This window comes from Electrona antarctica (assembly GCF_951216825.1).
Source record: "Electrona antarctica genome assembly, chromosome: 9".
Classification (NCBI taxonomy): domain Eukaryota; kingdom Metazoa; phylum Chordata; class Actinopteri; order Myctophiformes; family Myctophidae; genus Electrona; species Electrona antarctica.
The window spans coordinates 6,525,784-6,589,497 of NC_136790.1; the positions used below are offsets into that span (position 1 = coordinate 6,525,784).

The 63,714-nt window shown below is 42.9% G+C and overlaps 2 protein-coding genes across 2 annotated transcripts in view; both read left to right on the plus strand.

Annotated features, from left to right (window-relative positions):
* The window catches only part of rab22a (RAB22A, member RAS oncogene family), a 14,303-nt gene extending 8,285 nt beyond the window's left edge, over nucleotides 1–6,018 (plus strand). Inside the window, exons 4-7 of the mRNA XM_079509234.1 lie at nucleotides 2,326–2,397; nucleotides 3,022–3,128; nucleotides 5,528–5,637; nucleotides 5,879–6,018. Coding sequence (XP_079365360.1) covers nucleotides 2,326–2,397; nucleotides 3,022–3,128; nucleotides 5,528–5,637; nucleotides 5,879–5,976 — 387 coding nt within the window. The 3' untranslated portion in view covers nucleotides 5,977–6,018. The remainder of the gene's footprint in view (nucleotides 1–2,325; nucleotides 2,398–3,021; nucleotides 3,129–5,527; nucleotides 5,638–5,878) is intronic.
* Nucleotides 6,019–11,257: 5,239 nt separating this feature from the next.
* On the plus strand, nucleotides 11,258–51,229 carry vapb (VAMP (vesicle-associated membrane protein)-associated protein B and C). The gene is made up of 6 exons (XM_079509577.1): nucleotides 11,258–11,567; nucleotides 20,413–20,565; nucleotides 32,229–32,332; nucleotides 38,652–38,732; nucleotides 42,048–42,236; nucleotides 48,286–51,229. Exons 1-6 carry the CDS (start codon nucleotides 11,510–11,512, stop codon nucleotides 48,442–48,444), a joined length of 744 nt encoding a protein of 247 aa, XP_079365703.1. The 5' UTR covers nucleotides 11,258–11,509; the 3' UTR covers nucleotides 48,445–51,229.
* The last annotated feature ends 12,485 nt before the right edge of the window (nucleotides 51,230–63,714 follow it).

Consider the following 63,714-nt stretch of genomic DNA (forward strand, 5'->3'; position numbering starts at 1 on the left):
GCTGGGTCATTCCATGTGAACTAAACTTTTTGGAGAGTGCAGAGTGGACATGCTTGTTTTAAGTTTAATTAGTTAATAATTAACACATCAAATTATTAGCAAATTAATTTAATGTAGGCCTACTTTACAGTTCAATCATATCCAATGATCATATCAAACTTCATTGATTTCAATTAAGTTTTGGGGGAAAGGTAGCTCCAAAGTTGGCCTTTCACCCTATTTTTGGGGGGCGCTAGCCCCTCCTATGCCCAGCTTTGGCTGACGATTGGCTGATCACCCCATATCAATGATTTGATTGGCTGAGCACGGAATGTGATTTATGATGATAAGAGCTGATACTTCAAACAAGCTTATTTTTTATTTTTTTAACTTTGTTCTTATTTTCAACAACAAATGAAACATAGGTACATTCAAGAAAAAACTAAAGAAACAAAGACAAACCAGCACAAAAAACAAAACGACAACAAAGCCACAAAGCAAAAAAAGAAGGGGGGGGGGGGGGGGATACCCACTATTCACTCTTGTATAAATGCCATTTTTCCCAACGTTTTTCAAATAGCTCTGCCTTGGTCCTCAGATTATGAGATCATTTTACACAAGCGTGTTTTTATTTTAATTTTATAGAGGATTAGGTATACAGTAGGCTGACAGGAGAGAGATGGGGGGGTGACATGCAGTAAAGGCCGTCGGAATCGCGAGTCGAACCCGCGGCACACTGCCAGACTGGATTACCAGCAAAGGTGCCCAGACGGCTACACCAGCCGCCCGGGCCACGAGTGTGATTTTTGTTTAAAGATGAGTGCCGTGATTTCTGTTCTTTTTCTGTTTTGTATGTGTCTGAGTTAACATAACTCTACAGGTGTGGTTGGTTAGAATATTGAAATATGTCTTCCCTGTGTATTTTTGGTTTCTTCCTGAAGGCTGAAAGCCTTTGAGTCAAAAGGCCCAAACAATCACAATCACATCATCCTCTTCTCACCTAACCCTCCCCCTTTATCATACAACAACAGCTGTGGGTGCGGCTTTACTCTTTTACACTTTTTCATCATGGCATTCCATCTTTAAAGTTTCTAGCTAAGATCTACACAGTGTTACACTTCCAGAGTAATATTAACACTCAGGACACTCAGGATCTCTGTAGAGCTGTCTTCTGTTAGTTTGGGGGTGTCATTAAGGCCTGTCTATTGACACATTTGGCCAAGTCAAATGCTGTTACATCTGTGAGCTGTTTCAACTAGTTGGATGTTGACCCAGCCTCATCTTTCAACCATTAGTGGTCCAAAATGGAGTTTGCCATGCGCTACACGAGAATAACCTAAATTCCGTTTGAAATATTATGATAATAGGCTAATTGTTGAATGTGAGGTCTTGCTAAGCGTTGGAAAATATTTGACATGGAAATGCCAAGACGTGGCAAACATCAGAATCCCCTCCGTTGCCCCATCCCCATTCCCAACTATGGATTTGGAAATTATGCGCAGATTGTTTTGATTATACGGGGCTTTGTGATGTATTGGGCTAAGACCAAATGTACAGTCGTCCATAAATATCAAAATGCTAAGTGTCTTTGACACATTCTGCTCATCTTTCTCCTGATGGCTAACACATGTGTGAGTTCTTGGTGGAAAAGGCTTGCCATACTCCGTTTAAATAAAGCCCGCTTGGCTTATGGGCTCGGAACATGAGGCCTTTTGGTTTCTTTAACGTCACGGTTGTTTGGTTTCTTTGTTGCTCACTTTTATGCTCTGTTTCACGTCAGTGTTTTATATCATTCCGTTTGATGGAGCACCCACTGATGTCACCATACTGACCATACGTGATGTTTTACTACGTGACAGACTATTTAGTATTTTATTTATAGCATATCAAATGTCTAGAATTTGTCCAGTGTGGGAGTTGTGGAGTTTTGCTTTTTATGGCAGTATATTTGTCCCATAACGCTTCTATTTAGATAACCTTCCTTTTCTCCATGCATGTCAAAAGTACAAATATTTGGGAGGACATCCAGATAAATAGTCTTCAAAGTGAAGCCAAGCATTGGCATTAACTTTGTCTTTAGAGGATATTAAGTTCTAAAGTCTCGGTCTCTGCTGTTATTGTAAATGTAATGTACAGTTTGACTTGGACAAAAGCTAATAAGCAGACCTAATGTCGCCTAGCCTCAGTATAGAGGACCTGGTCTAGTCGGAGATAAAACTGTAGGAGGCTTTAGAAGGCCAACTCTTCTCTTGCTCCAGTGGACGGCCCCCTTTCTTTGAAGAATGACTACAGGACATCACTCACCATTATTTATCTCAGCCTCAATCTTCCTTTGTCTTCCCATAGTTTCGTGCCCTGGCGCCAATGTACTACAGAGGCTCTGCGGCAGCCATCATTGTTTATGACATCACTAAAGAGGTAAAGTTGCCCACCACAGTCTCCTCTCAGTCCATTAGTATAGTAGGGCTGTGACTAACAATTCTTTTCAATCAATTAATCTGTTAATTATTCATTTAAAACGTAAAGTATAGTGAACTAAAGTGCTAAACTACGCAATTATGACACAGTAAATGCTGTTATCTGACCACTGCAGCAGTGGTCAGATAACAAAAAATATAACTTTTTGTAGATAATGTCAATTCAACAAAGTCAATTCACAGTTCTAAATGACACATATTAGAATTATTTGGCATAATAATTCCATTATTAAAACGTAATTCAATAATTTTGTTGATCTATTAATTGTTAGACCCCTTTACTACCGGTATGTCTTTTTTTCCTTATTGAATTGTAAGCACTTTATTACCTTGTTTAAAGTGCTTTATGTATTATACTAAATCATCATCATCATCATCATTGAGTGAGATGGAAGATACAACTACACTCATTCACAGCATAAATTAATTACCTTTCCCTAATTAATCAAACTGTCACAGATGACTAGAGATATCATAGCACTTCACACTCACTTTTTCCCTCAATCATTTTGTATGCTGACTTCCCATTCACAATTGCCGGTGACTTCCCATTATGTGTTACCAGGACTCCTTCCAGACACTGAAGAATTGGGTAAAGGAGCTGCGTCAACATGGTCCACCCAACATAGTGGTGGCTATTGCTGGCAACAAGTGTGACCTAGCTGATGCCAGGTAAACCTTCCTTGTCTATACCAGTGTGACCTAGCTGATGCCAGGTAAACCTTCCTTGTCTATACCAGTGTGACCTAGCTGATGCCAGGTAAACCTTCCTTGTCTATACCAGTGTGACCTAGCTGATGCCAGGTAAACCTTCCTTGTCTATACCAGTGTGACCTAGCTGATGCCAGGTAAACCTTCCTTGTCTATACCAGTGTGACCTAGCTGATGCCAGGTAAACCTTCCTTGTGTGACCTAGCTGATGCCAGGTAAACCTTCCTTGTGTGACCTAGCTGATGCCAGGTAAACCTTCCTTGTTTATACCAGTGTGACCTAGCTGATGCCAGGTAAACCTTCCTTGTCTATACCAGTGTGACCTAGCTGATGCCAGGTAAACCTTCCTTGTCTATACCAGTGTGACCTAGCTGATGCCAGGTAAACCTTCCTTGTCTATACCAGTGGTTTTCAGAGGTTTAGTGCTCAAGGCACACGCCAAAGAGCAAGTCAAAATCTCAAGACACGCCTGTATTCATATACGTGAAAAAACAAGTGTCTATATAACACATGCTATATCAGTCTTATCACTCTGTAAACATTTATATTATTTTACTAATGCCAAATAAAAAGTTTAAAATATATTTAAGCTTGTGAGCTTATTTAATTGCCTGTAGTATAATATTAAACATTTCACTCCACTTTATTTGTCTTGGCTTGTCTTGGCACGGTGCCAGAGATTTTAGGCTACGGTGCAGCACTGGGGCAAAAAGGATCTGCAGGATACCCTTTTAGTTAGTATGTAAATACAAAAGTAATACATTTTTGTATAGTTGTCACAAAAGTCCAAGTTGTGCCCTTCATGCCACACTGCTTGGGAACTACTGGTCTGTACAATAAACAACGCTGCAGTAGAACATGCAGTACAAAACACAACTGCACCAAATCCTCCCAAACCCACATGAGGAGTTTATACAGTATATTCAGGAGGAGTTCACTCCAATAGATTAGAATATATCTAAGTTTGAGTTTCTCCACGTAGAGAGTACAACATGGAGTGAGACGGTGTCGGTATATTGATTGATTGATTGAATATTTTATTAGGCAACATATAAATGCAAACAGAACAATGTACAGTCAGGCATTTTTTTTGTCCAAAAAAGGATTTCACCGAAGAAAGACCTTGCGGCCTTGTTTCCATTCGGGTCCCATCCACTCACACATGACATGAATAATAATTTAACACAGTAACAACAGTTGATATAACAGCATATCAATTTCCTCTAAACATGAAATATACAGTATGCACAGGTTGGGGCCGAAGTTAATCGGAAGGGGATTATTAGTATAAAGAGGCTGGGGCGATCACCTCCTCCTATGATTGTTACCGTGGGGCCGGAAGGTTTGAGTCATTGTGCTCGAAGGTCATTCATTACCTCCCATCATCGGGGAGATATTTGATTTCCATCCAAGGAATATCACAGAAATTAAAGCAGGCAGCCCTGGAGTAAATTCCACTTCCACATGCAGGAATCTCATCTGGGTTTCAATACTGATTGATATTCAATGCTATTTGAATAAGCTGTTGTGTATGTAATATCAGCTGACAGTCTCTTCACCCCACTCAGCATTTGCGGTTGAACTTGATGATTGTTATGGGGATTGTATGGCAGTAGTGCCGTACCGCGAATGCCGTGGTCATTCATAGGGGACGATAAACAATACGTGCAACACCAACGGAAAGTCTCTCACAGTCTCCTTTGTTGTTCTCTCTTTTCCATTTTTGTTGGTGAAAGTTGATCTTGTGGTTAACCTATATCAACCACAAAATTGATAAATCTCCCATATAACAGTTAATGTGGTGGTTATATATTCATGAAATTGGGAAATCTTCCGGTCTGTAAAAACTATATAAACCACATTGCGGTTGTGTGCCTCCGTCAATCGGTTGCGTTTACGTCCATGTCTGTCGACACTCTGAAACAATATATTGTGAAGAATTTACTGAAGATGTTTGTGAGGTCACAGTGACCTTGACCTTTGACCACCTTGTAATCAGAACATTCATGAGTCCCAACATGACATTTGCCATGTTTTTTTTAATGATATAAATTGTATTTGGCCGTTTTGCCTATTGAATCAACAGCAATATTGTATTGGCCATTTTGCCTATCAAATCAAAATAATGCTAAGAAACATATGCCCCAAAAAACAAAAGCAAAAGGCAAAAATCTCAAACATTTATATGCACATGAAGAGCATCAGCATGTTCTGACAACCATGCATAAAAACTAACCTCAAGCTTATCACAGTAGAGCCACTTTGACATGCTGTACCTCGCGTGTTCCCAGGGAAGTGTCAGAGAAAGATGCTTATCACAGTAGAGCCACTTTGACATGCTGTACCTCGCGTGTTCCCAGGGAAGTGTCAGAGAAAGATGCCAAGGATTATGCTGATTCTATCCATGCCATCTTTGTGGAATCCAGTGCCAAGAATGCAATTAACATCAACGAGGTCTTCATAGAGATAAGTGAGTGTACTTGTTTGGTGCCGGTGACTTAGCATCTGCTGATGCCTACTGATTCTCACAGTGCTACCGAACAAGTTCAGCATTTACTGCTTTCATTTGCATGGATGACTAGCTTTGCTGAGTTACGGTAGCTTGAATGTGTGGTGCACAACTGCTAAATATATCTTATCTGTCTGCGTTTGTGCCTGTGTCTGTCCGTATGTGTGTGTGTGTATGTATGTGTACTTAATGTCTGTCCCAGGCCAGCGGATCCCTGTTCTAGATGCAGCGGGTGGAGCAGCAGGAAAGAGTTTTAAACTGGGACGCCAGGCATCAGAATCCCGCAGAACGTGTTGCTGATGATGCCGAGCAGTCAGTCACTGTCCCAACATGACTCCTGCCTTGCCGTGATGACCCCTGTATCCCTGGCCTGCTTCACTTTATAGCAGTCAGTCACTGTCCCAACGTGACTCCTGCCTTGCCGTGATGACCCCTGTATCCCTGGCCTGGCCAGTCACTGTCCCAACGTGACTCCTGCCTTGCCGTGATGACCCCTGTATCCCTGGCAGTCAGTCACTGGCCCAACGTGACTCCTGCCTTGCCGTGATGACCCCTGTATCCCTGGCCTGCTTCACTTTATAGCTGCCGCCAGCCTGCCACTGACACTCTCAACACTATACCATTACACACACTTCATCAGTCAGATCTGGGTGCAACGGTACCGACAACAATAACATTTACAACCATATGTATAATCATCACGGAAAGTAAGCACTTCAACAAAAAGTTAAAACAGAAATCTGTAAATGCAATTAATGATGAATTAATTAATTCATTTTGATTTAATCAGGTGTTTGGTTTTATGAGACGAGAGATGAGATGTACTTTATTATCGCAGGGAAATTGATACGTTAACAACAGCATAATGTAAAAATAAACAACACAGTAATCAAACAGACAGAAAACACATCAGACACAAAAGGACGTAATCACAAGTAACGGCACCGTGTTTCCTAGGATTTAGACCCAAATGCTGGCACTAACATGCTATTTATTTGTGTATGTAATAATTGCCCTCCCATCATCAGTGAATCCTGTCCTACAATATACTACTCTGTGTAAGAAGGCATTAAGGCACCATTCCTGCCCATTCCCCTGGAGACTCGGAAAGCAAGCGGGCACCAATCTCTGCCCTGTCTACTGAATCCTGGTTCGGAAGAACGATTTATACTTTTGTCTTACGATAGTGTTGCTGACCGAAAATAGCTGGTATCCAAGCTCACAACGTTTTGTGGATGCAACACATTGTGAGCTTGTAGATCTGTGTCCTCCTCCAATTCATTTCTAACTTAAGTTATTGCCTGATTCCATTCTGTCCAGTTCTTTCCTGAATTCCTGATTTGAGGAACACTTGGATGTTATGCCTTTGTTGTCACCTTTCCATTCCACTTTTTTGTCACTAATTGAGGTTGAGGATGGTTGGATTATGAAGGAGGAAGATTCCCATATGATATAATGCCTCTGCATCATTTATCTATGAAAACACAACTCCTCAAGTAAAAGACAGAAGCAAATGAAAGATGAAGCGGTATTATGTGCACGTGGGAACCTTTTTTCTTTCTGTTCATCAACAAATGGCTTGTATAGTACCCAATGCCACAAAATACAGGATGTGCTATACCCCTCTGTTAGACTTGTAAATAACATTTTAGCTGTCATGGTCACCAACCCAGAAAAAATAGTCTTACAAAGTTACATCTGTTACATCAGCATTTGCCAGTAATAATACTGTAGATTTGTCTATATAATGATAACGAGAACCGCAGTCCTCACATGTGCTAACATGATACCGTTCCGAAGCACTCAAATGTTTTCCAGGCCTCCAATTTTTAACATTTGAAATAATATGAGACAAGCCCTAGAATTCTTTCTATGATTTGCCCCACCATGCTCGGAGAATATTATGCCAGCTGTTTTACAGTATTAATTGTCCTTCAATTTTGCTGTAATCTCATTTTAACTTTGTGTAATTTGGCGGGCTTGTCTATCCTTGACCGTTGCTGTTATTTTACAGCAGTTTTACAGGAGAAGCTGGCTTTGTGAGGTCTTGCCAAATTCTTTAATTGTCTCATAAACATTTATCATCTTTTTTTTTCTCATTTTATTCGCAGAAAAAGCACACTGGCTAGCACATCCAACATAGTTTTACTACCTGGCCTATGATGAAAAGAAAGATATCTGGAAAGTGGAAACTAGATTTGTTCCAGGGAGAACTTTGACGTTACATTGAGAGGAAAACATTATGTGCTGAAACGGACATGGTTGATATGGTGATATGCATGACCCTCCGATGACCTGGGGTCTTGTTGCGGCTCTGTATTTCTTTTACTCGTACATCTGTCTGTCTTGTAGGACTGGGCAATATTTCCATATATCGTTATCATGATATGCGATTAACAAAGTGTTATCTTATCCTGGCTTTAAAATCTTGCATTTCACTGTTCTAGCTCATTTTCTTTTCCTTTATCAGCGTAGTTTTATACAAATTATTGATGATTATTTTAATAATCAAAAATCTTGTGTAAATATTTAGTGAAAGCACCAATATGCATGCATACCCAATATTGTCAAAATATTTCATATGGTCCAACATATTGCCCAGCCCTACTGTCTTGCTCCTCGCAACTGACCATATTGACACAGTAGCTGTTTTGCTCTAAAGGCTCATACATAGTCTGGATTTTCGGTGGTTAGGTGACCACCGAACTACAACATGACGTCACGAGCCGCGGTGAAGAGCAAACCACCGCCACCGCTCCAGCCCTTCTCTCTGTTTTTACTCACCACCGCTCAACGTTATTTCAGCTCCGGTGGTCAGCTCACCGCCAGAGCGGTGGTCACCTCACCACCGAAAATCCAGACTATGAATAGGCCTTAACACAATACTATTTGGGGTGCTGCGGACCGATCTTGTTCTCTATGCACATGAATGGGAAAACAAATTTCATCGAGATAAACAGCTGGGCTAAAAGGTGCCTTTGATCAGACACTGTTGGGCTAAAAGGTCCTTTCATCAACAGTCTGATGAAGAGCATGTAGCTCAAAACGTCATGCATGCACTTTGTGGATGCTATAAAAGGCCCAACAGTGTGGACGCTGTTTTTCTTTCGTTTGTAGGTTAATTGTGTTTTCTGCTCAGCAGCTACCTTAATTGGGTGTGAGTGTGCATTTTGTTCCTCGTCAGTTGTCATGTTCGATTCATACACCACACTGTTAAGCCTTCTGGACATCTTATTTTCATAATAATTATGTCTATTACTACCTGTCTGTCTTTCAAAACTGACACAAGACATGAACATCATAGTCTCTGTAGACAACCCAAGAATCAAGAGGGGTTATAATTTGTCACTAACGCATGCAGGTACTGTACAAGCAGTGATGAGAAATGGTGGCATTCTATGTGGTCTTAAATACAAACTGTTTTTTTTTTTGTTTTATTTGCTTTCATGTGATTTTAATTGAAGGTTATTGATGAGTTATGGAAAAAAGGATTCAGAAACATTCAGGATTTTTGTTAGGAGTGCAATAGTTGTCATTACAACAAGCAATATGTCAAAAAACAAATGTGACCTAAACTACGTTGACTAAAATCTCAAACGAATTACAATGTAAAAAAAAAGGATTATGTTAATGCAATGTTACTTTAAGATTATACAGACATAGGTCAATGTTGACCTTCTTTGAGTAGCTACTTAGTTTTAGGACGTTTTCTGATATTGAAAGATGATAAAGTGATCAATGTGAACTGACAAAGGAGTACACATATAGGAATAATGCACAAACAAATGACTCCCTTGCCCTTAGTGCTTATGTACACATTTGGATTCACACTTTCCAATAGGTCAACCCATACTACAGTACTTTGCTGAATCTGTGGATTTAGCTGTGCATTATATTTAGAACTTAAAAGGGAATAACTGGTACATTGAAGACTGCACTTTGTTATTGATGGGGCCCCTAACATAACTTTAATTGTTATACCATTGTCCTGATAAGTGGAGATACAGCATTTATTCCAAGTGATTTCTTGACTGGTTTAGAAGTCTGTCATTATCTGTGAATTCTACTTTATTGGTGTCAAGAGTTCTTGCTGTCCCTGCCTGTTATTTTAAGTTACAAGCAGATTATTGGTGCCAATTTATTTTTGTCATCATTTACCTTTGATTTTATCATTGCTGTCATATAATGATTTAACATAAGATATTGCTAAATACTTTTCAAATGCCTGAATGTTGCTAATAATGACTGATTTGTGACTATATTATTGCCCTCATTTAGAAATTGTTTGCCAGTTTTACATGGGCAATCTGGAAAAATACCACATTTTAGGCTGGTCCTAGGATTGTGACAAATGTATTAATTATGTATTTTTTCACTGTATATACCATCAAATTGCACACAAATCAATGACTTATTAGCCACCAGATAACACACATGTATATTTTATTGGTCTACCACGATTTGTGGTCTACACTATTTGTAGTAATTCCATCCGACACCGTAATTGTTGTATTTACCTTTTTTTATTGCCTTTCATATTGATTGTAAACAATGCCTGGGGGAAAAAGGTTGTTGGCTGTTTTTTCTGAATGTCTGAAAAGGGATCTCTCAAACTGTTTACTAATAAAAATTGACAAAAAAAAATATGTTTCTGTCTGTATCATTCATATCACATGCAGCCTGTTGGCTGTTGGTATGTGTCTCTATAAAGTTGCATTCTCTCCAAGTGGGGAATGTGTGCTAACTCACTTTGGAGAATGAGATCCTGTGGCAATGTTGTTGGTACAGTAATTGGTCGTGTTGCCTCACTAGTGGCAGCAAGTCCCCTGGCTATAAATACTGTATGACACTTGAGATATGTGTTTGAGAAAGAGGCAGGTTCTCAATGCACTTTCAATAGTGCTGAGATGGCACAATGTTAACTTGGTAATTTCTGAACGCCAGGCTCATTCACAATCCCTTTGTTAGCTTGTATGTGAATTACATGTAATTGTGATCCATTATGATATTTGGCTTGTATGTTTGATTCTGAGTAGGATGCTAAATGCATACATTGTAAATGGTTCTAAATTGTAGGATTGGATTTTATTTTTTTACTGTATAGAAAAACACTGCAGGTTTATTTATCATTTTAGCAGGAGTAAGGCTATGCTTTTTCTGTTTAGTAGTCATTTGTTACAGTTTGATTAATTAGGGTCCAGACTCTAAATTAATGGGAATTCCTTAATACTTTGCATGAGTGCTGTTGTGAAAGCCTGAGCAACAGCTGACATGTGCCTGGTACAAGACATTTTAAATCAATACATACAATTATATTTTGTAGTTATATCTTTCATCTCACTCAATATTCCATGAATGCAGTTATACTACTACTACTAATAGTATTACTATTATTATGATTATATTTATAAAGCACTTTAAACGAGCTTAAAAACCCGTTAACATCTATAAAATATAAAGTGCACTGGAAAGGCAAACATTAAAGACATTATCAAACGATACAATCTGAACCGTTTGTTTGTGAACTGAAATAGCTTAGGTGTAGGTGCAGCCTCGCATCACCTCCCTCGTCCCTCTCCCTGTTGAGTGGCTATGCAGGGGCAGTGACGTCGCACAGCGAGCCAGTCTCACTCCCTTCCTGCTGCATCACAACAGCCGCTAGAAAGTATAGCTCGAGCAGCACCAGTGGACCGGGGGGCAAGGATCCAGAGCCAATTAAACATCAATTAACAACCGCAGACATTGCAGCACCCGGCGACATCATAACAAGTCCAACCGCCAGAAAGTGGTTGCATTGAGAAAAGCCCCTGCCTTCCGTTCCAACCGCTGGGATATGGCCAGGCCAGAACAGGTTCTGCTCTTGGAGCCTCAGCACGAGCTGAAATTCCGAGGTAAGAGGGGAGGGCCCATGCAGCTTTGACGTACCGTCCGGGGGGGAAGGATGGGGGGGTGCAGGCCGGTGGGACGGGGACGACGAACCCCCGGGGCATAACCTGCACTACCTGTCCGGACAGCACAGCCCGTGTCGGCCAGGAATAAGGAGAGTTCTAGAAGGACGAGCACCAGGTCAAACGCCACAGCTCCCACCACAGCCATGGTGGACATGACAGCTAGCTTAGTAGTTAGCCCCGGGATTAGCTTGCGCTAGCTACGCTATAGCCAGGCCCAGTCAGACGTTTGCACTGCAGTAGCTGTCACTAAGCAGTGTGGAAATGGACGAAAGGAAAGCGCATTCGGCAGGACAACAGTCTGACGAATAAATGAATGAATGACACCGCCTTCCTATTCTAATAGCTGGACTTGCAGTACGCATTAGCTGCAACATCCTTAGCATTAGGGTTGTCTAGCTAGCATTCATTAGCTCGCTCTCTGATTGGCTGTGTCGCTCTGCCTTGCTGGCCAGCTGTCATTCAATAACTTGACAGCTCCAAGGATGGGGTCACGTTTTATATGCTGTCATCACGAGCACAGATCACTTGTGTTTCAGAGCACCTAATATTTATTAATCTTTCAGAGGAACTAATAGGCATTGAGCAGAAGCAGTTGTGGCAACATCCTTCCCCTTACACCTTGTAATAAATAACATTTTATGTATTGCATTAAAATTCCCAATACTCCAGATAGCACACAAATTAGGGTGTGTGTTGCAATTTGAGACAGATTAAAACTATCTGCGTTTTACAGTACTTTTAAAACGTTCTCTAAAGTAACTGCAGTGTAAATGACAGCTGTAATGCAGGAGGCATTAGAGTTCTACATTTTGTTTAATCCTTTAGACATATTTTAGAAGGAAAATCGAATGACTGAGTCTATACCTTATGATGTGCTAGAGATTCACCTTTTTAATCACATTTAGCCACCCAGGCTTCAGTTAACAAACAGGCATGTGTTGTTACAGGTCTATTAGTTCCATTTGTGTGAGTTAAATTAACACTGACAATAGGCCATAGAGAAGCTCAGTGCAAACCTAGCCTTGAACCTAAGGCCGTCAGATGTGGAGGGAAGGATTTGTTCACGCACGCATTCATTATTTTCTTTGCATCGCTTATCCTACTTTGTCAAGGCTAATTTTAACTAATATTTTCAACACAGACGTCCAACTCACCACACTTGCTCTATTTATAAGTCCATACCCCTTCACAGATAACAGAAATGGAATCAAATGTCTGCCCAACAGAGTTCTTTTTAAACAGAATCGTGTGGTTTCTGTGAGTTGGACAGTATCCCGAGGTACTTTCAGGAAGTTGTAGATCAGGTGTACAGTAGTCACTGGTGCAAGTCCTTTCATTGAAGAGTGAAGCCCCCCTCAGATGTTGAGCCAAGTTTCTGAGGGTCTGAATTTCCTCTCTCCGCTGGCTCGATGGGGAAGGGAAGTGTCAGTTGCTCTGGACATTTACCGGTGTGAAACCTTATCTACAATCTGGTGTATGTGCTAATTCCGAACCGGCTCACTTCCACATTAGCTTTTTACAGAGTAATACTGTCCCTTAAAGGCAGACTCTTTCTCCCTGTCTACACTAGTGGCTACTGTTGCCACTAGTAATAATATGTTATTTTATTGGTAGACTAAACTAAATCTCCTAGACCCACACAAATACCCAACCTTTAGATCTTATCATTGTTTTCCTAAGTGTGTAACCGATCTCAGCTATAATTGAATCTCGAGTATACCTACTATGGAATGTTTAAGCCCCAATATTAAAGCCATTTGTACAGCAATTTACTGTATAGGCCCAATATTGGCATGTTGCAGGGCAGGCTGGGTGCCCTGGTCTAAAAGCCTTTTTAGATTTTGTCTAATGGTTTTCACAAAATAACATTGCCTTACTGAGCTATGGGAGTTATTAAACTAGTGTGAGGTCACTGGCAGTCTGGCACTGGCACCATTCAAAGGTGGGAAACAAAATGTGGTTTGAATTTGAGGTTGGGCAGTCTCACCACAAATGCTATGAAAGGTAATGCAGTGGTTCAGCTTCATAACCCTTGAAATTAAGACGCAAGTGACTATTTCGCTGCAATATAGGCTATTAGTCTCCTCCTATGCATGCATAGTCAGGTCTCAGTCTGCACAGACAGTCAGACACACCCCACCTCCCATCACATTACATGCATGCACTCAGGCATGCACACGCATTGATACACATACACACGCACACACATGCACATTGTTAAAGTAGACATATAATACCCAACATGTTTTAATCATGTTGTCATAATTGTCTTTGTGAACAATGATGTATTTAAAGGGAACCCAACACATTTCTTAACATCTCTATTATTATATATTATAACTACATTTCTGTCTTTCTGAAACACAGCAGTAGTAGTGCTGATACGTTTACCCCAGTGTAGTCACTAGGGTAAGGTCTGTGAATAGGAAAACAACCCCAACTGCCTTGCTTTTTAGCTACATCAGTGGCCGTTGTTGTTCCGGTTTGTTGTGTTGATAGAAAAATACAGTATCTTCTTGACTTAACCCATTTTGGGTGGGAACCCCTTTTGGTGTTAGCATTATGTTGTGCTTTAGCTATTGAAAAATAGCAGATCTACAAGCTCATAGCGCGCCACCGAGTTGGAACGACTGACTTTAGCTTTTTCAGAAAACTGTCAGGATGTAGAAGACATTTTTTAGAATCTGATCTCAGGTCAAAATGGGTTAAGCCATTTAGACCCGAGTACGATTCTAAAACAAAAAGGCTTCTGAATCCTAACAGTTTTCTGAAAATCATGTTTCTATGTCAGTGGTTGGAAGGAGGTAGGGCCCGCACACCATTCTTTTGGTAAAGAATTATTAACTTTACCAAAAGAATGGTGTGCGGGCCCTACCTCCCACTGTCTAGGTGCGTGTACTGTAGGTATGCTCTCTGTCAGTGGTTGGAAGGAGGTAGGGCCCGCAGGCGCACACCATTCTTTTGGTAAAGAATTATTAACTTTACCAAAAGAATGGTGTGCGGGCCCTACCTCCCACTGTCTAGGTGTGTGTACTGTAGGTATGCTCTCTGTCAGTGGTTCTCAACCTGTCCATGTCAAGGACCCCCGGAATTATCTGTTTTTAGCCGCGGACCCTCATCTGAAAATAATGTTCTTCCAGGCACCCCCAGAAGCAAAGATTTGAGTTATAATCGTAAAAAAACGATTTTTGAAAAATCAGACCAATGCCTGCCTGCAAAATGCCTAATGGGAATTATATGAACAGAAGGACAAAATGGAGAGAGAGGGGAATATTATGGAACGTATCATAAATATTATGTCTATACATTTTGATAATTTTCAAGAATTAACTGAAATCTGCTTAGCAATAGTGTGTTTCCCTAAATAAATTAAAATCTCGTTGCCTCCCAGGCTTTGCTAATCCATAGAGCCTAAAGTCATCGACCAAAAGTGTGGTTTGTTGTGATGGGAGAGTGGGTTGTTGTAGTCCTGTTTATGTACACTGTGCATTTGATAACTTCACCAGGGCTAGGAGTGTTTTATATGCAGAGAAAGTGCCAGACTACTTATAGTTGTCCTCAATGACCCCACACTCATCCTACCTCCCTAGTTGTCCTCAATGTGTCCACTCTCATTCTAAGGGCTCGTACACACTGCACAATATTTACTCGGATTAAGCTGTCGGGGAGCATTTTTGGCGCTCGCCGACAAAACCCCCGATCTGACGCAAGATCAGGCTTTGATCGCAGAGGTTTTGCTCGCTGTGTGTGAAAGGAGCAGCGAGAAGATCCAGCGCCGATAGAAGCACTCACCGACACCTTCCCGAGCGTTTCTGAATATCTAGCAGGTTTGATATTTAGCTGTCTCGCCGACTAGACATCATACAGTATGAACTGGGTTGCGACCGCGTCCCGAGAAGGCCTGTATTACAGCCAATGAGAGCACAGGAAAGCTGTGCTCACAGACAGAAAGTCTGTATGTCTGTCTGTTTGTATCAATAGATGATAATATATAACCTTTATCAATAGATGATAATATATAACCTTTCCGTAGGTAAATCCAGGTGTCATAGGTAGCTATATTAGCCTAATATTGCTCTTAAAGAGGTGTGTGAGTGTGTGAGTGAGTCAGTGAGTCAGTGAGTCAGTCACGCAGGCTACGTCCTGTCGGTCTCGCGCGTGTATCACAGGATCCTGCACCCATACATATTACGTGAGACGTCAAATTGAAATAAAAAACAGTAGCCTATATGTATGTATCGGGTCTGGATCGCATCTCTCTTTGTCCCCACTCATCCCAATTCCCAAGTTGTCCTCAATGTCCCCACTCAATCCTAACTCCAATGCGAGACATGGCCAAAGCATTTCCGGGGGTCCCTAGTCAATACCGTTGAGAACCCCTGCTTTAAGTGACATGACTTGGCCCAACCTGCTTGTATTTCTAGACTATTTCTAGACAATTTACAAATTTGGCATTTAGGAGCCACTCTTATCCTGAGTGTGAGGTCGGAATAAGCAGAGTAAGCATGAACTCAAGTCAATAAACAACAGGGCAAATAATCACATAAATAGATTGCAATAGAGTGCACTTTGATGTACACTGCACAGAAGTGTGTACCATGGCTTGATCAGAATGAGACACCGGGGCGCCCGCTGGGCTAACCGCCCAGGTGCATTCCACATATAGGCGCATGCCTGACAGCAAGTCGCGGGTTCGAGTTCCGATGTCGACGACCTTTGCTGCGTGTCATTCACTCCGGTTTAGTCTCTATGCTTTTAATACTCTATGTGGTGCACTGGATGCGTGGTGCTGCGTCGTCAACACAGTTTTGTGTGAGTTTTAACAGCTTCCGCGCCATTGCCGACGATTAAAGTCAATTGAAGCTTAATTTTGATACTGGCGCTTAACGCCATTGCCGACGGCCTTCGGCAATTGAGCTTTTATAGCGCGTTCGATTGCTCGAGCCAAAATGCTACTCACGTTAGCCGGTTAGCTAGCTGTGTTGTTAGCACAGCATTGGATCGCCCATCTTAGATCGTCGTCGCCATAAGCATCCATTCTATCCATTTATTTCAATCGCCTGTAACTCCTATTCCTTGTCCCAGATGGCATTTTTGGTCAAAACAGCGTTTCTTTGACGGCACAGAGCTGACAATCTAGAGCTCTCCGGAGCTCCGGCCTGGATTTACATTGTAAACAAGGCCCATCCAGCTGTGTGAAAACTCCTAACGTAGGACTACCGGTTGTGGACCGGAAATGGCGGCTTTTCAAAATAAGAGCTCAAATTAAAAAAATGCTGGCGTGAATTAGATCCTAATTTTTCAATAAATGATAGCGGTCTAAGTGAAGTTTTTTTTAATTTATATATATATTTTTTTATTGGCTTTTTCTTCAACATAACCTAACATAACATAACACGGTGGGAGAGGGGGAAAATAGGTTTTAAGCAGCAGCACTACAATTTCATTTAATTAGCAAACTAGGCATAAAATTTAGAAGATATTCTCAGCAGGGACGAAATGATATTCCTAGTTGGGGTGGTGCACAGTGCACACAAAAGAAAGACACTTACTTCACCCGTGTGAAGTAAGTGGTGCAAATCCGTGTGGGGGTCCCTGGGTGGTCCATGGAACTTCCAGACCCGCAGGTAAGGAACGCGCCCAGGGTCCCGGACCGGTTTAGGCGAGCCACCCCGCGTCCGAAACGGTTGAGAAATGACAGAGTTACCGTGTGGGGAGTGCCCAGGGTGTCACTGTACTGTACTGTACTGTACTGTACTGTACTGTACTGTACTGTACTGTACTGTACTGTACTGTACTGTACTGTACTGTACTGTACTGTACTGTACTGTACTGTACTGTACTGATACACCTGAAATCATAATATACAGTTAATATATATGTGTGTGTTAGGCTGCACAACAGTGACACTTGGTTTTGAAAACCAACCAAATGCTATTTTCGTGCTCGGACACAGCCAGCCAGCCAGCCAGGCACACACAAATCTACTTAATGAAGTGGTTGCACCACTTAAAAAGACAATATCAGACACAGTCAGTCAAGGTTTAGTTAAGGTTAAGTCGGATGCTCCTGCTTAGGGCCCCTGTCAAGTCAGAATCGGCACTGAAGACATTCCAAGGGCCGGCTACACGGTATGCTGCCACTATAATCAATGGAACCCGGCTGCGATGCACAGGTTGTGCGTAAGCTCTGTGCGTGAATCTTTTTTTTTTTAAAGTGCAAGTGCTCTATTTTTCCACGTGTATGTGTGGGTTACGCAGCCCTATTGCCTTCAGAGGAAAAAAACTAAATACGGAACTCCCTGCGGGATGGACAAATTGTCGGTGCAGCTGTGTACGGTTCCATTCCGATCAGATGGAAAAAAACAAGACATTTTCTTTTAGCTTTTTCTTTAGCGTTTTTTTTCCACTCCACAAAGTCGAATATGTATGTAAATTGATATTGTTTTATATAGATTAAAACGATTAGTTTTATTTCAGTAACTTGAAAACGGACTCGCTAGACAAAGACGAGACAGGAAAAGACAACAAGGGCCGCTCGCAGACCCGGTTCACCACAACGTGTTGGTTGATGATTCCGAAAACGGTAGTACTGTTGTGCAAGGCATATAAGCGTCCATTTGTGACTAAATTTGACTGAGGGACTGCCATTGGATTTTTTTTTTTCATGTCATATGAAAGCAGGGAATCATAGCTTCAAATTGACATATTGGTTGTTCAGTTTGGCCCACCAGTTTTGGAGATATGGCTCATAGAGTTATGTCTTGCAGAAAACAGCGAGTTGAGAAAACAGGCTTGAAAGGTTCACTTCTGTGGTCTCTAACATTACACCTAGCTACATGTTTAAGCATTTATTTCATATTTACATGTCGATTTCAGCTCTGACACTTATTTCAGACATGCTCTAGTATGTGAAGAGTCTGCCTGTGCTATAAACTCATTTTGGGGGAAAAAAAATTAAAAAAGTTTTTCTCCTCTGGTGAAAAGCTGTAATTTGCGCGATGGCAGTCTCTCAGTCAAATCTGGTCACATTTGATCACATTCTGTACACTACTACACTCCCTACAGGGTACACCCAGATATAAGTACATTTACTTAGTTACTTAAGTACAATTTTGAGGTGTACTTTACTTGAGTATTTCCAATTTCCACTACAATTATTTGAAAACTTTAGTTCCATACTTCATAGATTGTGATTATTATTATCAAACATTAGACCATTTGAAAATAGCCGAATGCTTGTAGATCGGCTATTTTCAAAGAAATGGTATACATTTGAAAATTTGACATGGGACATTCTGCATAATGTGTACTCTGCTACTTATAGGTACTTTAAGTTGATGCCAATACTTTTGTACATTTACTCAAGTACATTTTGAATTCTGGAACTCTACTAACGGAGTACAGAGTACTAATACTTTTACTTGAGTAAAACATGCGAGTACTTTTTCCACCACTGGTTGTCGATCATGGGAGAGCTTTCTCTTCTGATTAGCCATCTACCTCTGTCTTGTCTACCAGTACCAACCACTACCACTACGTGTCAGAAGTCACTACTTGGCAATATGAGGCTCATCAGATCATCAGCCTTCTCCAAATATCGACTAGGCCATAAGTCTGTCACCATTTTATGTCCAAGAAAATCACTTTCAATATTACAAATTAAATTCCAAGTGCTGGTTTCCTATGTCCTCAGGTCATGCGCAATCTAGTATAAAACTGATATTGACCTTTATGCATTGATGCATCCAAATGTATCGGGCTATGTGCTTTAGGTTCCATTACACATTTTACCCCCAAAAATATGTCCCATCTTGACAGTGTTGTATTCTGCAGCACCGGTCAGCTGGATATAGTGCCCACAGCACCACTTAACCTTAGTTCACCTCGCTCTCCACTTGGGTGTAAAATAAAACAAATCACTGTTGTAAATTAACGTCACTTGCTTTTTTTTTACGATGAGGGCTCCAGTGTTATTGATGAATGAGTGTTGTTGAGACATTAATGCATCTTGCCTTCCAGTGCCTTGAGAGCTGTGGTTTGTATTTACAATGCTCGCTGTAATCCGCTAGTGGCCTAACAGAATCAGCTGCTTTATAGGAGAAGTCATAAGCTGAATTGCATTACTGCGTGTCTCTGTGTACAATTCACTCTTTCAGTCTCTTGAGGAGAAGTGTGGCTTAACTCGCTTATATTAAGCAGCTAAGTGGGATGGTGGTTAAACTGTAACAGAGTTAGGTTACAAGCAGTGCTTGGATGAGGCAAGAGGCTGACATGTTTTATTGAAGTATTGACAGTACTTAAAAAATGGGATCTAAAAGTTGTGATAACTAAAGAAGATGTCTGTACTTAGACATCGTCAAACAGTGTTGATTTTGTTAACAAACTATGGCGAAAAATGTTCGTCAACTAACTTTTTACACTGACAAACTAAATAAAAACGAAGCTACTATGACTAAAGCTAAGACTAAATATACCGACAATTTCATTAACAAAATACACTAGACTAAAATGTCTGACAGAGACTAGTGGACAAGAGATCAAGTAGAACTAAAAGACTAGTAGGCCTTGTAGATCTGCTATTTTCAGCATGCAACCAAGTGTAAAATCAGGCATTACGACGCCATCAAGGCCTGCAAAAATGCATTTTTGTCGACAAAAAACAACTGTAGAATTAGACTAACACTAAAACATGTCGGATGACTAAAATGTGTCCAAATGAAAACCAAGCACATGAGTCAATTCCACACTAAAAAGTGGCCACTTTGTCTCCCGTTCCCCCGCAGGTCCATTCTCAGACGTGGTGACCACGACTCTCAAGCTCTCCAACCCGACAGACAGGAATGTGTGTTTCAAGGTTAAGACGACGGCGCCGCGCCGGTACTGTGTCCGGCCCAACTCTGGCATCATCGATGCCGGCACCTCCATCCACGTCTCAGGTAATAACCGTCAGTCATTAGTCCGGTACTGTGTCCGGCCCAACAGTGGCATCATCGATGCCGGCACCTCCATCCACGTCTCAGGTAATAACCGTCAGTCATTAGTCCGACAACACTGTCGCTCCCGACTAGAGTTGTTCCGATACCGATACTGGTATCGGTTACTCGAGCCGATACCACCCTCAAGTACTCGTACTCTGAACCGGCCCCGATACTTTGACCCGAGTACCAAAACATCCAATTGACACTATAGGCTGAACGAATGCGACGGGAGCATGTCTGACCCAACACTGCAGCAAATCGCCAAAAACAGCCGATCTACAAGAATCAATGACAACTGACAAGTGTAGATCGGAGCTTCATCTGCATCTATGAGAAAAGGGGGTAAAATCAAAACACCTCCCCCGCACCTCTAGCTGACTGGATTCATACAGCATTAAAACACCTCCCCCGCACCTCTAGCTGACTGGATTCATACAGCATTAAAACACCTCCCCGCACCTCTAGCTGACTGGATTCATACAGCATTAAAACACCTCCCCGCACCTCTAGCTGACTGGATTCATACAGCATTAAACACCTCCCCGCACCTCTAGCTGACTGGATTCATACAGCATTAAAACACCTCCCCGCACCTCTAGCTGACTGGATTCATACAGCATTAAAACACCTCCCCGCACCTCTAGCTGACTGGATTCATACAGCATTAAAACACCTCCCCGCACCTCTAGCTGACTGGATTCATACAGCATTAATGGTGGGCAGGAAAATCATTGTTAAGGAATGGAAGTCTGAGGTTTTGCCTCCAGCACATGTAATGGTTCACTCAGCTTGGTACTGTGGCTGCTTTGGAGAGGTTATCCTTTAAGATGAATAATCAGTTGGATAAATATGATTCTAAGTGGAACGTGTTCCTCAGTCATGTTGCAGGTCCTTGATGTGATCCATGGTCAGGCAATGCCCTTTTGATTGTTTACTGTATTAGTATACATATGATACGGTTGATGATGCTGCGTGTTTGGTCGTGTAAACTCATTTAAACTTTTAATTTGATTTATTTGTATTTTTATTTGTTTATCTTGTCTATCCTTGTTTTATATTATGTTTCTGTGTTCATACATAATGTCCATGCATACGTATTCTGTTGTTGTTGTTGCTTGTGTTTCTGTTTTCTGTTTTCTGTATTTGTAAAAAATCCAAATAAAGTACTGTCAATCAGTGGTTACTCAACAAAAATAAAGTACTCGGTATCGGTGAGTACTAAAAATTAAGAGGTAAGGCCTGGGCCGTGGCTCAGTGGTCCAGGCACCATGGCTGGTAATCCAGTCTGGAAGTGTGCCGCGGGTTCGACTCCCAATCCCGACGGCCTTTACTGCATGTCACCCCCCCCATCTCTCTCCACATTTCCTGTCAGCCTACTGTCTGTCCCTCCATAAAAAAATGAATAAAATAAAGGCGAAAGCCAAAAAAACATTTAAAAAATAAATAATTAAGTGGCTCCTGACATGCGCTGCGGGTTATAACTAACCCGTGCTGCGGGTTAAAAATCACCCATGGCTCCCGACATGCGCTGCGGGTTATAAGATTTTCATACTAAAATGGCCTTTTTTTTTTTTAGCAAGTTATCGACCTTTCACTATCCCAGCAACACACACTTGCGGGATCTAGCACCAGTAATGGGATGTTCATGAGATTTGCCCACTTTAGGAGACCATTTGTAGGATTTGTGTACCATGTCGCCTCTAGTGGCTCCTACCGGGATGGACTATCTTCCTAAACAACTTTGTATAGGTTTTAAAGGTATATTCAGTGATTTGACTTAATTCAAATATCACTTATTTTTTCTTTTTTTTCTGGATAATCATGCCTACTATAGAGTGTGCTGACCATATAAGGAGTTCCTCCCTGTCCCCAGTGAGCCCCTGGGGTAAAAAAAACCCTAGTTTCAGTTTTGGTGGCGGGTGGCAAAGCCTTCATCCAATCAGGATGAGAGGGGCCTTCTTCCAATCATGATCGAGTGGGGGCGGGCCTTGGTGCACATGCTGTTGGCCTGTTGCACTTCCCCCCCACTGTAGAGCACATTTTGTTACCGGGGCGGACTGGGTGGTTTTCCAAATCACCCAGCTGTCTCCAGAACCATATGTACCAGTTTTGCTTTTTGCCACTGCCTGTTTCTGTCTCAGCTTGCAGTATTGTCTATCTAAAACACACGCACAGTATTGTGTGCGTGCGTGCGCCTTATCATCATACATCCTCACATTCCGGCCAATCACTTTTGGTGTCCTCACTTTTCTGTCCTCACTTTTTATTTTATCCTCACATTCCGTGCTCAGCCAATCAAATAATCTCTATGGGGTACACACAAATACACAAATCTGGGCTACTGCATGCTTGCTTTTTGAGGGGCGTTAGCCCCTCATATATACTAGTCTAGGACCTGGCTAAGATATGTATGCACTTCATTTAGGAGAGAATATCTCAATTGTTCTAGGCTAATATGACCCCCGCGGTCAACTTGGGAACTGTGAAAAATTCTCTATCCGGGGCGAAATACCCGAAAATGACCACGCCTTTTTTTAAATGACCGCTAGTTCAAACATGGCTCTATTTTCGAAACTGTTGGAGCTACAGATTTTCTGAGGTGCTCAAAATGTTTGTTGAATCCGTGCCAGAGGCAGCAACCCTCCAGGTCATCATTGTGGCCAAATCCAATATGGCCGCCAGTCCGCCACCTGAAAAAGGTTTTGTCTACAACTTTTGAACCAGATGAGCTATGAATGCAAACTTGGTGTCTAAATCATGTTTTTTGACAATTAGAAACATTTTGTAATGCTTATCTGTATGACAACCAGACGCAGTGTGAGCTTGTAGATTGGCTATTTTTTGTGCGTGACACCGTCGTACGATGACGTATACATTGCGCTTTTAAAGTGACGGTACACAATATTAAAAGTTCCCTCTGTCTGTTAGAAAAGTACTGTATTTCAAGCCAAGGCCCTAGTAAAATGTAGTGCAAGGGATGGTTAAAATAAAAAGATTATAGAAAAGGTGTGTGTGTGTGTGTGTGTGTGTGTGTGTGTGTGTGTGTGTGTGTGTGTGTGTGTGTGTGTGTGTGTGTGTGTGTGTGTGTGTGTGTGTGTGTGTGTGTGTGTGTGTCAGCTTTCCACAAATTAACACATTGAGAGCCCACGCAAAACTGCCCAAAATCACTTTCACCTAGAAAATCCATTCACACTTTTTTATAATTCAGCTGACTGTGGAGACACATGCTGGAACTTTTTACTTTGAAATGTTTTATAGTTTCTGAGTTATTTAATTTAAACGCCAAATGCATTCTCAATGGCGAAAACACAAACTTTGGCACCACGTGTTAAAAAAAAAAAAAAAAAAATGTTTTTTTTTTTTTTTTTTGAAGACGTCCACAGACGTCTTGGGCTATGCACGTGCGGTAATACCCAGGACGTCCACAGACGTTTTGGGCACAAAATGTGTTAATAGCAAATGCTTGATAGTGGGCTCGATAAGGACCCGGCTCGATAAGGTGATCGTTATCAATAAAAATGAACGAGCTCCATCCCTACCCATAACTGTATTGAACATGAATATAAAGTTGGGCATTATATTTTGGTACCAAGGCCACCCAATGAATTGGCCGCTCCATCCATTCCTTTTCTCCATTCCATTTCCACGCACGCACGGTGACGCACACAGACCTTTTCATGGTACAAAGAAAAAAAACAGCCAGACGTGTTGTGTACTTCTCTTTCCTTTCAGAATAATGCAGTTTTCAAGTACCGGTACTTCAGCTGTTTTTGTAGCCATTTCTGAGTTTTGAGTGGCTGCTGTCCATACACCAAAGAAAGAATTCTCCTTCTACACCCATTAGCTATAGTTTCTACATCCATTAGCTGATTACCTTATAGCTTATTACCTTTTCTCTCCATAATTGATTATAATGAAGCACATCATAAGATCGCTCTTATAAGCCGGATGCTTAGGGGGAAGAAAGGGAAAAAAATACTATTCCTTAATACGAACATGTCACCCTGCCTCCAATATTTCAATTCAATTCAAAGGGCTTCATTGAAAGGGCTCTTTCACTACATCCATAAATCTTCTCTTTGGTCTTCCTCTAGGCCTCCTGCCTGGCAGTTCCAACCTCAGCGTCCTTCTACCGATATACTTACTATCCCTCCTCTGTATGTGTCCAAACCATCTCAGTCTGGCCTCTCTGGCTTTATCTCCAAAACATCTGACATGTGTGTCCCTCTGATGTTCTCATTCATGATCCTATCCATCCTTGTTACTCCCAGAGAGAACCTCAACATTTTAGTCTCTGCTACCTCCAGCTCTGCTTCCTGTCTTTCTGACTATCTCTAAAACATAAATGTGTAAACAACAGATGTAATTTTATTGAAACAAGAGAATAATAGCATAAGAGCATGATAGCTTAATCATTTATGCTGAGCATTAGTCAAAGGTATGTTTAAATTGGAAACACGTGCGAGCGCACACACACACACACACACACACACACACACGCTCCGTCCTTTAGATTCCTCACGGAGAAGACCTTTTTTGTCCTGATCATACAAAAAGGACAAAGTTAAAGGAAGTAAAACTAATTGTCAGATAGTCGCCATCTTTGAAATATGCAAAATAGAGGTTCAGCCACAGCCAGTCATAAAGATGATCATTCCAAAATGTTTCTAATTGTCAAAAAACATGATTTAGACACCAAGTTTGCATTCATAGCTCATGTGGTTCAAAAGTTCTAGATAAAACCTTTTTCAGGTGGCGGACTGGCGGCCATATTTGATTTGGCCACTATGATGACCTGGAGGGTTGCTGGCTTCGGCACAGATTCAACAAACATGAGTATTCTGAAAATGTTGAGCACCTCAGAAAATCTGTAGCTCCAACGGTTTAGAAGATAGTCATGTTCGAAGTAGTGGTCATTTAAAAAAGGGCGTGAGATTTTTTTCACAGTTCCCAAGTTGTTCGCGGGAGTCATATTAGCCAAGAACAGTTGAGATATTCTCTTCTAAATGAAGTGCATACATATCTTAGCCAGGTCCTCTACTATACAGGTTTATGTTTGTTTTTAGTTCAATGTTTTTATAAAAACACCATTGACAATGAAGGGAAAATTTACCTCAATATTCTTACATTACGTCATATTGTCTCTTTATTGGTAATGGCATTTAATGTTTGTGTTGGCACCGTTTGTTTTACATCACCATTACATCACCTAATCAACATGAGTTAGACTTTAATATATTAGCGCCCCTCACTTCACACGGGTGTGATTTTTGACATTTCATTCACCCTTGTTATTCTGTTTTAGGAATTTAAGAACAGTGATTATCAAAATAACCTTCATTTCAACATAAATTAAAGTCAGTTTTGATTATGATTTAGCTACAGTATCAGCTAGGCCTACATTACCACCCCCCCCCCCCCTGCTAGTTGACCTATTCCCCTTCCCCCTCCTCAAACCCAGCCGGGCCCTATGAAGGACACAAGTGCGGGCTAGGGTTACCAGGCTACACCACCTCTGCCATTTACAACCCACCAGATCTGGTGTCGCAGTGAGTCTACTCTGCACACTGTGTTACATGGGACATCGGTCAGTACCAGTGAGCAACAAACTGGCTCCAGTCTACTCTGCTAAATGCTGTCATTTGTCACCCTCATTATTAGGCTGCTAAAGGTCACATCATGTTTTGGTCCCAGCAGGATTATAGTTTACACATTGAATCACCATTGACCTAAGGCAGTGGTTCCCAAACTTTTTCATGTGAAAGGACCCCCAAATTGACACTAATTACAGCCCACGGACCCCCATTTGAAGGGATATGCCAGGGACCCCCCATAAGTGAACTTTTACGTCTCTAGCAGTGATTCTCAACCCGTTTAATTTCAAGGACCCCCTAGTTTGACATGAATTAGGCCACGGAGTACGGACCCCCATGTAATGGCATTTCTATCTCTGAGACCCCAATTTATATTTTAAAATCATGTTAATTTAACTCTTAGTGTACAAATGGACTTTAATAGGTCCATTTGGGTCCAGACCCATAAGGGTCCATTTGGTTCCAAACTATCATTTAGCTGGGGACCCCCTGGAACTCCCTCAAGGACCCATGGGGGTCCCCAGACCCCACTTTGAGAACCACTGACCTAAGGAACTCAGACCTCTGTCTTGAGTGAGAGCCCCAGCTCTATAATTGGAATCCTTAATCCAAAATGTACCAGCGTTTGGCTGGTGTTAATTCCCCACATTGCCAAGCACCGTACAGGAGTAGTAACCTTTTCAAGCACCGTACAGGAGTAGTAACCTTTTCAAGCACCGTACAGGAGTAGTAACCTCTTCAAGCACCGTACAGGAGTAGTAACCTCCTCCACACCGTACAGGAGTAGTAACCTCTTCAAGCACCGTACAGGAGTAGTAACCTTTTCCCGTCTAGTCTTGTCGGTAATTGTAAACAGAGCAGCATAAAATTTACATGGAAATGTATGTCTGTCGGGACGAGAGGGAAAGCTCTCGCCACAGGATACCTACAAACCCCTGATGTGTCATTTGCTGGCTTAGCAGAGAATACACACAGTGCTTTTGAAGCTTAACCCGGCCGAAACGTTATATGTTAAATGTAGCCCACGCCACAGGAATGGTGCTGAGCTTGATTGGTGTTATCCAGCACCCATTTGAAAACTCTTTGGCCTCAAAAATCCCTGTTTCAACAAATATTGATCCGCTTTTGGGAGGAAGTCAAAAGTTCTTTGTTGTCTCAAGTGGGCCTGCTAAGCTCTCAGAACATGTCAATGTTCTCAGGGTATCCCAAAAAGTTAAGTAACATTCCATTGTTGCAATTATCATCATTAACTTGACAGTGCAATAGCCACAGTTTCCATAGAGCACGATTCCAGTTTGCCCACATTATGACAGCATAGGAATATCGTCATCATGAGCAGATTAAAGTGGGCACCCATCTCCCGATGTTAATAAATAAATAATAATCTCCTTTGTGTGATATAATTACCCAATATCTGTCTGGTACCATATACAAAACATTTAGACTAGCGGGGCAGGAAGCCTAACCTTGTTGTTCTTCAGCGGCTAATATCCAGAATTCACCACATACTATCATCATTATAGGCAGCCGACAGCCGTTTCTTAAAAAAAGAAAGAAAGAAATGTTGCCTGCCATTGTCTTGTAGAGTAGACATACTTGCCAAAAGCCACAGTTTACCACCATTTGGCTGGGGGCCAGGAGTAGGTGGTAAGTTCCCACACTGGACTAAGTCTGCTAAAGTCTGAATTCTATTGAATAAGATGGACCCAGGAGAACACACTCAGTAGTGCTGTGAGATATGCATGGCTCCTCTGAGAAACCTGAATATAAAGGAGCTTTATGAATATAGCTCGTCGGTCCTTGTGGGATCTCCCTCTAGGCCTATGACCCGTATTGACTTAAGTTTCTTTCCCAGTGTCGAGCTCGAACACCTCAGTAGGACTGCTGATCTTTTTCCTCACTTAAATGACTGTTGTGTTGAGGGCTTAATTTAATTTGCTGCACGATACTAGGCGCAACAAATTGAATCTAGCAGTCATTATTTAACTGAGATTAGGCTAGTTGTCCAGAGCTCAACAAAGATTGACAACCACTGTTCCATTCCTATCCCATGTTACTCTTATTCTGTTCTCTTATTTTAAACTCATGTTAACTGATTAATTTACTTATGTATGAGTATGATAACTTATGTATGAGCGGATGTGGTTGATTTTAATATGGACACATTTCCTAATAATGGTGACTCAACCAGGCAATCTGGTACACTTTACCTTGAGATTCGAACTCTCTTTTCTGTTCTTGAGTAACGGAAAACATTGACCATTGTCCTCATACGTCACTATAGGTCATTTAGTCATTGCACTGTTTCTCAACTAGTAAAAAATATTATTTGAATAAAATACTTCGCTAGTCAAGATTTATGCATTACATTTAAATTATAACTAGGCTAAGTTTTAACTTGGTGTGAGGTGGTGCAACAACCCTTAACATGCCAGGATATCCCGTTCAACCCTTATTTTGAAGACCCAAAACACTGCGACCGGATGTTGTCAGCTTAATGGTGTGTGTGTTGTCGGATCGATTGTTATTGTTTCACAAGCCGAGGAGAAGCTCCGTGCAATAAGCATTGTTTTGACCAGGAATTCCACCTGGGAGGGGGATTTGGAAACTAAAGCGACTGAAAGCGTGCGTGCGCGTGCGTTCACACACGAGCGTTCACAATCAAGATGGCCATCCGAAGCTAATGTGACTAGCCTTTCCACTAGATCGGTTCAAACACATTTATACAACTGAATAAACGTAGGCTACGCATTTTGGCAGCGTCGCTTCCCGACAAATAACGCAGGCTACGTTTTTTTGGTGGGGAAACGGTTAACTTCTCTTCTCAAGAGACCCAATTAATTAGCGACAGGAAAGGGAAACTTTGCTTTACAACCCAACCTCTCCCCTTCTGAGAGTTCCATTCATCAACAACAAGCAGGACGTGCAGATTACAATCCCGCTCAACCGTGTTGACTACAATTAATCTCAGCTTTATGAATGAGTGCCCAGTGTGAAGTCAGAATATTAATCACGCTATTAGCAGAATACGTGTTTTTTTCTCTTTTCTCTTTAAAGAGTGCAGATCAAAGACATTTAGCTTACTTTTTGTGTTCCTCTAAGAACTCAACGCCTGATTTACACTTGGTTGTTACACTTGGTCGCGCACCGGGAAAAAGGCAATTTACAAGCTCACAACACGGCGCGGGGCGACTCGTCGTGAGTTTGTTGATCTGCTTTCTTGGATGCACAACACAGGCACGCAACTAAATCTAAATCAGGCTGCCGCTTCACACGCCTTCTCCGGTGCTGCCCCCTCAGACCCAAGGTAGATGGTCGTGCAAATTGGGCCTGACTGAAACAGGACGTTCTCAATCTGTTTGCCGTCCACCGTCTGGTTCTGGTTTGCTATATTGAACTGCCCCTGATTGCTGTAATGGCGCACTACACGACGCTGAGGTTTTTCCACTCTGGGGAGAATTGGCATGTGCCATATACAAGAACCATCCTGGTAGCCACATCTGAGAGCAACCATTTGCTGGCTTTGAAATTAAGAGGTCATTTGTTTCTAACCAAAGCCAAAGCATCACGCATTGCTCAGAGTTGGCACTGATGTTTAAGATTTGCCTTTTGAGTTCCAGCCTTGCTCTTTTATGAAAAAGAATGTAAAAAAACAAAAACCTGCAACAAACGAGAGAAAAAGATCACGCACGAGTAGTCATTTTCATCCCCTCTCAACTGCAAGGCTCCCCTAAGCTCTGACTGGAATGTTTTTTTCTTTTCTTTTTTTTAAAAACCGACATATGAAAGTGATCATTGTAAATCATCGTTACAGCTTTAAAATACCTTTTCGGCCACTGGAATGACATCAAATAACACACAACCGACTCAAGTGCGCTGATGTGGTGATGGGTTAAAAAGTACCATTCCAGCCCCACACCTGCTTTTTATTAGAGCGATATGTAACGTTGAGATGAAAAACAACGGCGTTAGAAGCTGTTGGAAAGATTACCCCCCAGGGTATTTGTAGATCCATCAGTGTTTCGCTGTCATGGTAACACTAACATGGAAATAAATCACCTCCGCCATATTTCCGAGCAGCAGGGGTGAGCGCAGAGCCTCAGCGCTGCCTAGGCCCCTAGTTTACCGTTTTGACAAATATACGGGCGCTTGAGGCTCACTAATTCCCCTTTTAATACTTTGGACTGATCTGGAACGCTGAGAACGAGAGTGGGAAAAGTCGCTGAGGGCCTAATCGCTGACATTCCATAAGTGTTCACGTTCAGGAGGGACGAGTTTTATTGCTTAAAGGGATAGTTCAGATTTTTTTAACTTAAGTTGTATGAAATACTTGCCATTCATATAGTGGTTGCAACTGTATTAATTGATTGCCCGAGTCCTGTGGTGGGAGTTCTGCTCTGGTTTTGGTGAAATATCAAGTAGTTCCGGTCATTTTGTGGGGGGCACTGGGGGCCACGCAGTAAAAGTAAATTAATCCACAAAACTAACGTAATTTGTATTGTTGACCTATTTCTAAAATATTAGTGCAACTTCCGTTCTTTTTTTACCCCTCTATCACACAGAACGATGTTTTTTGTGTCCATATCACTACGCCCAAAAAATAGTTCCATGTGATAGAGGGGTCAAAGTTGAACGAAAGTCGCGCTAATATTTTAGAAATAGGTCAACATTACAAATTACGTTCGTTTTGTGGATTCATTTACTTTTACTGCGTGGCCCCCAGTGCCCCCCACAAAATGACCGGAACTACTTAATATTGACCAAAACCAGAGCAGAACTCCCACCACAGGACTCGGGCAATCAATTAATACAGTTGCAACCACTATATTAATGGCAAGTATTTCATACAACTTAAGTTCAAAAAATCTGAACTATCCCTTTAACTTCACCTGCAAATCAAATCCTGCCTATCTACTGTGGGTTTGGGTGATGTTATGCAATTATCTACCTGACTTGTCGCTCTTCGTTAGGGTCGGGTTAGAAGCAACCGCTATAAATGTTTCCTTGCTGTAGAGCAGGGGTTCTCAACCCGTGGGTCGCGACCCCTCGGGGTGTCGCCAAATTATTTTAGGGGGTCCCCAAATTATTTAAAAAAAAAAAAAAATATTTATTTTTATTTTTTTCCCACGATTTTTCAAAAATAGCAGATCTACAAGCTCGTAGCGCGCCACTCGGTGGCGCGCTATGAGCTTGTAGATCTGCTATTTTTAAATAGCTAAATTATAACAATGCTTAAAACACCAAAAGGGGTTCCCACCCAAAATGGTTTAAGGTTATTGTAGCAGTCAATTTATATTGGGGGTCGGGAGGGGGCGGGGCGGGGGTCCCGAGACGTTGCCAAAGCATTTTCGGGGGTCCCCGGCCAAACACGTTGAGAACCCCTGCTGTAGAGAAGAATTTTATATTTCACATTTTTATTTTAACCACTTAAACCCTAGTATATACTTTGTTGACTGGGTCCCCCAGGATTTCATACTGGGCCTCAACCGAATCTGTGCCAGAATGAGATAATATCTTGTATCCAACTGTGCCATTTACGAGACTATGAGATTTGATTAATAAGCATTAATCCAGCATTGACATGTTTTTTGTTTTGTTTAATACTCGCACCTACATAATAGTCCTTTTTCTCCTCAAAATGAGACAAACTGCGATCTTTGGGACCTTATAAAGCCTTAATCCTTGATCATGCTAAGAAAATTAATCCATCGCTTGTTGATACACAGCCTAGAATGAGGATTTGGCTCAAATATGGAGGACTATCACTTCCGGGTCGGGAGGAAGTGGTCTCTTCTTCTGCGTTTTTGCGCATTGCACTGGCACTAGTCTCACAATCCCGCCTATAGTAACGGGAGGGAATGTGTTAATTCCCTTTACACCAAATCTCTTTGCCGAAAATAGGATATCTGCAAGCTCGACTATTTACGCTGAATGTTAACCTATGACATGCCCAGGATAGGGACGCTTAGGTTCATGTGCTTAATGTGGTTATTAATGCTGACTTTATTGTGTCTTTTTGTGTTGCAGTTATGCTGCAGCCTTTTGACTATGACCCCAATGAAAAGAGCAAACACAAGTTTATGGTCCAGTCCCTGCTGGCGCCGCCTGACATGACCGACATGGAGGGAGTTGTGAGTACCCTGGCATCCTACACACACACACACACACACACACACACACACACACACACACACACACACACAAGTTCTAAACATGCCTGAAAATGAATGCCCGACCCGAACCGGCCCCTAATTGGGCTGGCCAGAACCGAGCCCGGCCAAATCTAGAACATTTTAGATGACTAAAATATGACTGGGACTAGGTGAAATTTGGTTCAAGACACTAAGACCAAAACAAAATAAAACTAGAAAAAGTGCCCCTCGGGGCACAGGTCTCTGCCAGGTCATGTTATTGTGGCCTCCAGGTGGCGCTATAATAGGCCAATGTGAATAAGGTGCCATTTCTTCTTACACCTTTGATGGCAATTGGATGATTTGAGGCATTTTGTTCCAAAAAGGTGTTTTGCAAATATCCACCTGGTGGTGGCGCTATAACAGGCCAATGAGAAAAGGGGGGATTTATTCCTCAGCCTCAGTAGGAAAGTGTGTGAAAATGTTCAAGTAAATGCACGCTGCGTTCATGATTTGATTTGTTCAAATGGGCCAATCCTGCAAACTTTGGAAGCCAATGTGAGCCAATTAGGATGGAATATGAAATATCGGACAGATCCGCCTTGAGCACATGACTATATAGATACTGTGTAACGATTTGCGTGATTTTTGGACAGAATCTGGAGTAGTGATATCCAAAAATGGGGTTAACAAAAGTCGGCCTCTTGGTGGCACTATAAAAGTGAAAAATGCAGGTCAAACGTTTTTTCTTGGCCTCTAGGGAGTGTGCATTCTGTGTGAGAGTGACCGGCCCGAAGTTCAAGCCAGAAATGGCTGAGTGTGCCGGCTCAAATCACAGTAGGCTACGGGTAACGGGATGCGCGAGAGAGAGAGAGTCACAAAATGCACACTAGAGGGGAAAAAGAGTGATAAAGAGAGAATGAGATGTGACATAGTCACATCTCATCTAATCAACTTCTAGGTGAATATATCCCCGCCTTGACCCTGTGTAGTGAACAAACGCACGCAGCCACGCACGCACTCACAAATGCGCAGGTGTACCGTACACACTACACACATACAAAAGAAAACATCCATGAATGGACATGATATGTAATGGCATGTTATGTAGACACATGCCAGGCCATTATTGATCTGGCATTCTATAGTTTCAATGTACGGATATTCTACTGTTATACGGATGATGGGTCCTTAGTTTACTTATGATCCTAGATGACTATTTCTATGCATTTGATGTATTACTTTGTGTTGTTGCTTATTGTAAGTCGCTGTAAATAAAGACTCATCAGTCATGACTAGGCTAAGCAAACGGCGATCGAAAAAGTTCTGTACTTCCCACAGTGCATAGTTTTCACGTTGTAAAAAGGTGAATTTGAGAGCGAGCCCGCAACTTAATAATCCATTCTCCAGGGAGAAGTCTCCCCTGAGGCGACTTTGACCATTTAATTTGTCTGTTCTCGCTTCGTCTTGCACGACAAGCATCAACAAATAGCTTCAGCTTGATTCTGGGAGCATAACTCCAGAATAATACTCACAGTGATGATTTTGGAGTTCATGTACAGTACACAGCACAACGTTGCTCTTCTTACTGGCAGTCGACGCAGAAAACACACACCGAAACATTCCACCCTCCGTTGTCCGTTCCGTTCTCATTAGCTTTCCCTTCCGTTCTCTATCAATTATCATACATGTTTGGCCCCTGGTCGGGCAGGTTCGGGCAGAATTTGAGAACTGAATTTGATACACCACCAAGATACCCATGTACCTGTCTAAATACTTCCTTAATGTCAATGAAGTCCATACCCACAACACCAGAGGGAGTTCAACAAACCATGTGCAACCCAGATTCGGTACAAACAAGGGACCAAATTATTTTCGCTCCTATGCCACCACAATTTGGAACGCCCTACCAACAGTCATTAAGAGTCAAGACATGCAAATCCCTTGACTCCTTCAAAACCGCTCTCAAAGGGCACCTACGGACGGCTGCAATTCGAAACTGGCCCCCGTAAAATCTGAATCACCCACCCCTTTTTCCCCTCACTGTATATGTTTCTTTTCCCTTTTTACCTCCTTTATGATGAATTCCTGTTCTGTTCTTTGACTAAATAGAAGTGTATATTTGTACGTCTCTAAATGTTTTGATGAATTGAACAAGGTGGACCCTCTTGTAAACAAGTGTAATGCTTTATTGGGTCGTCCACTCACAGTTTTTGTATTGAGTTGTTCTTGAAATGTACTGTAATTCTGCAAACTGTTCAAATAGTTCAATCAATCAATAACACTGTCTCTCACACACACACACACACACACACACACACACACACACACACACACACACACACACACACACACACACGCATACACACAGGCAATATATAGATTACGTTGATATTGTCATATCACGATATCCAAAATCCAAATTTCATGTGTGTTGTATTTGACCAGTTTGAAACATGTGAGCTCTATTTTATAGTTGCATTTTTCTTTAAAAAAAAAAAAAGAAAAGGGGGAAATTATCCAATCTACTGTACAGCACATTATTGCAAGTTAGGGCAACTCACAGCCAGGGCGACTGTGTGTGTGGTCTCGGTGGCGCTCTCATTATCACATGCTCACATGCAGTCGTAAATTAACTGCAACACGCTGGTGGCAAGACACTTGGGGATTTGGTATTGTGTTGTGACACACACAACATCGTGTAGGCCTACGGTACGTAATACGTATACCACACACAGTACACACACCCCGTGGAACTGTTACAAAGGAGACACTGTACAGAGGCCGAGACTGAAGCCCAGTGGGTTACTGTGTAAGCCAGTGTGAGGTTCTAGCAACACTTGAGCGGATTGAGAGTGTAAGTATAAGGAATAGCCTGCAGCGCCCCTGCTTGCGGTCGATCTCTGCCCACTGTAGTTTCCCCCCATTTTTCACAGCCCAGCGACTGTAGAGACCCAGCACACAATGAACAGAACTCCCACTGGTAATACGCAAGACCAGAAAGTGTTTCCATATAGGCAGGTTGACTAACAACGCAGTTATTTGCACCAGTGGCCTCTGGGAGCAGTTGCCGGGGGGGGGGGGGGGGGGGGGGGGGGATTTTGGAAGAATCAGAGTCAGAATATTGCCAAGTATGACGTTTTGTGCAAGGAATGTTTCTTTTGCATGTGGTGCTCTGACAAGTTGACAACCCAACAAAACCACAGAACACAGGGACTGCTGACCATCGAACTGTATGCACATACTGTACAGGATTTACTATACTGTACACACAAACGGGCAACAAATTCCACTCGTTCTTAGACGTTGGAGCATTATTCAAGCACATTCCTTGGCCAGCCACCTCCATATACTGTATATATATGAACCATAACACAATGTAGGCTGTCGATGCCCAGCTGAACTTGGGATGCGCTGATAATATGTTTGTATATCAGAAGACAATTTGGCGATATACACTCACTTTGCCATCATTATTGACAGGACAGTGATGCAGTCAGGAACAAGGCGCTACCTCCCGAGTTCTGTAAGCATCACTGACACCCTCAAGTGTATTGTGATTAAAGGATGGTTAGCAAACAAAATAAGAGGAAAAAATAAAGTCTGCAACACTGGTATGAAAACTCAGTCAAATAAACCAGTGGAGCTGAGTTTTCATACCAGTGTTGCAGACTTTATTTTTTCCTCTTGTACTGCCTTTTGTCCAGCACCTGGGCTAGAGTGGAGGTGCATGCTCTATTACCTTTGTTAGCAAACCAAAATAAAACATGTAATCAAATATATTCATATTGTGTGGCAAATCGCTCTCCAAAGAAACCTTTTGCTAGTGTTATGTCTGTTTCCCTGGAGATGCATGGAGTCTGACTGAGACATGAACTAGAACCTGTTGAGAGCTCAGCCATGAGCCAGCCAATTTGAGCTAATGAGCTAAATAGACATTGTGATTTCCCAAACTGAAATACCACGCGTAGAAAAACAAAACTTCCCTGTTAGCTGTAACTAAGCTCTGCAGCGTTTTTTTAAAGCTTTTACGTCTGCAAACTTACCATGCATTTTTAAACTGGTATCACTCACTGTGTCACTCACTGACTCACCAGCATAGCTGATGGAGGATGACAGCATTTTGGACAAAACTCGTTATAAGCAGTGTTAAACTTTACTAGTGCTTTACCCATCATATCGGCAGGAGGTTTCTGCTCTCTCTACAGGGATTCCATGTTGTTGTAGTCGGTGTCTCTCATCTGTATCTGTTCAGAACTTCAGATGTCTGAGGATGAGACCTCTGTGCGGTCATCTTGACACCCAGCCTCAGCTGGAGGGGTTCTTGGCTTCTCTGAGCTCTCTCTGTTTTGGTTGAATATACCACAATGTTTGACAGATAACCTCCTCTATTTGTTTCTCTGCCACTGATTGAAGTTAAGACTCTTTTACTCCCAATTCTTTTTTTTCTTCTTTTTTTACTTTGGTCTTGCACAAAGACACTGTCAGTGGACAAGGCTCTTAACACATTGAGAGCCCACGCAAAACTGCCCAAAATCACTTTCATATACATTTTTTATAATTCAGCTGACTGTGGAGACACATGCTGGAACTTTTTACTTTGAAATGTTTTATAGTTTCTGAGTTATTTAATTTAAACGCCAAATGCATTCTCAATGGCGAAAACACAAACTTTGGCACAGTGTAAAAAAAAAAAAAAAAAGTGTTTTGATTTTTCTGATTTCTTTTTTCAATAAAAAAATAAATAAAATAAAAAATAAATAAAAATATATATATATATATATATATATTTTTTTGAAAGACGTCCACAGACGTCTTGGGCTATGCACGTGCGGTAATACCCAGGACGTCCACAGACGTTTTGGGCACAAAATGTGTTAACTTAACACATTGATTTCCGCCAGAAGTTTTGATCGTGAAAATACCTAAACTGGGAGTTTTTCACTAAACTTTGAAGAATCACCCGGTCGTGATCGTAACTCCATTTCAAAAGTCTGCCTTAAAAGTGCCATCGCTTGTCATAGTGTCGAAAGATATTCCACGGTCCCGATCAACGACACGAAGCGAGAACAGAGCCACATGGAGGCTGCCATGACTCTCCATAGGCAATGCATTGTGACTCAATTACCCAGAAGCCCTGAGAAGCGAGCGTCATATTTCTTTTGTTCCTGTCATGCGATCCAAACGTGACGTATCACAGAATGTCCTCCGTGTGTCTTAAAAGTGATCAAAAACAGTGAATAAAATCAATTAAACACAATTCGGGTAACTTGTTGTTGGGAGGGAAAGAGGTCTTTATCAATGAACTTGTGTAACTCGGATTTGGACGTCAATGTGTTAATATTTGGGTTCGGTGAGGATATACAGACTGACAAGAGCCTCTGCCGAAGAGCCTGCAACAAACAGAGTAAAGTAATTTGGGCTGTGTACTGTAATGCCAAACTGTTAATAAAATAAAAATGTACTTTTTGTAGGTGCTCGATTGTTATTAACGTGACTGGAACCGTGTATTAGACAATCATAGCAGGTGACTTCATGTTATGGCAGTTGGGCCTAAACCTTACTGAGCTGTCAAGTACGGATAGATCAAATTGACTGTTCCGACTCAAGGAAATAAGCTAATAAGCTGACTTTATCTTGCCAGCATAGTCACATTCAGCACCACTGCGGACAGATTTAAGAGTGAGTAATCAGGTCAGTTTCCCAGTATGATGAAAGTAAACAAACCCTGCAAACAATAAAAGTGTTAACGAACGCCTGATAGAAATACAATTGCAACGGGTGCTTCTCGAGGGGTCTTAGGGGTCTTCGTCGGGTATGATGATCATACCCGACGAAGACCCGTAAGGGGCGAAACGTTACCTAATAACATTTCCTGGGAGCTGATACAGTGTGCGGACAACCCTTCTTTTTCATTATTCATCCACAGTCAGAAAATTACATACAAATCAGACTGTACTGTACTGTACTGTACTGTACTGTACTGGTACTGTACTGTACTGTACTGTACTGTACTGTACTGTACAAGCTCTCCTCCCTGGCCTCTGTGTCTCTGTGTTAGGCTGCACAACAGTGACACTTGGTGGTGACAACAATATGCTACAGGGAGTCAGGGACACAGCCACACACAAAGCTGTCTATAGGAGTGGTTGCACCACTCAAAAAAACAACAGTACAAAATCACGTTATTATGAATTGTGAAATGCACCATGAAATACAATCATTCGATATTGCCATGATTGTCTGTTGGTATTCTGTGCTGCCTTGCCCAGGTGCAATAAATAACAATGAGAATGTCATGTTATCCTCTTGTATCTAGTGGAAGGAGGCCAAGCCAGATGAACTGATGGATTCCAAGATGAGGTGTGTGTTTGAGCTGCCTGCGGAAAATGAGAAAACGGTAAGCGCACACACACACACACACACACACACACACACACACACACACACACACACACAGGGTACAGGCTTTAGTTCCTACATACTATTGGTCCGAGTGTCATTAGACCGACAACCTACCTCAAACCCTGACCTAACCCTAACCGCAAGCACGTTATTTCAGCATGTCGGATCATTGGTGTGTTGGCTCTCCGTGTGCATCCCCACACACAGAAACACGCACGCATGTACGCACGCACACACGCGCACACACACATTATCTCTCTCTCTCTCTCTCTTAGTTTGTCCTTTTCACTCCATCTTCCTCTCCATCTCTGCCTCCATCTTATCACACCGACCCCCAGTGCGAGCTCTCTCATTCCATTGTTATCGACAACAACCCATCTGGTGTGTGTGCTCTCTCTCTCTCTCTCTCTCTCCGTTTCTCACACACTGTTTGTTATAGTTCTGACTTCATCCCAAACCACATGCAGCTGCAGACATTTAGCTCCCCGTTGGATAAGTCCAGTTGTGCAGGTTCCACAAACACCGGGAGGGGATCAGTTCGCCCGTTGTTGCTGTTTTCAATTCATTAGGAGCTGCGAGATCCATCCACATGGCTCCCAGTCACTATATCCACATGGCTCCCAGTCAGTATATCCACATGGCTCCCAGTCACTATATCCACATGGCTCCCAGTCAGTATATCCACATGGCTCCCAGTCAGTATATCCACATGGCTCCCAGTCAGTATATCCACATGGCTCCCAGTCAGTATATCCACATGGCTCCCAGTCAGTATATCCACATGGCTCCCAGTCAGTATATCCACATGGCTCCCAGTCAGTATATCCACATGGCTCCCAGTCAGTATATCCACATGGCTCCCAGTCAGTATAGCCACATGGCTCCCAGTCAGTATATCCACATGGCTCCCAGTCAGTATATCCACATGGCTCCCAGTCAGTATATCCACATGGCTCCCAGTCAGTATATCCACATGGCTCCCAGTCTGTATATCCACATGGCTCCCAGTCAGTATATCCACATGGCTCCCAGTCAGTATATCCACATGGCTCCCAGTCACTATATCCACATGGCTCCCAGTCAGTATACCCACATGGCTCCCAGTCTGTATATCCACATGGCTCCCAGTCAGTATAGCCACATGGCTCCCAGTCTGTGCAGTCAGTATATCCACATGGCTCCCAGTCAGTATATCCACATGGCTCCCAGTCAGTATATCCACATGGCTCCCAGTCTGTATATCCACATGGCTCCCAGTCAGTATATCCACATGGCTCCCAGTCAGTATAGCCACATGGCTCCCAGTCTGTGCAGTCAGTATATCCACATGGCTCCCAGTCAGTATATCCACATGGCTCCCAGTCAGTATATCCACATGGCTCCCAGTCAGTATATCCACATGGCTCCCAGTCAGTATATCCACATGGCTCCCAGTCAGTATATCCACATGGCTCCCAGTCAGTATAGCCACATGGCTCCCAGTCTGTGCAGTCAGTATATCCACATGGCTCCCAGTCAGTATATCCACATGGCTCCCAGTCAGTATATCCACATGGCTCCCAGTCTGTATATCCACATGGCTCCCAGTCAGTATATCCACATGGCTCCCAGTCAGTATAGCCACATGGCTCCCAGTCTGTGCAGTCAGTATATCCACATGGCTCCCAGTCAGTATATCCACATGGCTCCCAGTCAGTATATCCACATGGCTCCCAGTCAGTATATCCACATGGCTCCCAGTCAGTATATCCACATGGCTCCCAGTCAGTATATCCACATGGCTCCCAGTCACTATATCCACATGGCTCCCAGTCTGTATATCCACATGGCTCCCAGTCTGTATATCCACATGGCTCCCAGTCAGTATATCCACATGGCTCCCAGTCTGCGCAGTCAGTCAGTGCACCACGACGTCTGCTGGACAACAGATCGCAGCTGATATAGGCAGGAAGCAGCTTGATCCACTTACAAAGGGACAACCCCAGATGAACTCTCCCACTGACATGATAGGAGGGCTGGAATGTTTGTGTGTGCTGATGATGGGTGCATGTATGTATGTGTGCGTGGCGTGCGTTTGTGTTTGCAGTGCACATGTGTTTTGTAGTTGCCTGTTCAAGTACACGGACGGTACCTATGACAATGTGGCGCCCTCACCGCCACAGGGCACTCACTCAGGCAGTGGTGGGAAAAGTACATCAATGTTTCAGTTGAGGAAAAGTAATGCAGAAATACTCTTATCTTAAACCCATTTTGACCTGAGATCAGATTCTAAAAATGTCTTCTACATCCTGACAGTTTTCTGAAAAAGCTATGTTTCTATGTCAGTCGTTCTTCGATTTAAAAAAAATAGCAGACCTACAAGTTCATAGCGCGCCACTCGGTGGCGCGCTATGAGCTTGTAGATCTGCTATTTTTCAATAGCTAAAGCATAACATAATGCTAACACCAAAAGGGGTTCCCGCCCAAAATGGGTTAAGTAAATGTCCGGTATTCAAAATGTACTTGAGTAGAATTTACTTACCAAAAGTAGAAAGTACTCATTATGCAGAATGTCCCAATTCATACGTCATCAAATGTATAAAATGTATTTTACACGGCAACGCCGTGTGGGCTTGTTGATCGGCTACTTTTAGTTATAATGTAGAGCGAAAAACGGAAACGTCACTTGTATATAGAGCCTTGAGGGACGTGAGGGAAGTGTATTTAAGTGGTTTGAAGAGCAAAAAAACATAATGTACTGTACTTTACATGTCTGACAAATTGCTGTGGCTGTGTCTCTACAATCTTGGAGCTCCTGCTGCCTTTTGAATAGAGCAGTTCTCGGATGCATTTGTCGATGGCAGCCAGCAGCGTCACGGCTCTCCTGGTTCCTGTTCTTTTGTTCTCGTCTCTTTACTTGCTCTGTACCCTTTAGAAAATGAGCCTGCAGATTGGCTATTTTCAAATGGGGCTGAGGTGGTTAATGCATGTTTTGTAATAGCATCTACAAAGTAACTAGTAACTAAAGTTTTCAAATAATTGTAGTGGAGTAAAAGTGCAATATTTGCCTCTGAAATGTAGTGCAGTAAAAGTAAAAGTATTGGAAATACTCAAGTACAAATACCTCAAAATTGTACATAAGTACAGTACTTGTGTAAATGTACTTAGTTACATTCCATTCCACCACTGGTCTTACTAATGTAGAGAAGTTAAGGTGGTTATACCCTTTCTTTCTTACCCTTAACTTTCAGACCACTGCACTCTGGGTACTGCTTATTGGCCCAATGCGTATACCTGTCTGACATCTCACCTCCCTTTTTATTTTTACCAGCACGACATGGAGTCCACCACCAACAAGATGATGTCGTCCTCCGGCCTGCTGAAGTCGGAGTCCTCCACGCTGTCCATGAAGTCCATGAGCTCCACCCTGGACGACGGCGAGGTGAAGAAGATCATGGAGGAGTGCAAGAGGCTGCAGATGGAAGCACAGAGGCTACGGGAAGAGAACAAACAGATCCGGGTGGGTGAGAGAACAAGGCTTTAAGAACAAACAGATCCGGGTGGGTGAGACTGAGAGAACAAGGCTTTTCGTAGTCGCGTGGATTAACCCATTCTGACCTGAGATCAGATTCTAAAAATGTCTTCTACATCCTGACAGTTTTCTGAAAAAGCTATGTTTCTATGTCAGTCGTTCTTCGATTTTTCAAAAATAGCAGACCTACAAGCTCGTAGCGCGCCACTCGGTGGCGCGCTACGAGCTTGTAGATCTGATATTTTTCAATAGCTAAAGCATAACATAATGCTAACACCAAAAGGGGTTCCCGCCCAAAATGGGTTAAAGTCCTCCGTCGGCCCCCATGACTGATTTCACCTCATTTGGATTCTATAGAAATCCAAATGAGGGTTATTACCCTATTGTGTTGAATATTAGACTACATTTTCTTCCAATGGAAATTTCCTAAAAAATGGGGTTGTATTATAATCGGGGACTAAATCAAATCAAATCAAAGTTTATTTGTATAGCACATTTACATTGACCGAAGACAAACCAAAGTGCTGAACAAGAGCATGTAAACATGAACAGAGCAACAACAAGAGCATGTAAAGAAAAGAAAAGAAAAACAAAACAAAACAAAAACAAAGCAACAAGTGAGAGCAGAAGTATAAACAGACATGGTATAAGAAGGGTATGCGTTTTCAGGCAACATTCAAAACCAGGGAGAAAAAGTGGGTCTTTAGGAGAGATTTAAAAACACCCAGGGACTGGGCCGAACGAATGGGAAGGGGCAGGGCATTCCACAGTGTGGGACCGGCCACAGAGAAGGCTCAGTCACCTCTAGTGACACATGAGGTTCCAGGCACAATCAAACGCAGTTGGTCAGACTAGACTATTTGACATTCAATGTTCCTTTTTCCATGAGTCTTGAAAAATGGGAATCGCCGTATAATCAGAGTCGTCTTATATTCGGCACAATATGGGTAGTTATTTTAGTCTTCCAGAAAACCCTAATGATCGCACATTAATTCATAACCGCAATCGTTAACGCCATATCGTGTTACGTGTGTAGGACACACGGCGCTAGTGTGTGGTGGCTCCTTTCCCGCCATTTCACGACAAATTACATATTAGGACATGGCCTAGCAAAAATGTTCAGTCATTTTTGCTTTAATCCATGTAGTCGGTGTTTGTTTCTTTTCCTGCGTAAAGTTTACCGACTTTGATAAAGTTGATAAAGACGTGATAAAAGTGCCGATCGTGTCGAGTTAGTGACGCTTGACGTGAAATACACGTGTGAATACAAAAGGACGTGACTAATGGCTGACCCATGAAATAGGAAAGACGGTCCTATACAGAAAACGAAAGCGAACATGAAAACGATGTGTATTGTATGGAACTACTCGTGAACAAAGCCTTCACAAATGAAGACTATAGGCTCTGTTTCCAGAAGGTGTCATACCCACAGCAGATTTGAACAGGAAACACAATGTGCCATGCTCAGAATGCAGTCAGTAGAGCTACACAACATATCAACAGTACCACAGACGAAAAACAGTCTAAGTCCAAATTTCAGACTGACCCCTCCACGAAAAGGCCTCGTTGTCCTGAACCCTTATCTATCATTTATATATTATGGATCAATAGTGTGGACTTAGACTGTTATTCGTCTGTGGTACTCTGTTGGATTTTCCTTTATTCACATTGCAAGTTTACAGGTATAATGTGAAATTCCTTTGTTTTCATGCACGTTCCATCATTTTGTAGTTTGTTTTATTATTTTTTTGTGAGAAGGGAGAGGATAGAATGGTATAAGATCAGGGAAGAAAAACGGTATAGAAACAAGTCAAAGAATCAAATATATGAGCATTTTTATGCATGAGGCGGCATTAAAAGCAGCAGTGATTTTGCCCAGCCCTATACCTACTGTACCTCCTGTACCTACTGTACCTACTGTACCTCCACGGCAGTTATGGTCTCCCTGGGAACCTCCTCACTGTCTCCAGCCCTAGACCTACTGTACCTCCACGGCAGTTATGGTCTCCCTAGGAACCTCCTCACTGTCTCCAGCCCTAGACCTACTGTACCTCCATGGCAGGTATGGTGTCCCTAGGAACCTCCTCACTGTCTCCAGCCCTGTACCTACTGTACCTCCACGGCAGGTATGGTCTCCCTAGGAACCTCCTCACTGTCTCCAGCCCTATAAGACCTACTGTACCTCCACGGCAGGTATGGTCTCCCTAGGAACCTCCTCTATACCTACTGTACCTCCATGGCAGGTATGGTCTCCCTAGGAACCTCCTCACTGTCTCCAGCCCTAGACCTACTGTACCTCCATGGCAGGTATGGTGTCCCTAGGAACCTCCTCACTGTCTCCAGCCCTGTACCTACTGTACCTCCACGGCAGGTATGGTCTCCCTAGGAACCTCCTCACTGTCTCCAGCCCTAGACCTACTGTACCTCCATGGCAGGTATGGTGTCCCTAGGAACCTCCTCACTGTCTCCAGCCCTATAAGACCTACTGTACCTCCACGGCAGTTATGGTCTCCCTAGGAACCTCCTCACTGTCTCCAGCCCTGTACCTACTGTACCTCCACGGCAGGTATGGTCTCCCTAGGAACCTCCTCACTGTCTCCAGCCCTAATACCTACTGTACCTCCATGGCAGGTATGGTGTCCCTAGGAACCTCCTCACTGTCTCCAGCCCTATAAGACCTACTGTACCTCCATGGCAGGTATGGTCTCCCTAGGAACCTCCTCACTGTCTCCAGGTCTATACCTACTGTACCTCCACGGCAGTTATGGTCTCCCTAGGAACCTCCTCACTGTCTCCAGCCCTGTACCTACTGTACCTCCACGGCAGGTATGGTCTCCCTAGGAACCTCCTCACTGTCTCCAGCCCTGTACCTACTGTACCTCCACGGCAGGTATGGTCTCCCTAGGAACCTCCTCACTGTCTCCAGCCCTGTACCTACTGTACCTCCACGGCAGGTATGGTCTCCCTAGGAACCTCCTCACTGTCTCCAGCCCTATACCCACTGTACCTACTGTACCTCCACGGCAGTTATGGTCTCCCTATGAACCTCCTCACTGTCTCCAGGTCTGTACCTACTGTACCTCCACGGCAGTTATGGTCTCCCTATGAACCTCCTCACTGTCTCCAGCCCTAGACCTACTGTACCTCCACGGCAGTTATGGTCTCCCTATGAACCTCCTCACTGTCTCCAGGTCTGTACCTACTGTACCTCCACGGCAGTTATGGTCTCCCTATGAACCTCCTCACTGTCTCCAGCCCTAGACCTACTGTACCTCCACGGCAGTTATGGTCTCCCTAGGAACCTCCTCACTGTCTCCAGGTGTGTTGGTTGTCCACAGCCTTCCCAGGTCAAAAATGGCAGTTGGCAGTACACGATCTACATGTACAGTGGGGAAAGAAAGTGACAAAACAGAGCCCCCAGAGCCTTCGTCAGGTATACCGTGTACCTGGTATACCTTATTTAAGGTAAATCCACATTATGAACATATTCTACTTGAGAGAAGGTAAACCGCCCAGCATAAGACTTGACCGGCCTAATAGGAGGATATGGATAGAACGCCAGCCTACTTGGCAGGGGCATATCAAGGTGGGGAAAAGTGGGACTGAGTTACTAGGGCCCAAGGTGGGATATTATGATTAGAGACTGGATATATCGCATGGAACTTTGGCTATCATGATATGGCATAATATTTTCTTGGTTTTAATTACTAACACCCTATTTTATACTTTGGAATTTGCATTTGGTAAAACACGGCAGTTATGCTCTCCCTATGAACCTCCTCACTGACCCCCCTTTAATATTAATACAATGGGCCCGGGCGGCTCGCGTAGCCGTCTGGGCACCTTTGCTGGTAATCCAGTCTGGCAGTGTGCCGCGGGTTCGACTCCCGATCCCGGTGGCCTTTACTGCATGTCACCCCCCCATCTCTCTCTCCCCATGTCCTGTCAGCCTACTGTATACCTATCCCTCTATAAAAAAGAAAATAAAGGCAAAAGCCACAAAAAATATATCTTTAAAATATTAATACAATGGCATTTCTGTTTTTGTTTAATCTTTTATTTAGACTCCATAGAGTTATATCAAACCTCTCATGCCCTTCTTTGTCAGCCCAGTAATGGATGGTGGAAAGAGAAGCTCAACACATCTATCAAAGGGTTGTGACTCAAACACATGATGTTCGTGTACAATATACTGTATATGCCCCTTTTGATGTTTATAAACCAAGCCCCTTTAAACCCACATTCTAAAGAGAAGGCTTTCCAAAGTGCATTTCGGGCTGCTCTAAACGGAAGAACTGAGCAGTGAGTCAGACAGTCACTCCTTAAACCAGTAGAATGGAAGGGAGTGCTGATTAATACAAAGTTGAAAACCCCCAAGTGATATTGCAGCAGCACCCCACCCCTCCTTTGGTCCTTTATTATACCCCCACCCCTCCTTTGGTCCTTTATTATACTCTGAATTGATCCTTAATCAGCGGCAGACCTCAGTCTTGTAGCTCCCAAGGCATTTCTGGTCCGTCGATGAGCATGCCATCAATCACAATGATGTCATCAATCACAACCATCATTGAAGTAGGGTTTAGGGTTTGTGCTTTTAAATATCTGGCTGGCGATGAGTCTCTCTCTCTCTCTCTTACACACACACACACACACACACACACACACACACACACTCACATGCAGTCATACTGTACACGCGCACATGCACTCACACACTCATATACACACTTCACATTCCCTCTCTCCCACATATACACACACACATCCACACACCACTGACAGCCAAGTGAGAGACACCCCCCAACACACCACCACTACCTACCCTTTAAGTGTTGCCAGAGGCAGAACGACTGTTGGCCGCTCCTGCGGCTCAGATTAAACTATCAGAGAGACCCCATGTCCCCCCCCCCCCCCCCCCCCCCCCCCTCCCGCTGCTGGGAAATCAAGAGTGTTAAAGCCTGGCGCCTTTTTGTGCTCCTCAGAGGGTTGGTTTGAAATGCAGATTTAAGCTTGTCCCGTTTCTTTGAATTAGTGAATTTTCTGTTGGTGACTAATTGATACACTGGCCCCTCTCTCCTCCTCCGCTCTCCTAATCTCTTCGTCGGTCTGTCTCACTCCGTTTCCTGCGTCAATTCACCCTTTCTATTATTCCACAACACTCCTTCCTTTCATCCTTTTTGAGCTAGGGGGTGCTAGCCCCTCCAACGCCTGGCTTCTCTGGACTTTAAATGTTTGCTTTATTCATCCCCCCCCCCACCCACCCACTCCCCGTGACATCCTGTGGCAGCAAAAGAATGAGACGAGGCGTCCCTCACTTCACGCAAGTGTGATTATTTTTGCCAGGTGCTTAAAGTGCCTGGACTACATTGGACCCACCACCACTGAAGACCGTAAAGACGACTGTAGTGGCGACGTGACCACCTAGTCATGATTGGCTGCCTCCTAGCGACCTTACTAGCGACCTGTAGTCATTATTGTCTGCCTCCTAATGATAGTCTGATAGGCATAAAAACTCATACTCTGAACGCGGAGCTAGTGGCAACAGAAGCTAATGTTATGAGCTAACTGGAGCTAGAGGTCAACCATATAATAGCAAAACGCAGTGAGCGAACCAACAAAAGAATGTCAGAAACTAACAAACGACCGATACAAGAGCTTGTTGCACCTGGCAGTTATGACTGAGAGTCATTCTTGTTTTTGAGGGGCGCTAGCCCTACCTATGCCTAGCTGTGTGTTTGTGTGTACCTAATAGCGATGACTTGGTTGGCTGAGCACCCCATAGCGAGGATTTGATTGGCTGAGCAATGTATGTAGGTATTGAGGATTAAAAGTGAGGACGCCAATTGTGATTGGCCAGAATGCGATGATGTACGATGATTAAGAGCTTCTTTTCTTTCCTCCCTTGCTTTCCTCCGGTTTGCCGTTTCTTAACCAAACCTCCCCCCCGTGTCTCTTCCACCCCACGTCCCCCTTCCTCACCTCTGTGCTCCCCCGCCCCCCCCCCCCCCCCCCCCCCCCCCCCCCCCCCCCCACACAGGAGGACGACGGTTTGCGGATGAGGAAGAGCAACGTGATGTCATCTCAGCACTCCTCCTCGGTGGCCATGGTGAAGGAGGAGGGCCTGAGTGCCCGCACGGTGGCCCTCATCGTGCTGTTCTTTGTGGTGGGCGTCATCGTGGGCAAGTTGGTCTTGTAGAGAGAGAGAGGGAGAGGGAGAGAGAGAGCACAGTACGCTTCCGTTCGCTCGGCCCACAGCATGCTTTTTTGGGGGGTGGGGGGGGGGGGGGTTGGGTGGTGTGGGCGGGTTGGTTATGAAACAAACAAACTTTGTTTGTTTCATAACAAGGTGAGATGTGCAATTGCAAATTGAGTCATTGTGTTTATGAACAAAACCAACCCAACTGTTACAGATCTTGCCTCTACGTAAACATTACATAATCCTTTTCTGGCCCCCTTCTTCCTGAAGTTTCATGTTATACAGATTGATAACCATTTCTGGGGATTAGGGTGGGGGGGGGGGTGGGGGTTGGGAACATGACTTCTTGCTAGTGATTCTTCAGACAAAAGGATTTTCTAAACACTGGCGAGCAGGTGGCGGGCGGCTGTGGTAGTGTGGCGGTGCATCGATGGCGGCGCTGCGACTGGGTCCGTTTGCATTGTGTGAATGTCATATAAGCGTATTGTTGTTTCTTTTTTTCTAAAAGTGACAAAGGCCTGAGCCTACGTATATCTATACGTAACCGTAACCCCCACCCCGACTGTACAGTATACAGTATTTCAAGGTTTGCCGTGTTCCTTCCAGCAAAACCCCCCTTTTACGGGAAGGTGGGATTTTTGCAGCGAGATGTTCCAGAGAGAGGCTATAGGCGTTAGTCGACACAGGGCTATTGTCAATCAACATGACTCCTCCAATCAGAGGCTTTGTATAGACCGGCTTGTCTTTGATTGGACAAAAAAATGTGATCAACTATATCGTACACAATACTACAACACCCCCCCCCCCCCCCCCAACCACCCACCCGTCTAGTTGATTCCCTTTACCCTATAACTACATCACCATTTTCCCAGGTGACAGAAGAGATACTTGATTGCATGCCTCCACAGAGCGTGTTTGGATTTGGACTTTTGGAATTTAATTTAAATGCTTTTATTATTGTGATAATGATGTTGCTTTGGCTGTAGGTTTGCACAACTCAATCTTCAGATTTTATTTTTTGTTTTTTTCTCACATTTCTATGATTGTTGTTACTAAAACTAAAAGGAGCTCCAGGTTGGTAGGATTGGGTTCTTTTTCTAAATGGTTTCTGGATGTAAGCCGTTTGCCTTGTGACCTGTTTGAGCAAGTCATTCTTAGTCAGAGAGAGAGTGAGAGAAAGTTAAAGTAAGTTGAAAGAAGGTACATGTAGAGTGAAATGAATGGATCATATTTTATGCCATTACAGTAACTACACTGAGGTGCAATACATAATCTCAAATCTTGTTCCATGTTAAGCATATTGTGCTTTTCCTGTTTGTTTTTCCTGCTCGTTTTGTCATACTGTCCTATTAAGCCATATATTTGTTGGCATTGCTATGACAGAGCAAATCTATGTCTGTCTGCAGAATCTGTGTTGTCCTGTTCGAGCGCTCCACACTGTCTGTCCAAAGTTTCATTCCAGTGCTGTCGTATGTACAGTATTGGTTTGATTTGCATTCATCAGTTAGTTGACTATTCCCAATATATCCACTTGAAGTCGTTCATTTTAATGCACTATGGTTGAAAGAACATATACTGTATTTTATAGCTTTTTGTTTGTTCATGTGTCTGGCCCATGGGGAGGGGGAGGGGGGGGGGGGGAGCGCATATAACCCGTCAAGGGTCTTGTTTTGGGTTTTTTGGTTTAAAAAATAATACTAATAAAAAAAGGAAGACAATACACTCCATATGTTTCATCTCACAATTTGCATATTGTGGATAAGACGAAAGGTTCCGTGATGAGGAGTATTATTTTGGATGAAGGAAAGAAATGATAATTTGCTGTACCTACATGTACGTGAGATGAGCGGGGAGGGAGTAGTACATTCACTCCCAATAAAGCTGAAGGATAAAGTGATTACCACTACCTGTAAACTGTAAAATATTAAAGCCTGACTTATACTTAATCGCACAACCGTGTCCCTCGTCGAAAATAGCCGATCTACGTGCGATGTTGCATTGAGTAGCTTGTACATCAACTATTTTCGGTGTGTATGTGTGTGTGATACCGTCACATAAATTCAGCATAAGTGTGATTTTAACGCGAGTGTGAAAAGTTTAACGCTTGAATGAACACGTCCAGTTTTCCGTGCGTAGCGGTGGACAGATGGGGCTATAGGAGGCTGGGAGCTAACCACAGGGCGTTGCATATTTCTACTGTACCTCTTGTCAGGGTGCTGGGTTTGAGGATGACTTGCTGCTTAAAGGGAGGGCAGAGCAGGCCTGAGCTACAACTACAACCCCATCCTGGGTTGTTGTGAAGAGACCTGGGTCCATTATTGTTTGGAAAAATAAATCTCACGCTTCGTTTTATTCACCTGCTTGGGAGGAGGTGGTTTCGTTTGACCCCGTCTTTCAGAGTGTACCAGAAGGCCTCGGGTCATCTGGTATACTCAATCGCAGAAAAGTAATAGAACTAAAAACAAATGTAATGTACTTTTGATTGTACTCGGGCAGGTCACAAGAAACACGAAGGAGAATTATTTATTTTTTACAAACGTATGAATCCCGGTCTGCTTGTGAACACACTACAATTTACATTGACCTATCCTGGAGTCTCTGACCATCACCGTGATCAATGTAAGCAGTCAGGCAACTGTTTTGTATGTACATAAATAAATAAATAAATAAGTCTATCTGAGATGATTAATATTCCTAGTCTAGTAGTCTCTCTGGTGTATAAAAAAACAACCCAACCTTGTTGGACTATGTAGCATCTTAATAAATTAAATTAATAAAGCCCTTACCCAACTCTGTGTGAAGTTATTTCCTGTTTGGTTAATGATACTCATGCATGCAACATTATAAACGACTTTGATGTTCTCACCATCAGAAGCATGCTATGCTAGCTAACTTTTTATTTTCATCAATCACACTAACTTGTAATTTGTCTGGCATTTTTGCACTGGTCAGGCTCATTACGTCCCCGGAGGAGAACAGTGTAATTACATCACCCTCCCTGTCGCCAAATAACCACTGGCAGTTTGCGGCAGAAAGCTCTCACGGCCTCTGCAATTAGCACTCACATCACAGGCAGAGACAGAGACACGGCCACAACGTAGAATCCAATCCACGGCCATGTTTGCTCATTAGTTGCTTCGTCTCTTGCTTGATTTGGCCGAAGTAGTATTTGCAGTGGGATAAACGTGTTGAACTGTATTGTTGGCAGTTAATTCATTACACGTTTGGCTTTGACATCTTTGTGGTGTTGAATGAAAACCTGTTGATTTGTTCAATGTTATTGTATCTAACAGCCAGGGACCTTGCTTGTCTACACCTCATGGCGGAAGCAGCAGAGCTGTGCTACTGGAAAATGTGGGAATGCAACCAGTGTGCACCTGGGCTGGAGTCGGTGGCGCCTCAGCTGTTTGGCTTGGCCAAGGTGAGATGCAGCTGGAGGATGCTCAGTGGTGGCTTGGCCAAGGTGAGATGCAGCTGGAGGATGCTCAGTGGTGGAGAAGAACCAATGTTCATTTACATTTTTATGTCCTGCTGCTGGGAAATATTCCATTTCCAAAGTAAATCGCAGAGGAATGCTTCCGGATACGTAAGAGAATCCTGATGATTCAAGGGGGTCCTGGGGTTTGCGCCTCACCTGAAGCAAAGGTCAGAGAGTCGGTAATGGATGTTCAAAGTGCATTGTTGCAGCTGTTTAAAATGCCAAAGGTGTGATGCAATCCCAGCACCTCAGGCAGCAGCTGGCTGATTGATGAGGCATCGCTTCATTGGCGTTCATATTAACAGCCTATAAACATGTCTAGCTGGTTCTACTGCATGCTGAATTGTGCCACTAGGTCTTTCCCGGTAGCGTTTCCCTGTTAGTAGGGGAGCCTATCACTTTCCGTGATTTTGGAATGTTAATTTTTGGAGACAGGTATATCTTGATTCTTGGGGTTACCAGAATGCCAAAAAAACATGTCTCCAATTTTTTATGTCAGGTTTAGCATGTTTAATTAGCATAATTAGCTAATAAATTGTCAAAAACGGAAATGGCAATAACTTTGCTTCTAGGTAACTTATAAAGGTGATCTAAGAGTCTGAGTCCATGTTTGTGATGTCCAGAAATGCATCTGTTACCATTGTGAAGTCATACAAGCTTTCCTAATTAGCATAATTCCCATAAATTATGCAAAAACGAGGTGAACATCAGCAAATTGCTGCATGTTTTACTTTTAGTCAACTTTGAAAGCTTCTCACTCCATGTGTATGTTTACAACTCCAGGAATAATTATCATCCTATGAATAAATCATGCAACCTTTTGTCTATGTAATAATTATGTAATAATCACACCAAAACCAGAAATAGCTATATTTCGTTGCTTTAAGTTAATTAATAAATGTGATCTTACAGACAGTAAGTCTGTTTGCATGTCTAGAAAATATTCTCTTTCCATAACTAGGATATGCAACCTTTCCATTATTAGCTTTATATATATATATATATATATATATATATATATATATATATCCCTCATAAAATAAAGAACAATATGAGAAATGGTCACAGAATTATCACATGATTTTTATTCTAATATTTACAGAAAGTTTTGAAAACACATTTAATTGAAGGGTCTTCGTCATCGTCAATCCCCAACAGATGTGCCTTGTTTACATTACCACACACCTCTAATCATCGGCCCTACACATGCACATCTCAGAGCAGTTCAAATTTTGAGATCGACAAGAACAATGTGATATGCACTGTGATTTCTTGCAGACACATTTTATCAGTTGGGTAATGGTGGCTGGGCCGTGGGTATCCCGTGTTGTGACTGGCACCAGTTGATCTCCCTCAGCCTCCCATCCATTTTTAGTTTCTGGTGGCATCTGTGGGTTAGGTACGTGGTCCTGATCCCATACCATTGCCTGATAATATGCATGGGTAATGGCTTGATTTAATGCTGCTTGTGTAGGTGGCAGCTTCTCGGCTTCTAATTGTTTCTTTGTGAATAACCTCCACCTGAGCTCGGATTTGTACCGGGCTCGTACAGCTGGCAAACAAATGCTTCAATCTTTTTTGACAGTTGTACCCTTCCAGCTAATAGTAGGGCAGATAACTTGCAAATTACAGGAGAATCGTTCACTTGCGGATACAAGCACCAAAATTGGCACACATACTCCTTAGGGGTTGCTCTTTTGAGAAAACCACTGTGCCAAAAAAAAATTCAAGATGGTGGCCATTTTTCAATTGAATATACAGTAATATTGCATTTCGCAATACAATCCCATAGATTTGTCCTATTTGAATGATCTTGGTGTCAAATCATACATTTTTCACTATGTAGATTCCAAATTTGGACCCATGGACTTACTCACTGGCTTCCTTGTACCATATATCAGTCCCGGAATCCTAATATTCTGCTGAATTAGAGGTTTGTGTTATGTCTGACTCCGGTGAAATGGATGGTGTATTTCTTAGTATTGTTAGTTGTTTAGTATGTGTGTGTGTGTGTGTGTGTGTGTGTGTGGGGGGGGGGGGGGGGGGGGGTGTTGTAATGTAGTAGCTCAACAGAGCGGATGTCAACGCACAGCCAGGGCACACTGGTGGCACCGCTGCTGTGAAACTCAGCATGGGGTTCAGTAGCAGCTGAGTAATTAGTTTGGTGTAGCTAAATGATTACTTCAGTGTCCCAAATGCTGTCTAATAAGCCCCGCATCAGTTAGCTAGTGTAGATTACATGAAGTTTATGATGTTTAGTTAGACAGCCGCGCCTGAATTGACAGGGTGTGCCAGCGCGGGAGAGCCGAGCCAAGGGTAAGGGGGCTTACATGACTTATTCATGGACTTACCCAGATGGTGTACAGATCGTACAGGAGTTAAATGATACTGGATGAACGATCGGGCTAGGTGTAGATCATATATTGTATTGTCGAACCTAGTTGTATCCCATACCTTATTGTGCATGAAGGCGGTAAAAGGATAGCCCCTCGGCCTTGAGTCACTGAAGTAAATACACATAATTATCATACTGTGATACATTGATTACCATTCACCAAGATGGCAAATATACATCCAGGACCGCCTAAATTCAAGACTGACTGGAGCAAGTGTTGCCTTTGCCAAGAGAATAGTAAAGAGCTCTCATCACCACATGCACAACAATCACAACAGCATGATGGCTACAATATGATTGCAAATAATATTCCCCTCTTTCACGCAATGCATGAGATGCCTGTTAAACTGGATCCAGACAGACTTGATGAAGGTGGTGGCATTGAAGAAACTCTGAGGAGGAACAAGGCGCAATATCACCAAAGTTGTCGTTCTATGTTCAACAACACAAAACTGGAGAGAGTGAGAACCACCAAACGAAAAGCAGAGAGTGCTCAGCCAGTGCTCAGCCAGACCAAGCTGAGTAGAACCAGCATTAAAAGCAAAAGCACATGTTTCCTATGTGAAAAAGAAATCACATCCTCTAAACAAAAAAGAGAAGCTATGACGATGAATCACAATAAGAGAGTTAATGAATGTGCCCGAACTTTAAATGACGGAAAACTTCTTGCAAGACTCAGCGGTGGAGATGTTGTTTCACAGGATCTCCAATACCATCCTGCATGCTTGGCAAACCTGTACAATAGAGAGAGGTCGCACCTCAGAGCCACCAAGAGACTGGAAAAGGAACATGCAACCGAAGAGGTTGCCCACCCACAGGCATTCTCAGAGCTAGTCACATATCTAGTGGAGACCACTAAATATGGTGAGGGTCCGTCAGTCTTCCGACTTGCAGACATAGTTCACCTGTACGCCCAGCGCCTGGAACAGCTGGGCGTTGATGCACCTGCTGTCAACTCCACAAGACTAAAGGAAAAACTGCTGTCAGAAATACCTGAGTTGGAGGCTCACAAGCAGGGAAGGGATGTTCTTCTGGCTTTCCAGAAAGATGTAGGCTTTGCCTTGTCAGAAGCCTCTGACTATTATAGTGAAGCTATTATCCTTAGCAAAGCAGCTAACATCTTGCGAAGACATATGTTGGACCACAAGTCCACATTTGATGGAACCTTCCATGAGGGGTGCATCGAGGAAGCCATTCCACACACTCTTCTTCAGTTTGTGGCCATGCTTGAACACGGAGCAGACATTGAATCTCAGCTGAGGCAGGATGGTATTGGAGATCCTGTGAAACAACATCTCCACCGTTGAGTCTTGCAAGAAGTTTTCCGTCATTTAAAGTTCGGGCACATTCAAAAGCTGAAACTAGATCAAAGCGAGGACATGGGGTGAGACGCAGGGTGACAGGTTTGGGCAAAATTCCCACAAAATGGCAAAACTTTCTGAGAGAAAATGACAACAAAGCCGAGCTATTCAACTTTCTGGCTGATAAGATAGCATGTGTGGCCTCACCAAATGTGGTAATTGTGACCAAGGAAGAAGATGCTATCAGTAACAGCACTATCAATCCGGCTGGGGTGGCACCATGCAGCCACGAAGAAGCTGACACACGGATCTTTGTGCATGCCAGGCATGCCACAGAAGCAGGCAGCAAGGTCATCATGGTCAAAGCAAACGACACAGATGTTGTCGTCATTGCAGTCAGTGTTCTGCAGGCACTTCAGGAGCTCGGTCTGCAGCAGCTGTGGGTTGCTTTTGGCCAAAGACAGAACTTGAAGTGGATTCCTGTTCATGACCTGTGTTGCACTCTTGCAGAAAAGAGCAAAGGGATGCTCTTCTTCCATGCCTTCACTGTAGTGGAGCAGATTACTGAAACGATCGTTCACTTGATCATACAAGCACCACATTTGGCACACAGGTGCTTTAGAACCTACTCTATCAGAAAAGTACATTGTCCACTTGAAAAAAACTAAATGGACACCATTTTTCAAGATGGCCGCCATTTGAGGTGGTTTTAAACAGTGTTTGAGTTATATTGAGCTATAAAATCCTATTTTGATGGCCTATACATCAAAATATATGTTTCTGAGTATGATAAATCCAATTCTGCATTTAGAATCAAAATTATTTAATATTATGATGATACAATGGGAATTAAACGACGAAGTGGGGCAGATTAAGTCCATATTCCATAATAATCCTTCATGTGGTGGTACAAGCACCAAATTTGGTGTGATGTCCAGGATGTACTTTCTAAGAAAAGTACGTTTTCCATCTGAAAATCCAAGATGGCCACCAGTTTTCAAGATGGCCACCTCGTCAAATGAATAAGTAGAACTTTAGTGAACAGAAATGTGTGATCCACACATTGATCCAAACAAATGAATGTATTCTGACTGGAAGAACTGAATGGTGTCAATTTAATTCCAATATGGCCGCCAGTTTTCAAGATGGTGGCTATTATTCAACTCAAAATTTGCGTTTTCGGAAGCTGTCTGATCACAGATATTGTTGAAGGGCAACATCACCATTCATTAAAATGCTGTAATTTTGTATATAAGATGATGTCAAAGCACAACCAGGACACACTGGTCACTGGTGACATCACTGCTGTTAGACTCAGCATGGGGTTCAGTGTCGGCTTGTAACGTAGCTGTAGTTGTGGTTTACTAACTGTTGTAGTCGTGTACTCACTGTAGTTTGTAGTATACTTTAGTGTCCTAAATGCTATCTAATAAGCCCCTGTATACTGTATATCTCAAATAGAAGTTTAGTTAGTTGTAGCATTGTAGTTGATAGCCGCACCTGAATTGACAGGATGTGTCAGCGTGGGAGAGCTGAGACAGGGATTGTGTCAGCAAAGCTCGTCGTGGAATTATGAGGGACCCAAGCCATCCCAACCGCAGACTGTTTGAGATGCTGCCACATGGAAAACGTTTTCGCAGTCTCGAAGCCACTGGAAATAGACTGCAAATATGCTTCTTTCCCCAAATAATCATGAACATGAACGAACTGATAAGAACCAGGGTGAGAGTTTACCTAACTTTGCTACTACAGGGAAACATGCACATGTACATATGTTACTATTTTTCTAGCACTCTTTATTCTATCCCTTTGTTTTGCTGTGCTTGCTGTGTTTTTTGTTGTTTGAATATTAGCCTATGCTATCTATGCCGCTGCATTGTCTGTAAGGAAGCCAAACAAAAATAAGTTATACTCTTATGTACCTGTACATAAGATGTAACAATAAAGTCCAACCTTGAACCTTGATCTAGGTTCAAGCATCTGCTCCCCTACACCTAGCCCGACCGTTCATCCAGTGCCATTTAAGTCCTGTGCGATCTGTACACCATCCAGGTAACTGAAGCCCCGTTACCCTTGTCTCAGCTCTCCCACGCTGGCACATCTTGTCAATTCAGGTGTGGCTATCTAACTACAATACTACAACTAACTAAACTTCTAGTGGAGATGTATACGGGGGCTAATTAGCATTTAGGACACTAAAGTAGCCTATACAACAAACTACAGTGAGTACACTACAACAGTTAGTAAACCACAACTACAGCTACGCTACAAGCCGACACTGAACCCCATGCGGAGTCTCACAGCAGTGATGTCACCAGTGTGTCCTGGTTGTGCTTTGACATCACTTTTATATACAAAATTACAAACCAATAGAGCTTGATCACAGCATTTCAATGCATGATCAACGAATGATGTTGCCCTTCAACAATATCTATGATCATACAGCTTCCGAAAACGCAAATTTTGAGTCACGTAATAGCTGCATCTTGCAAACTGGCGGCCATATTGGAATTCAATTCCAACACCATTAAGTTCTTACAGTCAGAATACTTTCATTTTTATGTTTGGATCATTAACACATTTAAATTCTACTTCGAAAACCTTTTTGTTGTTTTGTTTTCTTGCATTTGACGAGCCGGCCATCTTGAATACTGGCATCCATCTTGGATTTTCAGCTGGATAAGGTGCTTTTCATAGAAAGTACATCCTGGACATCATGTGTGCCAAATTTGGTGCTTGTACCACCAAGTGAAAGATTCTTATGGAATATTGACTTAATCTGCCCCAGCTTTTCGTTTAATTCCCATTGTATCATCATAATATTCAATAATTTTGATTTGCTAAATGCAGAATTGGATTTCTCATACTCAGAAACATACATTTCGATGTATATGCCATCACAATAAGATTATTCAATCAAACTATAGTTCAAACACTGTTTAAAACCATTTTGAAAGGCAGCCATCTTGAAAAATGGTGGCCATTTTGTTTTTTCAAGTGGACAACGTACTTTTCTGAGAGAGTAGGTTCTGAAGCACTTGTGTGCCAAATTTGGTGCTTGTATGATCAAGTGAACGATTCTTATGATATATTGACTTAATCTGCTGCACTACTGGCTGCGATGTTGTTTCAGCATTCCGTGGCAAAGGGAAGAAGTCTGCTTGGCAAACCTGGAATGTTTGTGATGAGGCTTCCGGTGTCTTCAGCAAACTCAGCCATTACCCACCTGTAGTGGATGATGAAGACCTGAAAACCTTGGAGAAGTTCGTTGTCGTGATGTACGACAGATCCAGCACTGCTGAAGGTGTCGATGATGCGAGGTTGGACATGTTTGCTCGGAAGCAGAGGCCATACGAATCCATTCCTCCAACCCGATCAGCACTGAAGCAACATATGAAGCGTGCTTCCTACCAAGCGGCCTGCATCTGGAGTCAGTCAACAGTATGTCAACCAGAAATGCAGACTCCTGAAAACTGGGGCTGGACCAAGAAAGGAGATCTGTGGCAGATTGTTTGGACAGAGCTCCCACCCATTGCAGAGAGTTGCCAGCAGCTGACCAAGTGTGGATGCAAATCGGAATGCTGCAATCGATGCAAATGCTACTCCTTTGGTCTGACCTGCACGGCACTGTGCAGCTGCAGGTGCGAGGTTTAGAAGCATTGTAGTATAGTCCTACTCATCCAAGCAGCAAGACAGTAAGTGAAAAACAAGTATAGGCCTACTGCGCCTACTTGTGAAAATAAATAAATAATAATAATAATACAAAATAATAAAAAAAGAATACCTCCTGCCTCGACGGGATCATCACCTTATTGTGGTGAGGCAGTTTGCGTGTCTCCATGACCCCTAGAGCTATGTCGGCAGGAGTCTTGTACTCCTGGCAGGGTTACCCAAGTCGAACAGGTCAAAGGTAGAGACTAGACAAAGAGTGATCCCACGGCGCCATGTACCATGCATTTTAGCCGAGTCAGCTGATACTGAATCCCATGCTGAGTTTCACAGCAACGGTGCCACCAGTGGCTGTGTGTTGACATCCACTCTGTTGAGCTACTACATTACACCCCCCCCCCCCCCCCCCCCCACACACACACACACACACACACACACACACACACATAACATCTAATTATACTAAGATATAAACTGCCATCCATTTTACCGGAGTCAGACATAACACAAACCTCTAATTTAGCAGAATATTAGGATTCCGGGACTGATATATGGTACAAGGAAGCCAGTGAGTAAGTCCATGGGTCCAAATTTGGAATCTACATAGTGAAAAATGTATGATTTGACACCAAGATCATTCAAATAGGACAAGTCTATGGGATTTTATTGCGAAATACAATATTACTGTATATTCAATGGCAGCCATCTTGAAAAAGGGCCGCCATCTTGAAACAAAATTTGGCACAGTGGTTTTCTCAAAAGAGCAACCCCTAAGGAGTATGTGTGCCAATTTTGGTGCTTGTATCCGCAAGTGAACGATTATTACCGCTATCTGCCCCGCTATAAGAGTGTAACTGTCATAGATGGAATGGCATTGGTACAGGCAATGGGAAAGCCACCATGGATCAAGACATGTTCCCAGTAAGCTGACCACTCCATAGCCACACTGGACAGGAAGACCAAAGAACATAGTGAGATCCATGTAGTATTTGACCGACGCCAGGGTGGAAAGCCCCTGGCCACTACTCTATCGATGTAAAACATCTCCACAGCGTACAGGAAGAGGCTGACACAAGGATAATCCTGCACAGCCTGGATGCTGTCCGAAGAGGGGCAACACAGCTCTACATTGAGTCCCCTGACACTGATGTCTTTGTTCTTACAATACGACGGTACCATCAGCTGTGCAAGGACATCTATTTCATCACCGGTGTGGGGAACAAAAAACGTATCATCGCTGGAGCCAGTAGTGCAGGCACTGGGTAAAACGAGGACTTCAGCCTTACCAGGGTTCCATGCCGTCTCTGGAGCTGATCAGACAGCTCCAGGGAATTTAACCTGTTGGCCAGGTCTAAACAGGTGTCCTGTGGAGGTGGTATCTGCAGTTGCTACTGTATATACTATGAGCTACAAAAAGGCTCAGTTCTGACGCAGCACGTACCTAACCCACAGATGCCACCAGCAACTGAATATGGATGGGAGGCTGAGGGAGCTCAACTGGTGCCAGTCACAACACGGGATACCCACGGGCCAGCCACCATTACCCAACTGATCAAATGTGTCTGCAAGAAATCACAGTGCATATCACATTGTTCTTGTCGATCTAAAATTTGAACTGCTCTGAGATGTGCATGTGTGGGGCAGATGATTAGAGGTGTGTGGTAAGCAAGGCACATCTGTTGGGGATTGACGATGACGACGAAGATGGAGACCCTTCAATTTTCAAAACTTTCTGTAAATATTAGAATAAACAATTCTGTGACCATTTCCCATATTGTTCTTTCTTGCGACTGCAGGTCGCCTTTAGGAAATTATGGACGGGCCTGCCCCAAAGTTATTAGTTCTCAACAGGCCCGAAAATTAAATTAGATCTCTATATGGAGCTGACCTGTTCTGACATTCCATATGTTGATCTGACCTCATCAAACCCTGTACACTCAAGACACGCTCCATATATGGCCAGTTCAGAATACATTCCATATGTTGATCTGGCCCCCCATGCCAAAGCACCAGCACTCGCCCAGCAGTCTGTCATGACCCAGGCAGATATGTTGATCTGACCCCCCATTCCAAAGCACCAGCACTCGCCCAGCCCTTTAGTGCGAGTCTGTAAGATCATGCGTATTAATTAACTTAAAGCAAAGAAATACAGCTATTTCTGGTTTTGGTGTGATTATTACATAATTATTACATAGACAAAAGGTTGCATGATTTATTCATAGGATGATAATTATTCCTGGAGTTGTAAACATACACTTGAAGTCTGTGAGAAGCTTTCAAAGTTGACTAAAAGTAAAACATGCAGCAATTTGCTGATGTTCACCTCGTTTTTGCATAATGTATGGCAATTATGCTAATTAGGAAAGGTTGTATGACTTCACAATGGTAACAGATGAATATCTGGACATCACAAACATGGACTCAGACTCTTAGATCACCTTTATAAGTTACCTAGAAGCAAAGTTATTGCCATTTCCGTTTTTGACAATTTATTAGCTAATTATGCTAATTAAACATGCTAAACCTGACATAAAAAATTGGAGACATGTTTTTTTGGCATTCTGGTAACCCCAAGAATCAAGATATACCTGTCTCCAAAAATTAACATTCCAAAATCACGGGCATCAAAATTGTATTGATAGGCTCCCCTACTATGTGCCTTGTGTTGGACATATGTTTTTGAAATGGATGTAAACTAAATGCAACAAATACAAGTGTAAGCTTATACGTTTTCCATTAATCCTATTTGAAATGATGAATACTGAAACGGTTCTTACTGTCACCAGTGACTACAAGAGAAACATCAGATGTTGATCTCTCACCTTTAAACTGGATGACTTCCAACGGCTGCAGGCTTCTCCTCTCCCGTATCCAGAGATTGTGACTGCTGTTTAACCGTCCTGCTTCTCTCCCACCCTATTTCTATGGATCTGGTCCTCATTGAGGTCTGCGCCATAAACTTGATGTCTGGCTGTGTTTCGAAGTTGGAAAACATATAAAACATTGCAGCCCCGGGTTCACTGCATTCAGCTATGCATCAGGCCGACACGCTCTTCCCCCAAGAATAGATTTCTTGGTGTTAACTGTATGCCGTAATTACTTTTGGCAAACTGATGTGTATTGTTTTAAACTGTTATGGAAGCCCGCGGAGAAAGTGATCTGTCTTCCTCCTCGTCATCAACAGCTTTTTAAATCAAACTGGCACATGCAGACATTTGATTGGTTTTACCTCTGTATGGCCATCGAGACAGACCTGCTTGGCACGTAGATAAGCCAAATAATCTTGGAAATGGACTTAACAGCCCATGGGCATGGTCAAGCAAAGAGCTCTGTGTAGGAGTAGGCTAGTGAAATGTTTGGGTCCGCACTGTTACTGGGAACAGGACAGTCAGAGTCCCAAAATGGTTTGAGGCATGTCAGCTGGCAGACACTGGACTGGGAGAATTGCCCTGGGGCGGCTAGCAGCTCTCTCCAGCAATAGCATTTTCAATCGTGTGTGATCTTAACCGTAGAACAGAAACATGACCCAGATTCAACAGGCCTCAGGAACCTTGAGCAGTTGTGTTAATTGCTATATGGCGGTCTCCTTCTGTCTTATGTCCTATACCTGCCATCTTGAATATTTGAGGTTGCCTCGTCTGCTGAGATGTTGCAAACTAATAATGGCTATACATCTCTTCTTGTGGCAGAAGAGACTTGATTATAGAATGGAGAATGGATTATATGGCTGGCGGTTTTCCTGGGAACTGGGACATGTCCCATATCCCATCAGTATATCATACTGACTGATGAGGAGTCGGCTCAAACATAGGACTATTCAACATGCATGTCAATAGGTGGGATCTGGTAATTTGTTGAGAATAGCCAAACATTTATGCCCTATTTTTCCAGATGAGTATGAGGTCATGACAGAAAATGAGGCTGCTCGACTTTGGCACGAGATCAAGCACTGTTACTGCCTCACGATGCAGTACCGCTCTCTACCACACGGCCTGGTTCATTTTGATTCACAGGACCTGGCATTCTTTAATAGCATTCATACAAGCAGAGCCAGCCACTTGTGGCTGATGTTCCCCTATTTATACCTTTCTATTGCACATATAAATAATGGCACTTTCCTAACGGAGCTTGTTAAATGTAAAGGAAGAGAGAGGGCAAGCTCGTTTGAATGTTATTGTTACTACTGCAGTGATGTCATTTCAAACGGCTGTGTGTGTGTGTGTGTGTGTGTGTGTGTGTGTGTGTGTGTGTGTGTGTGTGTGTGTGTGTGTGTGTGTGTGTGTGTGTGTGTGTGTGTGTGTGTGTGTGTGTGTGTGTGTGTGTGTGTGTGTGTGGGTGTGTGTGTGTGTGTGTGTGTGTGTGTGTGTGTGTGTGTGTGTGTGTGTGTGTGTGTGTGTGTGTGTGTGTGTGTGTGTGTGTGTGTGTGT

Bases quoted from the DNA above. Each gene is read 5' to 3' on its own strand.
- vapb (XM_079509577.1), top strand. From the start codon at position 11,510: ATGGCCAGGCCAGAACAGGTTCTGCTCTTGGAGCCTCAGCACGAGCTG. The intron at 38,733-42,047 runs GTAAGCGCACAC...TATTTTTACCAG, and splicing joins CTGCGGAAAATGAGAAAACG to CACGACATGGAGTCCACCAC. The intron at 42,237-48,285 runs GTGGGTGAGAGA...CCCCCCACACAG, and splicing joins AAGAGAACAAACAGATCCGG to GAGGACGACGGTTTGCGGAT.